At 36.1% G+C, this 69,601-nt stretch overlaps 2 protein-coding genes and 1 non-coding gene across 3 annotated transcripts; 1 reads left to right on the top strand and 2 right to left on the bottom strand.

The window, feature by feature from the left end:
* The first annotated feature begins 11,106 nt into the window (after nt 1–11,106).
* Nucleotides 11,107–13,610, top strand: LOC116121683 (palmitoyl-acyl carrier protein thioesterase, chloroplastic-like). Its single transcript, XM_031407624.1, has 6 exons — nt 11,107–11,394; nt 11,475–11,608; nt 11,898–12,011; nt 12,340–12,511; nt 13,207–13,275; nt 13,401–13,610. The coding sequence occupies exons 1-6, from the start codon at nt 11,107–11,109 to the stop codon at nt 13,608–13,610; spliced, it is 987 nt and encodes a 328-aa protein (XP_031263484.1).
* Nucleotides 13,611–32,044: 18,434 nt separating this feature from the next.
* LOC116122102 lies at nt 32,045–32,125 on the bottom strand. The gene has a single exon (XR_004126839.1). It is a non-coding gene; the product is annotated as a small nucleolar RNA Z247 (small nucleolar RNA).
* A 17,771-nt stretch (nt 32,126–49,896) lies between these two features.
* LOC116121672 (putative UDP-rhamnose:rhamnosyltransferase 1) lies at nt 49,897–51,362 on the bottom strand. Its single transcript, XM_031407613.1, has one exon. It carries the CDS (start codon nt 51,310–51,312, stop codon nt 49,897–49,899), a length of 1,416 nt encoding a protein of 471 aa, XP_031263473.1. The 5' UTR covers nt 51,313–51,362.
* Between the last annotated feature and the right edge of the window lie 18,239 nt (nt 51,363–69,601).

The following is a 69,601-nucleotide window of genomic DNA, read 5'->3' as shown; positions in this document are numbered from 1 at the left end:
CATTTGAGTTAGATAAAATAGAAATTGGATAATCGTTTAATTAAAAACTAAGGAAACTAATTGATTTGCAAGTAATTAAAAGCATGAAATTAAAATTAATTAAAACTTAATATTAAAGATGTTGCCATTATGGAATCGGTTCAACTCAAGACCAACTCTTACAATTCCCCTCTTCGCTCTATAGTTTCCTTAACCTACAAGACTAGGCAAATCAATAAAATCATTTTCTGGCAATCTAGGTATAATCTATCTTGTCTCTCTGTCGTCTTAGTTATAGATCGATTAGTTAAACACTGTCACTGACTACTGACAAACGTTACAAGTTAACACCACTAGTTGGTACGCCATTAACAGATACAATCTGTCAACACGTATCATTCAATCAACCAACTACACACTCAATGCAACACAAGTAGAAATGACATTAAGTCCGAATATAACTCGACTACAATCGATGTAAAGTAATTTAAAGCAATACTCAACATTTTGTTATCTCAAACCAACATTTATTGTGCAATAGGTTTTATAGCAACTAATCTCAATGTACAACAACATTAATAAAAAATCATGCATCAAACTACATTAAAGTGTTGAAATCACTCATGAAATAAAAACAAACATAGTTTGAAACACAATACTTAATTGAATGTCCAACGCTTGGGCTCATCCAACTGGTTGAGAGCTGTCAAGGAGAGCTGTGAGTGTCAATCTTGATCTCGTCTACACCGTAATAGACAACTGGGAGCTCAACCGCTCATGGTGGTGTTGACGAAGGCTGGAACATTGGGAATGAAGCTGGTCATGGTGGAGAGGAGGTGACCGACGGTAGGATGATGTGATGAAGGGGTGAAAACGACCAATGTAATGCCTGGTAGACGAATAAGAGCAAGTCACTGGAAAACTTTAGATTCTGATGGGTTTTTCAACGAACGATGGCAAAAATGCGATTTAAAGGTACCGATGGAAAGCTACAAGTTGGGGAGTCTGTCTATGCAGATGGGAAGTCGAGATGACGCCGGAAAAGGAGTGAAAATTGGTGAAGAAGGTGAGGAGTTGCAAATGGGAATGTGAAGAGTTGTGCCATTTCTCACCGAAAAGTGATAGATCGACTTCTGTGGAGATCGGGGAAGGTCGACCCGCTACCAGGAAGGATCAACATTGTCGAAAAAGTGAAGAGTCGTGGCTGTGGAAGGTGAAACGTCGTCAGCGGCAGGAGATGAAACGTCACGGCGTGGAGGAGATGGAAACTATAGCTTGGCCAGCATGAGGGAAGGTGAAACGTCGCCAGCTGGCGGCCAAGGGAGGTGAGGGTGGCAACTTGCGCCCAAATGCGAGCTTTCACCTTCTTTTTGTACTAAATCTAGAAAATATCATTCCAGTCCCTACACAAATGAAAAGTGACAAAGTCAACCCCTGATATTTATGACAATTTGATCCTTGAATAGCCTAAATGAGACAAAATCAACCATAATCAATAAATCACACCCTAATATCAACTTACACAATCTCAAAATTCATTCCAAACATGCACAAATTTTAAGGAAAAATTAAAATGTGATTTTTCATTCATAATCTCATAAATTCTTTAATTTCCTCACCATGATTTCATTATTAAGCACAAATGGGTATTTTAATCATCTTAATAGAGTCATTTTCATGACTTTAATAGTCCAGCAGACTATGTTTTCTTTATTGTTTTGATTTTATTTTCATTGTTCTGTTTTCTATTTCTTGATGAATTGAAATTGTGTTAACTGGTGTAGTTTCATTGACATCAATACAAATATCCTCATATTTTGTTTATCTTTTGGGTTGTGTGAGTTTGTTGGTGTGTATTTCTGTGTTTGTTCTTGGTAGATAGATACTGTTGGTGGTTTGATGGTGGATTCGGAATAGGTATCTATCAATTGGTATCAGAGCATAATTGGGGGTTACGAGAATGAAGGCAAGAGTTGAAGATGTTGAAAGAGAGATATCAAAACTTGGGGTTGAAATGAGTACCATCAAAGAACATCTGGTTAAGATCAGGCTTGGATGAGGAGGAAAGACGAAGAATAAGTTGAACGAGGGGAGAGAGATGGTTCGACAGAGGCGTCGAGAAATTCAGGGAGGGTTGACGACCAAAACAATAGGGAATCGAATTAGAATGAAAATGGAAACTCCGGTAACATAGGTCATAATCAAATAGAAGTGGGTGGTCAAAAATTAGAAATATTCATTTTCTTGGGTGATGACCCTTATGGGTGGGTGTTTAGAATGGAGCATTACTTTACTGTGAATGGAATACTAGAACTGGAAAGATTGGCAGCAGTAGCCATGTATGTGTTGGCAATGTTGTCAGCTGGTTTCAATGGATGGAGGCGAGAGCTCCGATCACCACTTGGCCGACCTTCAAACAAGAGCTCCTTTCATCAATTTAGTGGGTCACAAGAGGGTAGCCTTTATGAAGCTCTAATGGGAATCTAGCAAAATGGGATAATGGAAGAATTCTGGCAAAGATTTGAGGCTATATTTGCACAATTGGTGGAAGAGAAAGAAGAAGTATTGATGACAACTTTTTTTAATGGACTAAAGGCTAAAATTCGGGTCAAAATCAGGTTAGCCCAACCTAAAAATTTAGTTCAATTATTGGATTTGGCCCAAAGGATAGAGCAGAAAAACTAGGCTTTGGAGGAATTGAAAGGTGAGCCTGGGCTAGGGTCTTTTGAAGGTGGACTAGGTCAAGCTTTTAATTCAACTGGGTTTGGATAGGGTAGAGCACATGGGTAAGTTGAAATAGGGTCTAGGACTCATTCTAATACATTCCAATTTGCAAATAACTCCAGACAAACTTCCTTCAATGAACAATTGAGAGTCTCCTCCACCCTTTCACAAGCGCTTTTGTTCATGAAACGAAAGACCACAAAGCACGACTTTGACCACCAATCAACGTGGCAGTAGCGCATCAATCCAAAGACCCCTAGATTTCAATCTCTATTTTTGATGAAATCTTTCCTTCAGGCACATGATAGAGAACAAAATTTAGAGGAAGAAGGAAAGATGTTTATGTTTTCAGTGTGATGCAAAATTTGCTACAAGCCATTGATGTGGGGACAAGCAATATCAAATAATCTTGGTTGACAAAGATGAAGATGTTACAGAGCAAAATATTGGAGGGATAGTCTTGAAAATACGAAAAAGCCACCGTAGTAGGGTGTTGAGCTTTCTCTTAGTTCTATCGTAGGGATAAATGGGTCAAAGGCGATGAAATTGAAGGGGTATATACGAGATGAATAGGTGATTGTGTTGGTGGATAGTCGGGCTTCGCACAATTTTCTTATAAAGAAGATAATTAAAAAATTGGGAATTCCAGTTACAAAGACTCAATTGATCGGGCTTAAATAGGAGATGGGTACAGAGTGAAGAGTGACAGTGAGTGTTGAGAGGTGTGTTTGAAGCTTCAAGGGGTTGCTGTCGTGCATAATTTTGTTCCTTTTGAAATGAGTAGCATAGATGTTGTGATAGGAACTGCTTGGTTAGAGACTCTTGGAGAAACTACTATGGATTGGAAGGAACAAGTTATGAAGTTTAGGCTTGGTGATGATACTGTGAAGTTAATGGGTGACCCATCCCTTAGCAAAACGATGGTGTCCTTGAAAGCAATGATCAAGACACTGCAAAATGAAGGGAAAAGTTGTATGGTTGAGTTCGGTCAGTTACAAAAGCAATCTGAGTATAAGAAAGATGTGGATAGCCAACTGTTGCTAGTGTTAGAAAGATTTCAGATCATTTTTAAGCTGTTGTCCGAATTACGATTCTGCAGACCACAAGATGATGCCATAAGATTGTTACCCGAAGCTGAAACACCAAATATTAGACCTTATAGTACCCATATTACCAAAAAAATGAAATTGAGAGGATCATTAGGGAGATGTTAGACAGGACATATTAAGCCTAGTGTGAGCCCCTTCTCGAGCCCAGTTCTATTAGTAAAGAAAATAGATGGGGGCTAGCGATTTTGTGTTGATTACAAATTGTTGAACAAGTTGACTATTCTTGATAAGTTCCTTATTCCAGCGATTGATGAGTTGCTTGATGAACTAGGGGGAGCAACTGTATTTTCGAAGCTCGATCTAAAATCGAGCCATCACTAGATTTGAGTGCGGTCTGAAGATACCCACAAAACAACTTTTAGAACTCACGAAGGGCACTATGAGTTCATGGTTATGCCCTTCGGTTTGACCAATGTACCCTCAAAATTTCAAGCCTTGATGAATGAGATCTTTCAGTCGTACCTTAGAAAATTTATACTTGTATTCTTCGATGTCATCTTGGTATACACAAGTCAATAAGTGAACATGTACAACACCTCCAAATCACCCTTCAAACCTTGGTGGAACATCACTTAGTAGCCAACTAGAAAAGTGCTTCTTTGAATAAATAAAGTTAAGAGTATCTCGGCCATATAATCTCAGTCGAAGGGGTGGCAGTGGATCCATCGAAAATCGAAAGTATAATCAATTGGCCAATTCCGAGAGATGTGAGAGCTCTTAGAGGTTTTTTGGGGCTAACTAGGTAGTACAAAAGAATTGTCCAAGATTACGGTAAACTGGCACTTCTTGAAAGAATAACATGAAGAGGTGGCGGAAAATGTAGATTGAAAGCATGAGAGGGTTGGATTAGTAGGATTCAAAAAAATTTCAAACAAAGTTTGAAAACATTGTACCTTTTCCTTTGCTTAAGGTTGATGAAGCCAAGATTCAAAGGGATGAATCCTCCACACTTAACAACATCTTGAGAGAGCGAGAGAGTCTGAATCCTAAGAAAGAGAGATTGATTTTCTTTTGAGTGAACAAAATGAATCATTAACCTAAAATGCAACCATTTGCATTTATATATACATGGACCATTTTGTAATTAGTTGTTTTTCACTTCTATGCCCCAATAAAATCTTATTTTAAAAGTAGCCCAAGTATTTATTATTTTACCCTTTGAATAATCATTTCTCTCTCTTATTCTGCTCTAACTTTTCAAGGCTATTAGTGTGACCATGTAGGTACACCGTGGATTAGCCATGAGCTAGTTCTAGATGAATTCAAAAACCTGTCCGGAGGCTCAACGACTATGGTAAACATCTAGCAATGTGCCATAGTCCCTAAACCACGATGAAGAAATACTTCATCGAACCCATTTTAGATCATATATACCATGTAGGTAAAGTCCCTCCGTTGATATATTCTGATCGAGTACAGATCCATGAAATGCCAAAATCCTAAACTCGATCTTCTACCGAATCGTTTATTAATATGTCCGGAACTCGTCATCATGAACTTACTTTCTTATGACTAATAATAGACTCTGGCCAGAGATTCTGATTTCTGACATTTATCGACGTTCGTCCAGGAACTCGAATTCAGATGGAGTCAGCGGTACTCCTGATCCTATATTTCTGAGTCAATGGATCCCTTCTTGAACATCATTCGTTTTCGCATATGAACAACGCATGACCAAATAGACTTTATCATACGAAACATGACTAGTCTCCTACTCATACACCGTATGAACCATACGCATTTGTATCGGATCCGACTACAATGTCTCAGGTCAAAGGACTACATTGTGCACTGATATAACCAAAGGATAAATCATTGACTACATGCTTTTCCAAGTGATTTGTGGTTATTCGATCACGTTCAAAAAATAGTTCACCAACCGCTAATCCATACCAAAGCTCCAGTGACATAACTATCATCGTCATCCATACTTATATCAACTCATGATATCTTTTGGAAACATCCAGTATGCCTACTATGCAATATAGTTGCCCAAATTATATTGCTTTCGTAGGGAACCCTTTTGATAATTCATTTACCGATTAAATGAATCATCTGGACAATTTATATACATACTTTATTTTAAATGCATGACTGAATAAAAGAAGCAATTTATATATATGAATTGAAAAACTCTTTCTTCTATTATTTATGATATATTGATACAAGACAAAATGCTCTAAAACCGACAATACGAATGGTTTCTAGGGCATACACTAATATACACTAACACTTCCTCTCACAACCTTATTAAAAAAAAGACTCATTTCTATGGAATGAAGTCACTCAAGGAGCCTTTGAAGCCTTGAAGCATATCTTGACTAGTGTATCGGTTTTAGCCATGCTCAACTTTTCTAAGTAGCTTGTGATTGAAAGTGACGCATCAAGAACTGGATTAGGGGCTGCACTTATGCAAGAAGGAAGACCTTTAGCTTTTCTGAGTAAAGGGTTGTCACTCAGGTCAAAACTAAAATCTGGTAGATAGATACTGTTGGTGGTTTGATGGTGAATTCGGAATAGGTATCTATCAAAAAGTGTATAGTTGAAATAAAAAAACAACCTATTCATGGGTAGCTTAAATGGTTAGAGTGAATTGAGGATAATGTAGATAGACGTAAGGTCTCAAGTTCAATTCTTATCTGAGCATCCTCGATTTAAGTGGGGAACCGTGGTAGTGGGTTGTTGTTAGACTCATGAAAATGAATTTATTAAGATGATCAAAATACTTATTTGTGCTTAATAATGAAATCATAGTAAGGCAATTAAAGAATTTATAGGATTATTCATGAAAAATCACATTTTAATTTTTCCTTACAATTTGTGCATGTTTGGAATGAATTTTGGGATTGTGTATATAAGTTGATATTAGGTGTGATTTATTAATTAGGGTTGATTTTGTTCATTTATGCTATTAAGTGGTTACATTGTCATATTTATTTGGGGTTGATTTTGTCGATTTTCAATCATGCAAGGACCACAATGCTATTTGCCATTTTAACTATAAAAAGAAAATGAAATTGCAAAATGGAGGGGCGCAGCTGAAAAACCCTTACCCTTCACAGGATTCTAGCCATTTCTGATCACCCTAGGTCCACCTTTGGTTCGATTCATCTTCCTCTCCATCATCCTGGCGTCGATTCGACTTCCGGTTGACAACGTTTCGCCTCCCACTCGCATCCCTTCAACTTCTAGCCACGTTTTGCCATTTTTCAGTGAAGTTTGAGCTCTCCAAGTTTTGGGTCATCTTCCCCTAGGGTCCTTCCATCTTCGTCAAGCTCCATTGCCATCGATTTGGCTGTTTTTTGATGAGTTTCATCACTTTGCATATTGTGACTCTTCACTTTCCAAATGATTTTTCGCTCACTTTTCTGTGACGTTGCACCTCCCCAGCTACCAATCCTCACTCCACAGCTCGAAAACTACCTCTCTATACCCTTGGATCATCATTCTGCCACCGACCGCCGACGACCACCATTGGAAGCCACTAGAATCCGACAAGTTGTGACTCTTCATCTTCTCCAGCCACAAAGCATACCATCTTGTTGTCGGTTCCATCCTCTTTGCCATGACCAACCCCACGTTCGACTTTCCAGCTTCTGTCAACACCACCATGAGTGGTTGAGCTCCCGATTGCTTGTTATGTGTAGGCGAGATCAGGATCGACACTCACGGATCGAGCTTAAATGTTGGACATTTGGTTAAGTTTCTTGTATTCAGATTATATTTGCTTTTGTTTTAGTTTGTTTGCAACGCTTTAATATTATTCTAATGCTTAACGTGATGAATTGATAATGTCTATTGAGAACGTTTGTTGATATACAACTTTTTGCATAATTGAATTTTGGTTTGAGATTATTGAATGTTGATGATGACTTTAAATTGCTTCGATGCTGATTGCAATCAAGTTGTATTAGCGTTTAATATCATTTCTACTACGAATTCATTTGTTGTGTAATACGTTGATTGGATGATACAAAGTTGATAGGTTTTACTTGTTGGCTTTATACCAACTAGTGTTATTTAATTGTTAGAGCTTTCCGTTAATCGATGATAATCTTTAACCAATCGATCTATAACTAAGACGATAGGGAGAGACAAGATATATTATACCTAAATTGTCGGAAAAACATTTTATGTAATTTGCCTAGCCTTGTAGGTTTAGGAAGTTTAAGTGCGGGGAGAGGAATTGTGGGACTTAGTCTTGGGTCAAACCGTGGGACTTAGTCTTGGGTCAAACCGAATCCGTAAAGGCAATGCCTTTATTATTGTGTTTTAGTTAGTAATTTTCATTTTCTGCTACTAGTTAGTTTCCTAATTAGTTTAATTAATCAATTTTCCAATTTCCCGTTGCTTAAGTCAAATATACACTAGGTTGTTAATCTTGCTCCCTATGGATTCGACCATGCTTACCGCTAACTACGATACTTAGGTTTTATTTTGTGGCTGTGATGACTAGTTCGACAATATTTGGTGCCATTATCGGAGAGCAACGTGCTTTTGATTTTGTGTGTGTTTGGGTTTGTAAATACTTTATGTTTAATTTTTCTACGTTCTTTAATTTTCATTAGGACAGTTTAATTCGTGTTTGTTTTTATTTTATAGGAAGATTGCTATTGGGAAAATACTGCAGTGTGTCGTGTGCATTAAAGTTTTAGCGTGAACCGATTGTGAAACTTTTTCATCTTTTTTGCTTCAGTTCTCTTTATTTTTAGTTAATTGTTTGTGTGGTTGACTGCATGTTTGAGTGGTAGTTTATTAGTTGATAGTTTGCTTATTGTTTTTGTATATTTTGTTTTTATTCATAGGATTTGGTTTTTGTTTTAGGATTATTTCTTTTATTTGATTGATAGTTTTAGTTATTTGCTTGTGTGAATTTGTTGGTTAGAGTTTTATTAAATTTTAATTTAGTTTTAATTTTCTTTATGTGTGCTTTTTAGGATTTTCTTTTTAGGATTTGTCAGTTTCATGCATTGTTGGTTCGGAACTTAGATAAGAATAGTGCAGTAATACAATACAACATTATACATTATAATGTCCCATACCAAATAAATTTTATACAACTATGTAGATTGTAGAATATTGACTAGAACCAAAAATAATTAATAATATAACTATTTAGAACGGCTTATAATCGGTGAATATGAATAGAAAATTAAATTATAATTTTATCTCATCTAACTTGAAGATGGGGTTAAAAATAAAATATGTGGGGGGCCAAATATCGATTTCCAAATAAAATACACAAGTATTCGGGCCTTAAAAATTTGTTTAAGACAAAAAATTATGTTTTAGTTAAAAAATGGGCTCACACAACATAAAATGTTTGTATGAGAATAAAATTTAATTAAGTCATATGTAAATGTAGTGCAAGTTAATGATGATTTAATTATCATTCTAATTGATTGGTACAAGAGGATCTTTAAAAGGATATTAATATATAAACAAGGAATAAAATCCTATTTTACTTGTTAGCAAGGGAGTCAAAGGATTACTTTTCTACTAAACAAAAATGTGTAAGATTTATCAAATTCATTAAACTTTTGCGGAATGAGTTGGATTGTGTTCGTTATTGCTTGGAGGAATGGTAATTCGACATCAACACAATATCAAGCAAATAAGACATAATGTAAAGCACACTAAAGACTTTTACATGGTTCCGCTAAAAACTATTTTAGTTTACCTCCATGGCACCAAGTTCAACTCAATCAAATCAACTAGCATCAAACAACAATGTCAATACAAGTTAGAAGTTATACACATCAAAGAGTAAACTATTTCTTGTTTACAAATTTAACTTCACCTCTCCATTGAACACACGCTCAGCCACGATACAATATTATACAATATAATATCCCATACCAAATATATTTTATACTATTACGTAGATTGTAGAATATTGACTAGAACTAAAAATAATTAATAATATAACTATTTAGGACAGTTTATAATCGGTGAATATAAATATAAAATTAAATTATAATTTTATCTCACCTAACTTGAACACGGGGTTAAAAATAAAATAAGTGGGGACCTAAATATCGATTCCCAAATAAATTAAACTAATATTCGGGCCTTAAAAATTTGTTTAAGACAAAAATGGGCTCACTCAACATAAACTAATGTCTGTATGAGAACAAAATTTAATTAAGTCACATGTAAATGTAGTGCAATACGTTTTTCATATAATATGCATTCATTAGTATTATAATAATTAATGATTCGTTTGTGCTTAACAAGTTATGCTATTTTAATTATCATTCCAATGATATGTAAACAAAAATGTTTTCTACCAAACAAAAATGTGTAAGATTTAGGATGTTCCATTAAAAAAAAAAAAGAATTAACATTGAACCCAGTTAGTAAAACGTTTTAGTTTGCTGTTAGAAGGAAATTAATAAAATACTAACACAACGAATGACCTATTTCAATCAACGGCTAACTAAAAAGCTACGGGGAAGAATCCAGTCGAATTAAGTCTACGTAAACAAAATTAAAAATCATTAATTAAATACTTTAGTAATTTTTTATTGGTGATTCTTGCATAACTTTCATAGTAGAAATAACAAAACTTGATTAAAGCAACCATTCCTAGACTTAGGATTTTGCTATGCCGTGGTTGATACATATTAATATTAATTAATAGAAGTTAAGTGGGATTATGACATAGGACATATGATAATATTTAATTAATGTTTATCCTATAAATAAGGGATTTCAGCAAGCTTCATTCATAGTCTCGTAGACCATGGATTTGAAGTGAGGTTGGTCACAAGGCGGCAGCTTTCGAAGACCAAGAACAGGTACCTCAATTTGTTCAGGAGGTAGCAACTTCGTTCGATCTAAGACCAGAAAACTTTGGTCAGAAGGTCATTTGAAGACCAAGAATTTATAATCTTGCTCAGAAGGCATTTATTGTAGAGGAAATTACAACAAATATCATCCTGCTCCCAGCAGGAATTAATAGGTATAATATTCTTTAAATTAAGTAGCTTGTTTATAATGCATGTAGCTCAACATTTTATATGTTGTGCTTTGCATATCTTTTACAATTTCTTCTTTCGGTTAATTGATTCCATATTTAACAGGTTTTCAAATTTTGTCTTGTCCACAAGATCTGTAGACAAATTCCACTGTTCTGATCATCATTATGAGTATAAAATTGACATCACCGACGACATCCATCAGGGTAGCATTGCCCTTTTGTAGTGGAATAAATAAGCTTAATTTTACTGCGGCTGGTGTCCGGGAGAAGAAGAGACGTAAACAAACCCGCAGCTTTAAGATCAACAATGCGATGTCATCACTAACAGAATTTCAGAAGAATGTGCTGGAGATCATAAGTACTGCTGCAACGCCCATGGAGATCTTCAATCAAATGCTTGTTGTTCCCATCATTAACACGGTGTCTGCAGCCATGGAGGAGAAATGGGAACTTAATAACGGGAAAGCAGGGATTCTTGAGCCATCTACTGGAAGATTGTCACAGGATGGACTTATTTTTCAGCAAAACTTTACTGTCAACTCATATGAGATAGGAAGTGATTTCAGAATATCCATTGAGGCCTTGATGAATTATTTACAGGTTTTAGTTATACCTATTTTATTCAGAAAGTCGTTAATTAAACTTGATGTATTTTCCAACTGCCTCTTGTTTGTGTATAGGAAACATCACTCAACCATTTCAAGAGTGCAGGAATACTGGCTGATGGTTTTGGGTCAACATTAGAGATGACTGCAAATGACCTCATATGGTTGGCTTGTCGGTCGCATATGGAGGTCTATCACTATCCTTCATGGTAATTCGCTTTACTACTGCTTATTTGCTTTACAATTTACAATATTTAATGCTCTGGGTGATAATTGATTTGATGTTCATAAAACTGCCTAGAATCTAAACTTGAATTCATGCATGTTCTATGTAAAACTTTATCTATTATTAAATAATCCGCAGCTTGTTTCGCGTGGATTAATTTATGCGCATATTTATCTTAATGTAGTTTGATTGGGATAGCATGCATCATATATAATTAATTTCGCGTACACGAAACTTGACTAGCCATATAATACATGTGCTTTTTTTTGAAGGGCCGATGTTGTTCAAGTAGAAGGTTGGATGTGTAGGTCAGGGAGGAACAGTATGCGTCGAGAGTGGCGGATCCGAGACTTGAAGACAGGCAAAACTCTGATGCGGGCATCAAGGTTAACCTATTTCTACCAATCTATTCCTTGAATTCAAATATATTTTAAATTACAGGTGGACATTTGTAATTCAATTAAATTTGGATCACAATTATAAAAACTATAAATTTGATCTATTAGTATTTACTAGTATAAGTATTTTAAAATTTTCAAAACTTTAATTACTTGTTCTATTTAAGAATATGTGTGTATATATACATATATGTGAAGGTGTACGGTGTACAGTTGAAATTCATGTTAAAAAATTTCTGATGTGCGAGCATGAGAAGCTGAAATGAGTTTTACAATTTTGATGATTTTAATTTGCATGTTTTGGCTATATATTCAGTTTATTTGTGCTGATGAATAAGAAAACAAGGAAATTTTCTAAGGCAAGCGAGGAAGTCATGGGAGAACTGAAACCTTTTTTTATGCACTTTGACCTTCCCATGAACAAGGATAGCAGAAAACTTCAGGGGCTTGATATTGATAAAGCAGATTACATTCGCACCGGTTTAAATGTAAGTGTAATCAATCTCTCTATATATGGAGAAGAGATTTGCAATTAGGAGCATGGTTGTTAGTATCTTACAATATCCGATACGTATCATACGATACGATTCGATACAGGTCGCTAATGATACGTATCAGAGAGTGTATCATAAACCTTTCGATACATTGATATGTATCCTATGATACGATACGTATTCGTTTATATCCTTAAAAATATCGATATAGATCGATACGACTTTATTAATTTGGGCCAAAGGCCCAAAAAAATTTCCGGTCAAAACCGGGTCACCCAACCCAATTCACTAAAACCTGTCTAAATTTACCCATTTTGCATGGAGAAAGTGAAGAGGAATACGTGTTACCCATTTTACATGATAATAATAATATAAGTGGAGATATCATTGATCTTGGAAATGATATGAATGGTTGAGAGAAAATAATATAAATTCTTAATTTTGATTATGTAATACAATAATTTAAAGCCAATAATACTACAAAATTCTTTAATTAATCTTAGGAATGATATTAATTTTTTTTAAAATTTTGATTATTTTATTAATTTTTTTGAAAAAGGCATATCCTACGATACGATACGATACGCGATACACGATTAAAAAAATTAAGATTTCGATACATGATACGATATCTGATTTGACAACCATGATTAGGAGTACTAACTGGTTATTTTGTCATCAAAATTCAGCCTGGATGGACGGACATGGATGTCAATCAACATGTGAGTCATATCAAACTGGTTAACTATGTTCTCGAGGTAGATTAATTATTTTTAACTATCATCTTTATTGGAGATCTTTCTTCTTTATCCACATGTATTAATCTTTATTGCATGTGATGTTTACTTGAGAACATATCTGTGAAATTTTTTTTTTTTATCAGGGCGTTCCTCGCTCAGTTGTGGAGAGTGATGAGCTTTGCGCCATGACTTTGGAGTATCGGAAGGAGTGCAATATGGATAGTGTGCTGCAATCTCTTTCCAAATTCAGTAGCAATCATTTTATAAATAATCAAGAAATTGAGTTGGATCATTCGCTGAGCCTTGAGTGTGGAACTGAATTAGTAAGGGGAAGGACCAGCTGGAAGAAATAGTGTACCAAGGACAAAGTTTCTCTATAGAACTCATCACTACATAAATTATATAATTACGCATGAAACATCTATAATTTAATATAAAAAATAAATGTATGATTGTACATTTATATCACTGTTATATCTGCTTTATGGCTTTAGGGTTTATGTATTCCTGCTAGGTTTTCACTGTACCAAGTCTCTCTCTATCATTTATGTTTCATTTTCCTGTTCCACCCATCATTATTACAATAGAGCAATATGAGCCGATGTGATGTTTAGTGCAGAAACAAAGTGAATCGAAAAAGAAAAAGTTCATAAAATTTGTGTACTGATATTCTTAAGTACAAAGTACAGTGAGTAACCCTTTTATAGTGTTGAGATATTACAAATAGTAACTAACTGTTAGACTTAACAGTAACTACTATACTAAAAGTTCACAGTAAACAAATGGCATTGAATTTTCTTCTTTGCTAACATTCTCCCTTAAGATAAGCTGGGAAGATTTGTCAACTTCTCACTTCACTAACATTTTCCCTGAAATTTAGCATCATCAAGTCAGCTCTAGTTTCTTTATCATAAACAGCATCATCAAAATCAGCAACTGCAGCATTATATGAAATCAATAACACCAAACTCAACTATCACCGATAAAACCAGTTCAGTTTACAATTCAGTTTGCTGCCATCAATACCAAGAAACAAAATCAACTGTCACCAATAACACCAGTTCAGTTTATTGCCATCAACACCTTGAGACAAAATCAACTATCACTAATAACACTAGTTCAGTTTGCTGCCATCAGCACCAAGAGACAAAATCAACAGCTGCATGATTTAGTGAAATCAACAGCACCAAACTCAACTATCATCAATAACACCATTTCAGTTTGTTATCATCAACACCAGGAGAAAGAACAATAACACCAGCTCAAAAATCAGCAACTGTAGTAGTTTTGTAACTAAGACAGCACAACTTGATTAACAGCAGCATCAATTTTAGTTTCAGCTTTAACATTAGAAGTTTTAACTATTAGCTTGTCCCGCAGGATTTCAAACCTTGAAGCTGATAGAGATTTAGTGACGATGTCAGCCTTTTGGTGTTCGGTAGGAACATATTAAACTTTCAAATTGTTAGCCTGAACTTGTTCTCTTACATAGTGTCATCCAACTCAGTGTGTTTTGTCTTAGCATGAAAAAATAGATTTGATGCAAGAGATCTATACTCCGATTATCACACCAAATGATAGGTACTTCGAGAAGAGTCAAGCCAATTTCAAATAATAAACTTCTAAACCAGCGCTTTTCAGTTGCCCCTTGTGTAAGTGCCTTATATTCTGCTTCAATGATTACAGCCACTACTTTTTACTTCCTAGAGCTCCATTGTGATAACTTTGGACCAAGAATAAAGCGCAACCATTTGTGGACCTTCTGTCTTCAATGCTACCTGCCTAGTTAGCATTATTGTAGCATTTTAGATTAAGTCTATGAGGTTTTTCAAATTGAACTTCAAATTTGTAATGCCTTTGAGATATCTAAGAATCTTTTGCATGCTTGCCAATGTAGTTAGTAGGGGCTTTGAGAAACTGACTCATTTGTTGACTGAATAGGCAATGTCAGATCTAAAAGTTTTAAGCTTGTGGCCCCTTTATACTTCTGTAGAGTTATGGTTTATCAAATAGTTCAATATCCCTCAATGTCATTTGTTGCCTAAACCATAGGTGTAGAGCATGGCTTGAGTCCATCATTCCAGTTTTAACTAGTAGGTCCTTGGCATATCTTCTTGACTCATATGAATGCTGAGTCAGTTCTGAGAACCTCAAACCAGAGAGTATTTAAGACCCAATGTTTTCAATGCGAATTCAATGTTCAGTTTATGTAATAGTCTTGTACAAACTTAACATCACTTCCTATCAGAGAATGTCACAACACAACAACTACATATAGGAACTGATCATTTGCTTATAAATAAGAGACTGGAATCTGACATAGAGCTACAAAACCCACATCCTAGAAAAGCAGTTTTGACTTTTCAAACTAGGCTCTTGGAGATTGTTTCAGGCCATGCAAAGCCTTGGTTAGTTTAAACATGAAGATGATTTTTCAAATTAAAAAAAAACCCGTAGGTTGAGTATGTTAACACTTTTACTAAGCTCTCATTCAAAAATGCATTATTGACATCCATTTGTTGAATATCCCATCCATAGGTAACTGCCAAGCCAACACAACTCATTGTAGATGACTTGATTATTGGACAAAATTCTCATGATAGTCAACTCAGGGTTTTGTTGAAGCCTTTAGCCACCAGCTGACTTTGAACCTTTGAATTGAGCCATCAAGTTATGTTTAATTCTAATACCAACTTACTCCCAACTATATCCATATGTGACTTAGTTGGAACAAGTTCCCAGTGTTATTTGAGAGCATTTATTAAAATCAGTTTCCAGAGCAGCTTTCTACACTTATGGGCTCATTGGTTTCAAATGAGAAGACTATTTGTGGAAGAAACTAACATAGAGTTATGAATTCTAGCTTTTGACCTGGTAAGCATGGGATAGTATTTGTGGTTGTGTATCAAATGGTAAGGCACTTTGAGATGAATATTATCATGAGAGTGATCTAAGGATATATGTTCAATAGACATATTTATTAGATTTGGTATAAAGGGTTGTTTATCAAATGGTAGGTCAACAGTAAGATGAATAGTATTGACTAACCTACGGAATTAGGTGTACAGACTTAAGAGATCTGTGTATTGGCTAGGTGATGTAGACTCAATGGCTAATCTGGTAAACTAGACGATGTACTGGGAACTGGATCAGGCTAAAAGGACTTGGTCATTGTTGAATCTTGCTGATCAGTTGTGGTATATTGAGATGCATTAGCTAAAGAGACGTAGGTGATGGAAAAGAGGCATCATTATTAAAAAAAAGATGTATGCAGAGGAATTTTTCTAATTGGAATAGAGGTGCATTTAAATGTGTTAAGGAATTTTTGAAGCTCATCTAAAATCGAGTTATCACCAGATTCGAGTGCGTTTGAAGATACCCACAAAACAACTTTAGAACTCACAAAGGGCACTACGAGTTCTTGGTTATGCCCTTTGATTTGACCAATGCACCCTCGACATTTCAAGCCTTGATAAAGGAGATCCTTCGGTCGTACCTTAGAAAATTTATACTTGTATCTTCGGTGTCATCTGGTATCAACAAGTCAATGAGTGAACATGTACAACACCTCAAATCACCCTTCAAACCTTGGTGGAACATCACTTAGTAGCCAACCAGAAAAGTGCTTCTTTGAACAAGGAAAGTTAGAGTATCTCAGCCATATAATCTTAGTTGAAGGGGTCGCAGTGGATCCATCAAAAATCGAAAGTATAGTCAATTGGCCAATTCCAGAGATGTGGAAGCTCTTAAAGCTTTTGAGGCTAACTAGGTACTACAGAAGATTTGTCCAAGATTACAGTAAAGTGGCACTTCCTCTCACAGCTTTATTAAAAAAGACTCATTTATATGAATGAGTCACTCAAGGAGCCTTTGAAGCCTTGAAGCGTATCTTAACCAGTGTGCCAGTTTTAGCCATGCTCAACTTTTCTAAGCAGTCTGTGACTGAACTGATGCATCGGAACTGGATTAAGGGTTGCACTTATGCAAAAGGAAGCCTTTAGCTTTTATGAGTAAAGGGTTGTCACTTAGATCAAAACTAAAATCTGGTGGATAGATACTATTGTGTGATTTGATGGTGAATTCGAAATAGGTATCTATCAAAAGTGTATAGTTAAATAAAAAAAACAACCTATTGTGGGTAGCTATAACGTCCACATGGAGATACGTAATTTAATTTTCCCTTATACCTTTAGTTGATTTTTGCTAAAGTTATTTTGAGAAAATGTAAGAAAATGCCTTAAACTTGCATTAAGGGTAAAATGGTATTTTCACTCAAATTAGTTGAAAAATGGGGAGTGAAAAGAGATAGAGTTTCATGGAGAATATATAAAATGAGGGTATTTGGTAATTAACTAAGGGACATAGATGGAATTTTAAAGAAAGTTTAAGGGCAAAATGGAAACTAATATATATTTATGTTATATCAAGGATTGAAGAGTGAAACCCTAGCCACTCTTCAACCCATTTTCACGCCACCTCTCCTCCAAATCCTCTCAATTTCTTCACTTCTTTTTCAAAGAATTCCATAGATTTTGGGTATTTTTGAGTGGATTTTCAATCCCAAGCACTTTAGGTAAGATCCTTGCACTAAGAAGTGATTTTTCATTTTAAAGTTTGAATTTTGATGGTTTGTGCTCATAGATTTAAGAGGAAGAGAGTTTGATCAAAGAAGATTTTAAAGGGTGGATGCTCATATCAAGATAAGTAAATCCTATCCTAAGTATGATTTAAGTTATGTTGTGTAGAGAATTTTCTTTATGCTATATATGTCGTTATGTGTAGAATTGTTGATGGTTTGGTGTTTATGATGATCAGAACTTATCCAAGAGAAGTTGTGTTGGTATATTTGTACTTGATGAATGTTTGGATGAAATTTGGAAGAATTAAAGTAGAAATTTTGGAGTGTGTATTTTGGGCAGTTTTGGCGTTAATTATGGGGATGTTATTCCAAATTTTTGGTGGCCTAGAAGAGAGATAGAAGTGTAGCCAAATTAGTGTTATTTGTACACATGAATTGTTTGATGAAATATCGAAGAAAGTGCATGTATGAGTAGATTATGATTATGTGTTACTTTGATGAGTTTGTAGATGGTAGAGAATGACATGTTGCATTCCATAATGCTAATTGCATCTAAACATGTGAATTTAGAAAGAATTATAAGCATGAAACCATCTACATGCATATATATTCATAGAGCATGAAAAGCACTAATTATGTTAAAGAGAAAATAGAAAGAAATGAGAATATTAAAGATATTCAATATGAATTTTTATTTAAAGAAGTGTAAAAAGATAAAAGAGAGAAGTTTGTTGCGATGGGGAGCCCGAGTGACATAGCCCCACATGCACGCCGCCTTTAGTGAGAGGCCTCAGAATCAAAAAGAAAATTGTACAGGCGTGTGGATGAGGACTGACCCAGAATTAGAGAATTCACTCACACGGCCAGGGTTCCAAATCCATGCACACCCGAGTTCAATCGGCAGAAAAAAAGAAGAAAGAATAGAAAGAAAGAAAGAATAGAAAGAAAGAAAGAAAAAAAGAAAGAAAGTAGAAAGAGAAGAAATAAGAAAAAAAAGAAACAAATAGAAAAATAGAAAAAGAAATGCATAATCTATGCATTTTTGCATTTGCATCATGAATATGCATAAGACCATGCTCATTATCATTAGTAGTGAAAAATTAGAAAATGTAGAGAAACAACGAGCAAAACAAAGAAAGAATGAGAAAAAATAGAGAAAGAACAGAGAAGAATAGAGAGAAGAACAGAGAAAGAATAGAGAATATAGGAAGTGTATGTAAGAAAGAAATTCAGATTTTAAGCAATGAAGAGAGAAGGATAGCATAGCAGGTTTTACTTACTGAGCTAGTGCTTACTCCGTTGTTTTTAATGTTTTTGCAGTAATAGGTGTTGCGGTTGCTTGGAACGTCATGCAGTGGAAGGGTTGGGTTACACTGTCAAGTTGGTATTTGTGAGTATATTTGTAAATATTGTATATAAAGAAAAATTAAATATGGGCCTATTTTTATTACTCGTTTATATGTGCATTCATATATATATTCTTAATGAGTTTTATGATTATTTTATGAGTATACTAGCTAGAAAGAGCATAACAGTACTTAGATGGTTAGGAATTGAGGATAATGTAGATAGACACAATCTCAAGTTCAATTCATCTCTCTGAGCATTCCCAATTGTGAGTGAGGGACCATGACAGTGAGTTGTTGTTACTCGTGAAAATGACTTTATTAAGATGATCAAAATATTCGTTTGCGCTTAATAATGAATCATAGCAAGGCAATTAAAAAATTTATAGTTTATTCATGAAAAATCACATTTTAATTTTTCCTTATAATTTATGCATGTTTGGAATGAATTTGATTGTGTAGTTGTATTAGGGTGTGATTTATTAATTAGGGTTGTTTTGTCATTTATGCTTCACGGGCAAATTGTCATATTTATTTGGGGTCGATTTTGTCACTTTTCGCCCTTTAACTATAAAAAGAAAATGAAATCGCAAATGGAGGGGGCAGCCGAAAAACCCTCACCCTTCAGAGATTCTAGCCATTTCTGACACCCTAAGTCCACCTTTGGTTCGATTCATCTACCTCTCCATCATCTCAGCGTCGATTCGACTTTCGGTCGGACAAAACGTTTCATCTCCCACTCGCGCCTCTTTGACTTCTAGCCACATTTTTCCTTTTTTTGGTGAAGTTTGAGCTCTTTAAGTGTTGGTTCATCTTCCTCTAGGGTCCTTCCATCTTCCCTGAGCTCCCTTGCCACCAATTTGGTCGTTTTCCAACGAGTTTCATCACTTTACATATTGTGACTCTTCACCTTCCAGGCAAGTTTTCGCTCACTTTTCTGCCACGTTGCACCTCCCTTGCTACCGATCCTCACTCTCCAGCTTGAGAACTACTTCTTGATACCCTTAGATTATCATTCCGCCATCAGCCACTGGAAACCACTACTGGAAGCCGCCAGAATTTGACAAGTTGTGACTCTTCATCTTCCCGACGTCCCTTCATCTTCTCCAGCCACAAAGCATGCCATCTTGTTGTCGGTTTCATCCTTTTTTCCATGACTAGCCCCACTTCTGACTTTCCAGCTTCTGTCAACACCACCATGAGCAACTAAGCTCCCGATTGCCTATTGCGGTGTAGGCGAGATTAGGATTGACACTCACGGATCTTCTCGGTAGTTCTCGACTAGTTGGATGAGCCCGAATGTTGGACATTTGGTTAAATTTCTTGTATTCAGATTATATTTGCTTTTGTTTCAGTTTTTTTATGATGCTTTAAATTATTCTGATGCTTAATGTGCTGAATTGATAATGTCCATTGAGAACTTTTTTGATATACAACTTTTTGCATAATTGAATGTCGGTTTGAGATTATTGAATTTTGATTATGACTTTAAATTGCTTCGATGCTGATTGCAATCAAGTTGTATTAGCGTTTAATATCATTTATACTAGGAATGCATTTGTTGTGTAATAGGTTGATTGGATGATACAAAGTTGATAGGTTTTACTTGTTGGCTTTGTACTAGTGGCATTTAATTGTTAGAGCTTTTGGTTAGTCAATGATAATCTTTAACCAATTGATCTATAACTAAGACGATAGGGAGAGACAATATAGATTATACCTAAATTGCCGAAAAATCATTTTATGTGATTTGCCTAGCCTTGTAGGTTTAGGAAGTTCAAGAGCGAGGACATAAATTGTGGGAGTTAGTCTTGGGTCAAACTGAATCCGTAAGGGCAATGCCCTTATTATAGTGTTTTGGTTAGTAATTTTGATTTTTTGCAACTAGTTAGTTTCCTTAGTTTAATTAATCAATTTGCCAATTTCCCTTTGCTTAACTCAAATATACACTAGGTTGTTAATCTTGCTCCCTATGGATTCAACCATGCTTACCGCTAACTACGATACTTAGGTATAATTTTGTGGCCATGATGACCGGTTTGACAAAATTTGGCGCCATTGTCGGGAGCAACGTGCTTTTGACTTTGTGTGCGTTTGGGTTTGTAAATACTTTAAGTTTTAGTATTCTAATTATCACACCAAATGATAGGTACTTCGAGAAGAGTCAAGCCAATTTCAAATAATAAATTTCTAAACTAGGCGATTTCAGTTGCCCCTTGTGTAAGTGCTTTATATTCTGCTTCAATAGATTACATAGCCACTACTTTTTACTTCCTAGAGCTCCATTGTGATAACTTTGGACCAAGAAATAAGCAGCAACCATTTGTGGACCTTCTGTCTTCAATGCTACCTGCCTAGTTAGCATTATTGTAGCATTTTAGATTAAGTCTATGAGGTTTTTCAAATTGAACTCCAAAATTTGTAATGCCTTTGAGATATCTAAGAAGTCTTTTGCATGCTTGCCAATGTAGTTGAGTAGGGGCTTTGAGAAACTGACTCAATTTGTTGACTGAATAGGCAATGTTAGATCTTAAAGTGTTAAGCATTGTAGGGCCCAATTGTACTTCTGTAGAGTTACGGTTTATCAAATAGTTCAATATCCTCAAATGTCATTTTGTTGCCTACAACCATAGGTGTAGAGCATGGCTTGGAGTCCATCATTCTAGTTTTAACTAGTAGGTCCTTGGCATATCTTTCTTGACTCATATGAATGCTTGAGTCAGTTCTAAGAACCTCAAACCCGAGAAAGTATTTAAGAGATCCCAATGTTTTCAATGCAAATTCAATGTTCGGTTTATGTAATATGTCTTGTACAAACTTAACATCACTTCCTCTCAAGAGAATGTCATCAACACAAACAACTACATATAGGAACTGATCATTTTACGTATAAATGAAGAGACTGGAATCTGACATAGAAGCTACAAAACCCCATCCTAGAAAAGCAGTTTTGAGCTTTTCAAACTAGGCTTTTGGAGCTTGTTTCAGGCCTTACAAAGCCTTGGTTAGTTTACAAACATGAAGATGATTTTTCAAATTAAAAAAAAACCCGTAGGTTGAGTATTGTTAACACTTTTACTAAGCTCTCTATTCAAAAATGCATTATTGACATCCATNATCGACCCGTGCTTGCCCTTTATACAATTCAGTAGTTACGTTAGTAAGGTTAATTAATTTGGTGCATTCGGCATGCTACCAGTTGTCCAGCCAACATAAAGCCTTTGTATCCAATTTATCTAAATAGTTTGTGCCTAGGACAATTAAGGAAGCTCTAGAACATCCTGATTGGAAATTAACAATTTTTGAAGAGATGAATGCCCTCCTAAAAAATAAAACCTGGGAAGTTTCAGAACTACCTAGTGGGAAGAAAACTATTGGGTGAAAATGGGTATTCACAATTAAATGTACTGCTAATGGTCAAGTAGAGAGGTATAAAGCACGCTTAGTGGCAAAGGGGTTTATGCAAACTTATGGGATAGACTATCAAGAAACATTTGCCTCAGTAGCCAAGATAAATTATGTCAGAATTCTTCTCTCTTTTGCTGTTCACTTTAATTGGCCATTACATCAGTTAGATATTAAAAAAGCTTTTTTGAAGGGAGACTTGGAAGAGGAAGTCTTTACAGATTTACCACCTGGATTCGAAGAAAAGCAAGGGAAGAATAAAGTGTGTAGGTTGAAGAAATCTTTATATGGCCTTAAACAGTCCCCTCGTGCATGGTTTGAGAGGTTTACCAAGGCTGTAAAAAGACAGGGCTATAAACAAGGCCAAGCTGACCATACCTTATTTCATAAACACACAAAAGAGAGGAAACAAGCTATACTAATTATTTATATAGATGACATAATCCTGACAGGTGATGATGATGTTGAACTTGCCAAACTAAAGGGCTTCTTGGCAAAAGAATTTGAAATTAAAGATTTGGGCACACTCAAGTACTTCCTAGGGATGGAATTTGCAAGGTCGAGAAAGGGTATCTCAGTTTCACATTGCAAATATACACTTGAACTTCTTAATGAAACAAGTTTGCTAGGATGCAAGGCAACTGAGACTCATATAGAGCCAAATCTGAAGCTACAACCTGCTAAACCTAAGGATGTTGTTGACCGAGAACGGTACTAGTGACTGGTGGGCAAATTAATCTATCTCTCTCACACAAGGCCAGATATCACTTTTGCTGTAAGTGTTGTTAGTCAATTTATGTACTCACCAGGACTTGAGCACTTTGAAGCTGTCTACAGGATTCTTAGATGCCTAAAGGGCACACTAGGAAAGGGCTTGCTATTCAGAAATAATGGTCATCTACGAGTGGAGATTTATACATATGCGGATTGGGCTGGTGTAGTAACTGCTTCATACTAGGATACTCATAGAAATACATCAAGTAAAATACATTTATATTAGCAAAAGTAAATGGGCCCAAAATTTTCTTTTAATACATATAATCATTCTTTATACAAAGTAAGGTATCATTTATAAAAGTTATCAAAAACAGTGGACAGTGTAGCTATTACTTCTCGCTTGCCGATGCCCATCCGACCGCGTCCTCACCTAGATCCTGCAAACACAAAGAAAAACAACGGGGTGAGCACAAAATAATGCTCAGTAAGTAAATCCTCTACTCGTCTATCCCCGTAACTCTTTCTCTTAATTCTTTCCTTACACTCTTCTCATCTCATTTATTTTCTCTTTCTGTTTCTCTTTCACATAGCTCTTTTCTATTAACTTTCTGTTGTATGTCACGGCCTCATCTTACCAGAGGCACGGCTGAGTGGAGATCACAAAGCACCCACCCACTCTTCGTGACTTCTACTCTTTCTCTTCCTCTATTCTTTCTTATATTTTCTCATTCTTTCTCACTGGAATGTCACGGCCTCATCTTACCGGAGGCACGGCCGGGTGGAGTTCACAAAGCACCAACCCACTCTTCGTGACTTCCGGTTGGAGTTCACAAAGCACCAACCCACTCTTCGTAACTTCCGGTTGGAGTTCACAAAGCACCAACCCATTCTTAGATTTTCTCATTCTCTTTACTTTTAGAGTAGCCCATTCACAAAGTTCTCTACTCTTTCTCAAACTACTTCTCAATGCACAATTAATGCATAAGGATGGTTCATGCTTAAAGTTTCTTACTTAATGCACTTTTGAAATGCACAAATGCAATATTGCATCAAAACTGTCATTCTGCGCAGGTCACACTCAAGAAGGCATAACTTGAGTTATACACCTCGGATTGCTACGGTTTTGGTCTTGTTTTAAAGCTTAGAGACAGGACTACAACTTTTATGTTTTGGTCTAAACCCAGTTCAATCCGTAAGATGCCCAAAAATCACTCAGAAAGTCACGGCTGTGACAGGGCAGTTTGGTAACATGTTTTCACTTAGGCATTTCATCAAACATTAATTGTGCATAAACAAACCCTAATTCAATTATCATTCTATTTAGTTCTCAAACCATCCAAAATGAGAGAAAAACTCTCTTGTAGCATCACATACCTACATGGCAAACACACTCCACAAAAATTTCTCCAATTCTTCCAATTTCAACCCATCATCAAATCATCACATATACTTCTCATATTCAAATATATCCAACAACAAGCATAATTCTTCATCAATCTCATCTCAATTTCTCAATAATCACAACATATGCATATTTAAAATAAATCTCTACTCACTTGAATTCTTAAATTTTAGCTTGAGTTGGATTTTGAGTGGAATTTACTTACCTTGTGCTTGAGTAGTCTCTCCTAAGCTCTCTACTCTTGTTGGATTCCAATCTTCTCTTAACCCTAAGCATAAACTTCATAAGAACTCAACTTTTACACAAATGAAACATAGATAAAGAGCATGAATCCTTACCTTTTGATGCCTTGAATCAAAACCCCATGAAAATCTACTCAAAAGCCCTCAAATTCCTTGGAGAAGTGAATGAAAATTTGAGAGAAAAAAGGAGGAGGAGTGTGGGGGGTGGAATGAACGAAAATAAGGGTTTCAAACCCTAACACTTTAATTTATAACCACACTTTCCCATTTTCCCCTTGCTCTTTCTTAAAAATTCCATCTATGTCCCTTAGTCAATTACAATAATGCCCTCATTTTTAATGCATTCTCTATGAAATTCTATCTCTTTTCACTCCCCACAGTTTCAACTAATTTTGAGTGAAAAGACTATTTTACCCCTAATGAAAGTTTAAGGGATTTTCTTCATATTTTTCTCAAAATAACTTTAACAAAATTCAACTAAGGGCCAACCAACCAATATTAATAATATATCAACCCAAATAAAAGCAAAACAATAAATATTCAAGTAATAAGTTACGTACCTCAAGTGGGGCGTTACAGCTGGTAGCATTATGGATAGATGCTCAACATCTGGATATTGTGCATTTGTTGGAGGAAACTTAGTCACGTAGAGGAGGAAAAAACAAAATGTGGTGGCTCAGAGTAGTGCAGAAGCTGAGTTTAGAGCTACTGCACTTGGGATTTGAGAGATTCTATGGATTAAACGATTCCTAGAGGATCTAAAGATAATTAGTGCTCTACCAATGAGACTATATTGTGACAACAAGTCTGCTATATCTATTGCTCATAATCTTGTGCTCCATGATGGAACGAAGCATGTTGAAATTGATAAGCACTTTATAAAGGAAAAAATAGAAGATGGACTAATATGTATGCCTTATGTACCAACTATTGAACATATTGCAGATTTTTTTGACAAAAGGGCTACCCAAACGACAGTTTGAGGAGTTGATTAGCAAGCTGGACATGGAAGATATTTTTAGTCTAGCTTGAGAGGAGTGTTGAGAATCCTGACATGATTCATAGAAATCAGGAAATAATCTTTCTGATTAATTGACCAAATCTCTTTGATTTGGTTGAAATCTGTACAATATTAGTTTAGTCAATATATATATATAGCTATTCACGGAAATAATCTAGGTGTAAATATCTGTAGTTATTTCTCACTGTTTTTTTCTCTCTTTTTTGGTCCTATAAAGACCAGAGGCTGTATAGTCTATTTTATGAATAAATCTTACAACTTTGATTCATCTTTTCTTAAGCTTTTAGAAACTTACTCAACCTGTTTACTGAATAGGCAATGTCAGATCTTAAAAGTGTTAAATATTGTAGGGCCCCAATTGTACTTTTGTAGAGTTCTAGTTTATCAAATAGTTCAGTATCCTCAAATGTCAGTTTGTTGCCTACAACCATAGGTGTAGAGCATGGCTTGGAGTCCATCATTCCAGATTTAACTAGTAGGTCCTTGGTATATCTTTCTTGACTCATATGAATGCCTGAGTCAATTCTAAGAACCTCAAACCCCAGAAAGTATTTAACAGATCCCAAAGTTTTCAAGGAAAATTCAATGTTCGATTTGTGTAATATGTCTTGTACAAACTTAACATCACTTCCTATCGAGAGAATGTCATCAACACAGACAACTACATATAGGAACTGATCATTTTGCCTATAAATGAAGGGACTAGAATCTGACATAGAAGCTACAAAACACCATCCTAGAAAAGTAGTTTTGAGCTTTTCAAACCAGGCTCTTGGAGCTTGTTTTAGGCCATACAAAGCCTTGGTTAGTTTACAAATATGAAGATGATTTTTGGAATAAAAAAAAATCTGTAGGTTGAGTATTGTAAACACTTTCGCTAAGCTCTCTATTAAAAAATGCATTATTGACATCCATCTATTGAATATCCCATTCATAGGTAACTGCCAAGCTCAACACAACTCTAATAGTATATGACTTGATTACTGGACAAAAATTCCCGAGATAGTTAACTCCAGGTTTTGTTGAAAGCCTTTAGCCACCAACTTGACTTTGAACCTTTGAATTGAGCTATCTAAGTTATGTTTAATTCTAAATACCAACTTGCTCCCAACTATATCCATATGTGACTTAGCTAAAACAATTCCCAAGTGTTATTCAAGAGCATGTTATTAAACTTAGTTTGCAGAGCAACTTTCCAGGATGGATGAGAGAGTGTTTTAGTTACACTTATTGGTTCACTGGTTTCAAGATGAGAAGGACTGTTTGTGGAAGAAACTAACATAGAGTTATGAAGTCTAGCTTTTGACCTAGTAAGCGTGGGATGAGTATTTGTGGGTTGTGTATCAAATGGTAAGGCAACTTTGAGATGAATATTATCATGAGAGTGATCTAAGGATGTATGTTCAAGAGACTTGTTTATTGGATTAGGTATAAAGGGTTGTTTATCAAATGGTAGGTCAACAATAAGATGAATAGTGTTAGGAGACTAACCTATGGAATTACGTGATACAGACTCAAGAGATTTATGTATTGGACAAGGTGATTTAGACTCAATGACTAATCTAGTAAACTAGATGATGTATTGGGAACTGGATCAGGCTAAAAGGACTTGGTCATTGTTGAATCTTGCTGATCAGTTGTAGGTATTAATGGAGATGCATTAGCTAAAGAAGACACATGTGATGGAAAAGAGACATCATTATTAAAAAAAGATATATGCAAAGGAATTTTTCTAATTGGAATAGAGGTGCATTTAGATGAATCAGTAAGGGAATGAGCACTTTTATTAAATGTAGATGTTTAAGCAAAAGGAAAATGTGACTAATCAAATTTGACACTTTGACAAATACAAATTCTACCATTAGAGTCCAAACATTTGTATCCTTTTTTTATGCAAGTTGTATCCAACAAAAGTGCATTTTGTGGTATGAAAATAAAACTATTGAGAGTTATATGGTCAAGTAAAAGGGTAGGCTGCACAACCAAAAACTCGAATAACAAAATAATTAGGAATCTTTTTGAACAAAATTTGAAATGGAGATGCATTGGACATAATAGGTGTGGGTAGCCTATTGGTAAGAAAAGTGGCAGTTTGGAAAGCAAACCACCAATATTTCAAGGGCATACTAGCTTGGGCCAATAAGATCAAGCCCTACTCAACTATTTGTCTGTGTTTCCTTTCTACACTCTTATTTTGTTGGTCAGTGTAAGGGCATGGATGCCTAAAGAGAATACCATGATCATAAAAATAAGAGACTAGACTTTTATACTCTCCTCCCCATTCAGTTTGAACACATTTCAGGGTTTTATTAAACTGTCTCTTAGCTAACTTGTGAAATTGTTTAAAAGTTACTCGTGTTTCAGACTTAGCTTTCAAGGGAAAGATCCAAGTAAACCTACTGTGGTCATCTAGAAACTGAATATAGTACTTGAATCCTTCAGGGGATGGGATAGGTGATGGCCCCCACAAATTGAATACACTAATTTCAAGGGATTAGAAGCTTGATTTAGGAAGGACAAACTGATGGAGTTTACCAAATTGATAGGCTATGTAGAAATCAAACTCACTTTAACTGAATGATTTATTGTCAAAGAATGTAGGATTTTTGCAAGAACAATTGCATTAGGTTGACCTAATTGTTTATGCCACAACATTCCACTGGTTTTTTCAACTGGAAATGATTGAAAAATGCTTCTTTCATTATTAACAGCAACATCAATACAAATGGATATAGATGTGTGTGACTAATTATTGGCTCTAGTATTACACAGACTCTTAAGATCACAAGCTTTATTATCGCTATTATTTTCACAAGATGTAAAAGATAAAGATGTCAAAGACTGTTTAGACTGATACATATTGAGATCCCTAGTTGATGAGTTGAAAACTGATATTGTAGAGTTGGGATAAGTAACAAGTAAGGCTAAATTGGAGGTGGAAGAAGTGTCTGGAATCTAGAGTTGATAGCTTTGGATTACTTGTCCTTAACCACACAATGATCAGCAAAGAACTCAACAATGACATTGTTGTCTCTAATGAACTTAGAAATGCTTAACAATTTTTTTGTAATATGAGGCACACATAAGACATTCTTAAGGTAAAGAGATCTAGAATAACAGGGCAATGAAGTGAAACCAATATGAGATATAGGAAGTAGCTCACCATTTCCAACCTGAAGTTGTTCATTTCCAGTGTAATTGGAGTTCAACGTAAGCTGACATAGCTCTAATGTCACATGATTCATGGCTCCAGAATCTATGTACTAGGATGCATCTTGGACTGTTGATGGAGTAGCAATGTAGTTGGCAGAAGAATTAGAATAACTCTATGATTGTGTTTAGGATAGGAAAACTTGATATAAGAATTAGGTGGAGTTGATCAAGGTTCAGTGTTCATTTGTGACTAACTAGAAGTTGGATTGGCTTGTAATGAGAATCTAGGTGAAGTGGGATCTTGTAAACCAGTGCTTGGATAAAATGGAGATGGAAATCCAGCTTGTGTATTCATTTGTGCTCCCAGATTGTGATTATGAGAGAATTGTGGGGAAGCTTGAGTAAGGTACTATGACCCTTTAAAGAACTCTGGTGGTTTGGAATAATTCAATACAAAGTTGTTTTTGAATGATGAACTGCTCCCTCCTATAAAACTCACATCAAACTTGTGATAGTTTAAGGCAAGATNGTAGGTATTAATGGAGATGCATTAGCTAAAGAAGACACATGTGATGGAAAAGAGACATCATTATTAAAAAAAGATATATGCAAAGGAATTTTTCTAATTGGAATAGAGGTGCATTTAGATGAATCAGTAAGGGAATGAGCACTTTTATTAAATGTAGATGTTTAAGCAAAAGGAAAATGTGACTAATCAAATTTGACACTTTGACAAATACAAATTCTACCATTAGAGTCCAAACATTTGTATCCTTTTTTTATGCAAGTTGTATCCAACAAAAGTGCATTTTGTGGTATGAAAATAAAACTCTTGAGAGTTATATGGTCAAGTAAAAGGGTAGGCTGCACAACCAAAAACTCGAATAACAAAATAATTAGGAATCTTTTTGAACAAAATTTGAAATGTAGATGCATTGGACATAATAGGTGTGGGTAGCCTATTGGTAAGAAAAGTGGCAGTTTGGAAAGCAAACCACCAATATTTCAAGGGCATACTAGCTTGGGCCAATAAGGTCAAGCCCTACTCAACTATTTGTCTGTGTTTCCTTTCTATACTCTTATTTTGTTGGTCAGTGTAAGGGCGTGGATTCCTAAAGAGAATACCATGATCATAAAAATAAGAGACTAGACTTTTATACTCTCCTCCCCATTCAGTTTGAACACATTTCAGGGTTTTATTAAATTGTCTCTTAGCTAACTTGTGAAATTGTTTAAAAGTAACTCATGTTTCAGACTTAGCTTTCAAGGGAAAGATCCAAGTAAACCTACTGTGGTCATCTAGAAACTGAATATAGTACTTGAATCCTTCAGGGGATGGGATAGGTGATGGCCCCCACAAATTGAATACACTAATTCCAAGGGATTAGAAGCTTGATCTAGGAAGGACAAACTGATGGAGTTTACCAAATTGATAGGCTGTGGAGAAATCAAACTCACTTTAACTGAATGATTTATTTTCAAAGAATGCAGGATTTTTGCAAGAACAATTGCATTAGGTTGACCTAATTGTTTATGCCACAACATTCCACCGGTTTTTTCAACTGGAAATGATTGAAAAATGCTTCTTTCATTATTAATAGCAACATCAATACAAATGGATATAGATGTGTGTGACTAATTGTTGGCTCTAGTATTACACAGACTCTTAAGATCACAAGCTTTATTATCGCTATTATTTTCACAAGATGTAAAAGATAAAGATGTCAAAGACTGATACATATTGAGATCCCTTGTTGATGAGTTGAAAACTGATATTGTAGAGTTGGGATAAGCAACAAGTAAGGCTAAATTGGAGGTGGAAGAAGTGTCTGGAATCTAGAGTTGATAGCTTTGGATTACTTGTCCTTAACCACACAATGATCAGCAAAGAACTCAACAATGACATTATTGTCTCTAGTGAACTTAGAAATGCTTAACAAATTTTTTGTAATATGAGGCACACATAAGACATTCTTAAGGTAAAGAGATTGAGATATAGGAAGTAGCTCACCATTTCCAACCTGAAGTTGTTCATTTCCAGTGTAATTGGAGTTCAACGTAAGCTGACATAGCTCTATGTCACATGATTCATGGCTCTAGAATCCATGTACTAAGATGCATCTTGGATTGTTGATGGAGTAGCAATGTAGTTGGCAGCAGAATTAGAATAACTCTATGATTGTGTTTAGGATAGGAAAACTTGATTATAAGAATTAGGTGGAGTTGATCAAGGTTCAGTGTTCATTTGTGACTGACTAGAAGTTGGATTGGCTTGTAATGAGAATCCAGGTGAAGTAGGATCTTGTAAACCAGTGCTTGGATAAAATGGAGATGGAAATCCAGCTTGTGCATTCATTTGTGCTCCCAGATTGTGATTATGAGAGAATTGTGGGGAAGCTTGAGTAAGTTACTATGACCCTTTAAAGAACTCTGGTGGTCTGGAATAATTCAATACAAAATTGTTTTTGAATGATGAATTGCTCCCTCCTATAAAACTCACATCAAACTTGTGATAGTTTAAGGCAAGATGTCTAGTTTTACCACATACTTGACATATGAACTTGCCTCTTCCTCTGCACCAACGAATTGTTTAGAATAGAATTTGTTCTATGGTGTTCAATTCACAAATTAGTTTAGACCAATGATAGACTATTAAGGAGTAAAGTTATGAGGTGTAAAATCAAGAGTTTACAGGGTACCAAATTGAGGTTGTCCAATGTTGAACTGAGACTGTTTAGTTTGGGATTTCTTGTTTGTCATGTCAATTGAGATATTGGCATTATTGATTGAACTTCCATGAAACTCAATACTGACTACTGAATTTATTGCTAAATTTTTCTTCTTTAACCAAAGCTCATGTTTTTGCAAAATAATTTGAGCTTATTGTACATAAATTGGATCTAACATAGACTCCAACCTTGTAGTTATATTTACCACAGCAGCATCATATTCAAAATTAAGACCATCAAGAATATAATTCATCAGTTCTTCATCAATAACTACTATTCCACTAGCTAACAAACTTTCAGTGAATCCCTTCATCTTGTCAAAGTAATCATGAATATTAAGATTGTACTTTTTAGTATTCTAAAGCAAATTTTTAACGTGCAAAGTTTTTGTTCTTGACTCAGTAAGAAACTTTTTTTCTACAGTAATCCATATATTGATAGAATATTGACACTTTACATCGATTCAGATTTGGATCCAAGAAGCCAACTTACTAAGATTTTGTCAGTTTTCTTCCATAGAGTGTATTCTGGATTAGGTTTCTTTGTTGTTGTTATTTCAAAACCTTTAGCTTAAGCATTGACAAATGGAGTTGGATACAAAATCAATCTAGTGAGATGCTCTTCAAGGTCATGAGATCCAATAGCAAAGAGAACTTGTGACTTCCAAAATCTATAGTTATCCCTAGTCAATTTGGGAGAAATCACAGGAAGAATTGAAGAAGACATCAATTGGGAACTTGCAAAATTAATTGATTCAGTAAACAATTTTTTACCTAAATTGTTTTGATTCGATGAAAAAGGAGGCAAATAAACCATCTTTGATGTTTGTCAATGGCTTTGATACCATGTGATATTTAGAGTAGAAATAGAGAGAATCGAAAAAGAGAAAGTTCTGAAAATTTGTGTATTAATATCCTTAAATACAAAGTACAATGAGTAACACTTTTATAGTGTTGAGATATTACAAATAGTAACTAACTGGGATACTTAATAGCAACTACTATACTAAGAGTTCACAGTAAACAAACAGCATTGAATTTTCTTCTTTACTAATAGCCTAGAATCATGTCTCTTCTTTTGAAAATTTTATTAGTAAACAAAGAATTTGCCTATAGTTTAATATCAAGTCTGAAAAAAACTCTAATACATAGTCTAAAATCAATTATTAAGAAAGTCTAAAATCAATTATTAAGAATTGACGCCATTCTGATTTCAATTAATTATAAGGGGATTAGGGGAACATAGTAGCAATAGGTTCAACAAGCAGCTAGCTCTTTCACACTCGTATATAGCAAATTCATTTGTAGACTTTTGCATTTGAAGACCTAGAATATTCAACATTCTTTTTCTTCATGTCTTGGCTACTCTTCTCATTCAAATAAAGAAATCTTTGACAACTTAGGCAATTCTCCTCATCTTTGTAGGGCACCAAAAATTCTCACAATTGTACCGCAGCCTCTTGTGAATCCTTGGATTGCAATGAACACAGATGGACTCTCTAATGGTAACCCTAGTTTAGCATCATGTGGAAGAATTTTTCGCAATTATAAATGTGTTTCATGGGATGTTTTGCACAACATCTCTTGGTCATCAAAAGGGTTATTTATTTATTTATTTTGCAGACTTATATGCAATTAATATTGCTATATCTATAGCTTATTCAAAGGGTTGGAGGGTTCTTTGGTTAAAGAGTGATTCTACAATGGCCCTTGCATGTCTCACATCGGCTTCCTTTCTGAATCCTTGGCACCATGTGTAACAAATGGTTGACATGTTTGCATTGTATTAGTAAGATCACTTTTTATCACTCTCACATTTACGAAGAAGGAAATAAGGTAGCAGATATTCTTGCTTACATAGGCCTTCAATGTCAGTCATTTAGTTAGCTGAATTTAGCTCCTCTTGAAATTAGAAAATCTATTCATCATCAAACTTGGAACCTTCCTCATTATAGGGTTCATGTAATTTTTTATTACTTTCTTAGCTTGTAATTGCCTACGGTAACACTAGACAATAGCAGTTTTCCTTAAAGTGTTATTGTATACTATATATGGTGTCAGTAAAAAAGAGTAAAAATGAATAGGTCAACGTCATTGAATTTTTATATTCAAAAGATAGTTAATTAGATTCTGTTAGTTGCTGTTAAGTGTTTTTTTTAGTTAATACAGTAGTTAGTTATTCTTGTTCATAAAGCACTATAAAAAGTGCTTCTCTTTGTACTTACTCATTACAATTGAATACAAGAAGTCAGAGCTCTAGCTTCTTCGATTTTTCTTCTTTCGTTTTCTTTGAATTTAGCCTAAGGGCTCACATGGTATCAGAGCCATTGATTGACGTCTAAAATGGTTGATCTCTCTCAATTTTCTATCAATCAAAGTGATTTTGTTTAGAAATTAGCCATTGATTCTATCAATCTTACAAACACCTCATCTATGTCTTCTTCAGCCTTACCTATTATTTCCCCAAAATTAACTAGGGACAACTATAGTTTCTGGAAATCCCAAATATTGTTTGTTGTTGGTTCTCATGACTTAGAAGAGCATCTTATTGGATTGGATGCATGTCCATCTCCGTTTATAAGAGTACAAGTAGAAGGCTCCGAAGGAATGATTGAAAAGAAACCTAATCCGACATACAATCACTGGAAAAAGACTGATAAACAATTAGTAAGTTGGCTTCTTGGATCTATCTCTTAATCTATGTTTAGTGTTGTTTTAAAATGGCAATATTCTGTCGATATGTGGATAGCTTTAGAGAAATAATTTCTCATTGAATCACGAACTAAGACTTTGCATGTTAGGAATTTATTGCAAAATACCAAGAAAGATAGTCTTAGTATTCATGATTACTTTGACAAAATGAAGGGTTTTGCTAAAGTTCTATCAGCTAGTGGTTGTAATTACAGACAAAGAGTTGTTGAATTATATTCTTGATGGCTTGAATTTTGATATGTTATTGTTGTGGTTAATTATTCCACAAGATTGGGATCGAGTTAGACCTTCTTTCTGTCCAAGAGCTCAAATTATCTACAGAAGTGTGAATTGGGTTAGAAAAGGCTAATCTAGTAGTGAATTCAATGGTCAATGATGAATTTCATGAGGTCAGCTCAGTTGGCCAATCTCACAATAGATGTACTCAATAAAAACATCAGAATGAGCAAACTTCATTTAACACTGGACATAATCAATTTCAATCACTGCAGTCCCCTAACTTTTCACCTCACACTTACTTGTCATTGGTGATAATTAATTTGTACCACAAAGTCACTTTTATACTCCTCAGTTCACTGGTGGCAGAGGTACGGGAGAAACAGGTTCATTTGCCAGTTTTGCAGGAAAAGTAGACATCTGCTCTCAATTGTTACCATAGATTTGATGGTAACTTTATAGGAGACATAACTCATTAGCTAGAGGTCAATTTGGATACATTACACTAGAACATCAGAAGTTTTTCAAGGACCATAATGCTTTCCTTGACCTCACCACGATCCAGCTTCAACTGGTTTTCACCCTCTACCAGCTCAGGACCACAAGGTACACCCTCTACTGTTTCCCAACAAGGCCTAATATAGTCTCAGGATAGTCTCCAATGATTGTTGGATCTCACTCATCTATACTTGCCATCCTAATCAGTGTTCTTGTCGCAAACTCAATCACGCAATGCTCAAATCCTACTGCCAATTATTTTGCTGGACTTGTTAGAATGATCAAGTTATGGCAGTGAAACAAAACATAAACATCATAGATCGTTCCTTTGAACCAAGATCCCACAAATTTATAGTTTATACACATATTAGAATCTGCAGAAAAATCAGCTCAAGGTTAAGAAACCATACCCATATTGGAGGCTCCCCAACTTGTCTCGGAATGGGTTTCGCTACCGACCCAAGAGAGGATTGACCTAGCGTAGTCCACACAAAGATTCCCCAACGAACAAAGATGATTTGCTAGATCCTCTTTAGCCATAAGAACCAAGAACAAAAATCAATGAAACTTTATTCAATCAAGATGAAATGGCGTGGAGAGAAGAAAAAGGGGGCTGGAATTTCTCTGAAATGATTGAATGAATTAATTAATATTTCTCACAAAGTGTTGCACTTATATAGTGCACACTTTGCCCTATCCATCATGGAATAGGGTTGGGCACCAACCCAAACAGCCCCAATTAGATATTTTATATTATTATTTTCAATTAAATTAAATTATATATATATCTCATATATATAACAATAACATAATTCATTTAAATACATGTGAACACATATTTAAATATATTTCACTTATTTAATTTTATTACAAATTAAATAAAGGCTAAACCTTAGTAAATATGATTGCACTACGAAATTACCAAAATACCTTTTTACCTAAAGAGACAAAAACGACCTTCTTATAAATTGGTTCTTAAATTATCTTCTATGTGTGTGACTCGTAGGCTCCTTATCAACCTGCAGTGTGTAGTATCGCAATTAAACCATTATCGTCTCACTATACACAGACCAAGATTAGCCCCTAGCAAGGTATCATGGCCACCCGATAGATCAGATTCAGCGAAGTAGCTACCTGTTAACAATATGATTACTGTACAATCCAATCCTTTCACATCCATTATCTCGATGAGACCGAGGCATAGAAATAGTGTCAACCTCTTGTTACTCTCGATATTATGTATTCAGTTATTGGACCAATGACCTAAATTATAAACTAGATCAAGCAACACTCAATCCCCTGTGCAGAGTTTTAGTGTCATTGCCATTTATGAATTGCACCATGAGATAACTTCCCCGTACCCAGGAGTGATGAATCCTCTGTCAATCCACCATAGTCTTGATACACTCTTGATGTAGCCATCACTACCGTATTGACAACTCTGAATAGAACTGCGTTAGGCTAGTGTCAACTTCACCAATCGGTGCACAAGGCACTCCGGTGATCTCAAGTCTAAGGATCACATGCACCACCATTCGTTAGAGGACTTGTTCCACAGACACTGGGTTACCATCCATATGAACCTGGTGGGTCAGTCCAGTAACTTGCCTATAGCAGCACCTATGTGTTGCACCAATTGTCACTAAAACAACTTGTGACAAGTGAATCAGTCACTGCCTTTCGACAGGTCGTTCAACACTATGATAGCCTTATCGTATTATCTGCGCCTTATTTTCAGAATAATATTAGGGCTTGGATGTTTCTAAAAAGGCCACCATATGTGCTCATAGGGTTCTCACTATCAAGATTTGAAACACTTGATACCCTTGTCATGGTTCTACCATTCAAGGACATATATCTAATACATGATGATTTACGCGATATAGAATAAAATGCCCTTTATTGATCAATGAACTTATTACAAAGAGTCAATTCTACAATAATTGATTGGCTCTTGGTACATGGACTTTGAAGCCACAAATCATGTGACTTAAGATTTGGCACAACTTGCAATCAATTCTACTTACATTGGAAATGAGCAGCTTCAGGTTGGAAATGCTGAGTTGCTTTCTATCTCCCACATTGGTTTCACTTCATTACCTTGTCATTCTAGGTCTCTATATCAAAGTGATGTTTTATGTTTACCTCATATCACCAAAGGTTACTAAGTATTTTTAATTTACTAAAACAATAGAATAGTGGTTGAGTTCTCTAATGATCTTGTTTGATTAAGTACAAACAATCCAAGGCTGTTCTTCTTCATGGAAAGCTTAAGGATGGTCTTTACCAACTTCAAATTCTAGCAGCATATTCTACTCCAACTCAAATCTGGCTGTTGGTCTCTCTTCCACAGCTTCAACTTTCAACTCCACTAAAGGCTCACTTCTATATCAATCTGCACATCTTTAGCTTCTCATTACACTGATTGTAATATAATATTGTTACAGTGACACTTTGAATCTAAGAGTTCAAGTGACATTTGCTACTTTTGACTCTTCTGCATTTGTTTCTCCTTGTATCAATGAGCTGCTAATAATAAAAGTCACATAATGCAATTCTTTTCAATTGCAAAGAGTAGTGGAATGTTTGGCAGATGGTTATGACACCCTCATGCATTTGTTGTTGCAAAAATTTGCATCACTAAGTTATCTCATGTTGTAGTTAGTACCTTTGCCTTTTGCACTGCCTGTCAATATGGTAAACTGCATCGATCTATGTTTCCTATGTCGCCTCTAGACTCAGCCTTTGGAATTAGTGTATTCAGACTTGTGGGGACCTTCTCTTGTTTCTTTCTCTGAAGCTTTGAGATACTATATTCAGTTTTTAGATTATTATGTAGTTTACCTGGATTTTCCCTCTCAAAGCAAAGTCTAAAACCCAACTATATCAAACAATTCCATAAGCTAGCTGAGAGACCGTTTAATTCAAGTGTAAAGTGTGTCCAAATAGTTTTTTTTTTTTTTTTTTTGGGAGGGGGGGTTGGGGGGTTGGGTGGGGGGGGGGGGGGGGGGGGGGGGTGGTGGGTGGGGGGAAGAGGGGGTGTGTGATGGGGAGGGGGAGAGAGATATAGGAGTTATCTTCCTATTTTCTTTACCATGTAATTATTTTTGGGCATCCCTGCCCTCATACTCACTAGAAAATGAGAGAGTTGAGATAAAACATAGACAATAGTTGAACAAGGGTAAACTTTGCTTGCTTAAGCTAGCATGCCCCTGAAATTTTGGTGTTTGCTTTCCAAACTGATGTTTCCTAACCATAGATGCCCACACATGTTTTGTCTAACCTATCTCCCTTTCAAGTTTTGTTTAACAAAGCTCCAGATTACACAATTATCAGAGTGTTTGGTTGTGCTGTTTATCCTTACACCAGGCCGTTCAATCCACACAAGTTTGATTTTCATATTACTAGATGTACATTTGTTGGATATAGTCAGCATCTCAAGGGATACAAATGTCTGGCCTCTAATGGTCAAATATATATCTGTTAAAGTGTGAAATTTGATGAGTCCAACTTTCCTTTTGCTTCTATTTCATCTTCGTTACCTCATTCTAGGATCAGATCTACTTTTTCTTTCTCGTTAAGTCCTAATTCTTTAGTTCTAGGGATTTCTTCTTCTACTGTAAAAAATGACAATGTTTCCCATAATTTTACTTCTCACTTGTTCATTGATCCTACTTCTTTAAATCTTATTGCTTAGTCATCACCAAAGGTGTCTGTTCCTGTCACATCTCCACTCTTGTCTCTAAATGATCAACAGGGCTCAATACTACTAAAGTCTTCTGATTTAGAAGATCATATTAGTGCATCTCCTAGCCTAGCAGGCCAAATTAGTGCATCCCCTACTTAACAAGTCATAATAATGAGTTTCTCACCTAGCATATCAGATCAATAAGTCTCCTAACTTAGCAAGTCAAATCAGTGCATCTCCTCACTTAATAGGTCAAAATAATGAGTCTTCTCATCTAGTAGATCATCAATGAGTCCCCTATCTTGGCAGGACAAATCTATGATCTTCTAAATTGGCTGCTCAAAATAGTAAGTCTTCATTTAGTACTTCTCAGTCTTTTACTACTCTTTCAGAGTCACCTAATTCTCTTCACCTTGTAGTTGAAATACCCTTTGATCCACCACTTTTCACTCAACATTTAAACACTCATCCAGTGATTACTATATCCAAAGCTCACCTACATAACTCACTGTTAGTTTCCTGTACCACTGCACCTTCACATCTTGACACTAGTGAACCGGTTAATGTATTTGAAGTACTCTCCTATCCATCTTGGAAGGATGCCATGGAAAGTCAATTTAATGCACTGCTCTCTAATAACACCTGGAAACTTGTTCCATTGAGTCTGATATGAATGTGGTTGGATGTAAGTGGGTTTTTAGAATCAAACACAATTCAGATGGTTCCATTCAAAGATTAATAGCCCGATTAGTTGCCAAAAGCTTCCAACAAACTCCAAGGATTGACTATCTTGAGACTTTTAGTCTTGTCATTAAATCTTCCACTATTAGAGTTTTACTTAATCTTGCTATTACCCATGGATGGGAAATCCAACAAGTGGATGTCAACAATGCATTTTTTAATGTAGAACTAACTGAGACAGTGTATATGACCCAGCCTATATGTTTTACTGATGCCAATAAGCCACTTCATGTTTGAAAATTGATCAAGGCCCTATATGGCCTTAAACAGGTTCCAAAGGCCTGGTTTGAGAAGTTTAAGACTGCTTTTCTTCAATGGGGTTTTGTTAGTTCTATGGTTGATCCAAGTTTGTTCATCTACAAACATAATGGCTTAACTATCTATGTCATAGTCTATATGGATGATATTCTATTCGAAAGAAGTTATGCTAAGTTTGTTTAAGACATAGTGCTCAAGTTAAATGATGACTTTGCTTTGAAAACATTGGCTTCTCTCAAATATTTCATGGGTTTTGAAGTTCATAGAACTGCTTCCAACATTCATATGTGTCAAGAAAAGTATGTCAAAGACTTGTTAGGAAAAGCAGGAATGGTTAACTCTAAGCCATGCTCTACCCCTATGGCCTTAGGCAATAAGTTGACCTTTGAGGATAGTGAATTGTTTGACAAACCTTCATTGTACAAAAGCACAGTTAGAGCATTACAGTATTTAACATTGTCAAGGCCTGATATTGCATATTCTGTGAACAAATTAAGTTAGTTTTTAAGGCTCTTACTCGACTCCATTAGCAAGCATGCAAAAGGCTACTTAGGTACCTCAAAGGCACAACACATTTTGGAGTTCAATTTCATAGAATTCACAGATTCAATCTGGAATGTTTCACGTTCTTTGAACCGAAGACCGGGCATTACAATTTATAGTTTATACAACATATAGAATCTGCAGAAAAAGCACTCAAGGTTAAGAAACCATACCCATATTGGAGGCTCCCCACTTGTCTCGGATGGGTTCGCTACCAGGACCCAAGAGAGGATTGAACTAGCGGTAGTCCACACAAAGATAATCCCCAACGAACTAAAGAGTGATTTGCTAGATCCCTTTAGCCATAAGAACCAAGAACAAAAATCAAATGAAACTTTTATTCAATCAAAGATGAAATGGCGTGGAAGAGAAGAAAAAGGGGCTGGAATTTCTCTTGAAATGATTGAATGAATTAATTAATATTTCACACAAGTGTTGCCCTTATATAGTGCACACTTTGCCCTATTCATCATGGAATAGGGTTGGGCACCAACCCAAACAGCCCCAATTAATATTTTATTATTTTATATTTCAATTAAATTATTTATATATATCTCATATATCTAACATAACAATATTCATTTAAATACATGTGAACACATATTTAAATATATTTCACTTATTTAATTTTATTAACAAATTAAAAAAGGCTACGACCTTAGTAAAAATTGACTATTGCCTACAAATTACAAATACCCTTTTACCTAAAGAGACAAAACGACCTTCTATAAATTGGTTCTTAAATTATCTTCTATGTGTGTGACTCGTAGGCTCCTTATCATACCTGCAGTGTGTAGTATCGCAATATAACAACCATTACTCTCTCACTATCACATACACAACCGATTAGCCCCTAGCAAGGTATCATGGCCACCCGATAGATTCAGATTCAGCGAAGTAGCTACCTGTTAACAATATGATTACTACAATCCAATATCTTTCATCATCCATTATCTCATGATAAGACCGAGGCATAGAAATAGTGTCAACCTTCTGTTACTCTCGTATTATGTATTCAGTTATTGGACCAATGACCTAAATTATAAACTAGATCAAGCAACAACTCAATCCCACTGTGGCCAGAGTTTTAGTGTCATTGCCATTTATTGAATTGCACCATGAATAACTTCCCCTACCGCAGATGATATAATCCTCTGTCAATCCACCATAGTCTTGATACACTCTTGATGTAGCCAATCACATACCGTATTGACAACTCTGATAGAACTGCGTTAGGCTATGTCAAACTTCACCAATCGGTCACAGCAGCACTCCGGTGATCTCAAGTCTAAGGATCACATGCACCACCATTCGTTAGAGGACTTGTTCCACAGACACTGGGTTACCATCCATATGGAATCCTTGGTGGTCGTCCAGTGAACTTGCTATAGCAAGACACCTATGTGTTGCACCAAGTTGTCACTAAACAACTTGACAAGTGAGATCAGTCACTGCCTTTCGCACAAGGTCGTTCAATCACCTATGATAGCCTTTACGTATTATCTGCGCCTTACTTCAGAATAATATTGGGCTATGATGTTTCTAAAAGGCCACCATATGTGCTCATAGGGTTCTCACTATCAAGATTTGAAACACTTGATACCCTTGTCATGGTTCTACCATTCTAAGGACAATATCATATATACAATGATGATTTACGCGATATAGAATAAAATGCCCTTTATTGATCAATGAACATTATTACAAAGAGTCAATTCTACATAATTGATTGGCTCTTGTTAGCATGGACTGGAGCCACAAATCAGTGACTAAGATTTGGCACAACTTCAATCAATTCTACTTACATTGGAATGAGCAGCTTCAGGTTGGAAATGTGAGTTGCTTTCTATCTCCTACATGGTTTCACTTCATTGCTTGTCATTCTAGGTCTCTTATCTAAAGTTATTTTTATGTACCTCATATCACCAAAGTTACTAAGTATTTTAAATTTATAAAACAATAGTATGTGGTTGAGTTCTCTGTGACCATTGTGATTAAGTACAAACAATCCAAGTGTTCTTCTTCATGAAAGCTTAAGGATGGTCTTTACCAACTAATTCAGCAGCATATTCTCTTCCAACTCAAATCTGTCTTGGTCTCTCTTCCACAGCTTCAGCTTTCAACCCACTAAAGCTCACTTCCTATTCAATGCACAATCTTTGCTTCTCAATTACAACTGATTGTAATAATAATATTGTTACAAGTACACTTGTGAATCTAAAGTTCAAGTGACATTTGTGCTATCTTGATCTTCTGCATTTGTTTCTCCTTGTATCATGTGTGCTAATAATAAAATTCACATAATGCAATCTTTTCATTTGCAAAGAGTAGTGGAATGTTGTGGCATAATTTAGACACCCTCATCAGTTTGTTTTGCAAAAATTTTGCATTCACTAAAGTTATCTCATGTTGTAGTTAGTACCTTTGATTTTGCACTGCTGTCAATATGGTAAAACTCAGATCTATGTTTCCTAGTCTGCCTCTAGACTCAGCCTTTGGAATTAGTGTATCAGACTTGTGGGGACTTTCTTCTTGTTCTTTTTCTTCTCCTGAAGTTTAGATACTATATTCATTTTGATTATATAGTAGGTTACTGGATTTTCTCCTACAAAGCTAATGTCTAAAACCCAACTTATATTCAAACAATTCCATAGCTAGCTAGAGACCGTTTAATTCAGTGTAAAGTGTGTCTCAAATAGATTTTTTTTTTTTTTTTGGTAGGGGGTGGGGGGGTTGTGGGGGGGGGGGGTGGGGGTGGGGGGGGGGGGGGGGGGTGGGGGGGGGGGTGGGGGTGGTGGTGATGGGGGGAGGGGGGGTTGTGATGGGAGGGGGGGGAGAGAGAAATAGGGAGTTATAGCTTCCTATTTTCTTTACCATGTAATTATTTTTGGGCATCCTGCCCTCATACTCCTAGAAAAATGAGAGAGTTGAGATAAAAACATAGACAAATGATTTGAACAAGGGTAAACTTTGCTTGCTTAAGCTAGCATGCCCCTGAAATTTTGGTGTTTGCTTTCCAAACTGATGTTTACCTAACCAATAGATTTGCCACAAAGCAAATGAATAGGTCAACAATGTTGACTGTTTATATTCAGAAGACTGTTAATTAGATTTTTTTAGTTGTTGTTAAGTGTTTTTTTCTGTTAATATAGTAGTTAGTTATTCTTGTTAACACAACACTATAAAAAGTGCTTCTCCTTGTACTTACTCATTATGTTGAATACAAGAAATCAAAGTTCTAGTTTCTTTGATTTTTCTTCTTTCGTTTTCTTTGAATTTAGCCTAAAAGCTCACATAGTATCAAAGCCATTGACTAACATCTAAAATGGTTGATCTCTCTCAAATTTCTCTGAATCAAAGCAATTCTGGTAAAAAATTAGCCACTGATTCTATCAATTTCACAAACATCTCATCTATATCTTCTTCAACCTTACTTGTCATTTCCCCCAAATTAACTAAGGATAACTATAGATTTTGGAAATCCCAAATTTTATTTGTTGTTGGTTCTCATGACTTAGAAGAACATCTTACTGGATTGGTTGCATGTTCAGCTCCGTTCGTAAAAGTACAAATAGAAGGCTTAGAAGGAACGACTGAAAAGAAACCTAATCCAGCATACAATCATTGGAAAAAGGCTGATAAGCTACTAGTATGTTGGCTTCTTGGATCTATCTCTGAATCTATGTTTAGTGTTGTTTCAAAATGCCAGTATTTTGCCGATATGTGGATAGCTTTAGAAAAAGAATTTCTCACTGAATCATGAACTATGACCTTGCATGTTAGGAATTTATTGCAAAATACCAAGAAAGATAGTCTTAGTATTCATGATTACTTTTACAAAATGAAGGGTTTTGCTGATGTTCTATCAGACAGTGGATTAGTAATTATAGATGAAGCGTTGTTGAACTATATTCTTGATGGCTTGAATTCTGAGTATGATACTACTGTGGTTAATATTTCCACAAGGTTGGAATCTAGGTTAGATCCTCTTTATGTCCAAGAAGCTCACATTATATTGCAGAAGTATGAATTGAGGTTAGAAAAGGCTAATCTAGCAGTAAATTCAGTGGTCAATGCTGAATTTCATGGAGGGTCAGTTCATTTGGCCAATCTCACAACAGATGTACTCAATAAGAAATATCATAATGAACAACTTCATTTAACACTAGATAGAATCAATTTCAACCCATATAGTCCCATAGCTTTGCTCCTCACACCTTTACACCTCACTCACCTGTCACTAGTCCTAATCAATTTGTACCACATAGTCACTTTTATACTCAGTTCACCGGTGGCAAAGGAAGAGGTAGAGGAGCTAGAAGAAGCAGGTTCATTTGCCAGGTTTGTGGGAAAAGTGGACATCTTGCTCTTAATTGTTACCATAGATTTGATGCTAACTTTATAGGAGGACATAACTCATTAGCCAAAGGTCAATTTGCATCTAATTACACTAGAACATCAGAAGTTTTTCAAGCACCACAATACTTTCCTTTGACCTCACCACAGTATTCATATAATCCTACTTAATACCGGCTTCAACTAGTTTTTCACCCTATACCAACTCAGGACCACAAGGTACAACCTCTACTAGTTTCCCAACAAGGCCTAATACAGTCTCAGGATAGTCTCCAATGCCTGCTGGATCTCACTTATCTGCATCTAGTCATCCTAATCAAATGTTCCTGTCACAAACTCAATCACAACACTGCTCAAATCCTGCTGCCAATTATATTGTTGGACCTTCCACAGTTCAAGATGCCTTCTGGTGCATGGACTCTGGAGCCATAGATGATGTGACTTCAGATTTGGCACAACTTTCAGTCAATTCTACTTACATTGGCAATGAGCAGCTTCAGGTTGGAAATGGTGAGTTGCTTTCTATCTCCTACATTGGTTTCACTTCATTGCCTTGTCATTCTAGGTCTCTTTATCTAAAACAAGTTTTATATGTACCTCATATCACCAAAAATCTGCTAAGTATTTCTAAATTTATTAAAGACAATAGTGTAGTGGTTGAGTTCTCTGCTGACCATTGTGTGATTAAGGACAAACAATCCAAGATTTTTCTTATTCAAGGAAGGCTTAAGGATGGTCTTTACCAACTTCAAATTCCAGCTTCACATTCTGCTTCCAACTCAAATCTAGCTATTGGTCTCTCTTCCACAGCTTCAGCTTTCAACCCCACTAAAGCTTCACTTCCTTCTCAATTTGCACAATCTTTGGCTTCTGAATTCACTACTGGTTGTAAATTGTAATAATAATACTGTTAAAAGTGACACTTGCGAATCTAAGAGTTCAAGGTGACATTAGTGCTACTCTTGAATCTTCTGCATTTGTTTCTCCTTGTACCAATGATGTTGCTAATAATAAAAGTCACATAATGCAATCCTTTTCAGTTGCAAAGAGTAGTGGAATGTTGTGGCATAAACAATTAAGACACCCTCATGCATTTGTTCTTGCAAAAATTTTGCATTCACTAAAGTTATCTCATGCTGTAGCTAGTACCTTTGATTTTTGCACTGCTTGTCAATATGGTAAGCTACACCAGTCTGTGTTTCCTAGGTCTGCCTCTAGAGCTACTCAGCCTTTGGAATTAGTGCATTCAGACTTGTGGGGACTTTCTCTTGTTTCTTCTCCTGAAGGTTTTAGATATTATATAAAGTTTTTAGATGATTATAGTAGGTTTACTTGGATTTTAACTAGTAATGTATTAATGTTTATCAATTTATCATATATAATTAATTAATTACTAATTTACTACATATTGACTTTGAACTTGATAATTTTATTAAATAATTTAATATTATATTATTATTCAATCAAATATACTATTTTATTCAAAAATAATTCTTTTAATAACATTAAAACGCTTTTAATTGGTCTTAATTCCAATTATATATTTAATTAATCAAAACTTTAATATTAATTTATTATAATATATTAAAGTTTTTTATATGGTGTAGTTTATATGTAATAGAGCAATACTATGTGCACTAACCATTTGTACTAATCCAGTACTAACATTGAAAATTTGAAATTCCCCCCAAAAAAAATATTCAAATTTTTCAATGTTAGTACTTGGATTAGTATAAAATAGTTAGTGCACATAGTATTACTATATGTAATAAGTATACTTGTATATTTAATTTAATCAGGTTATTGTAAAAATTTAAATTTTTCTATTTTAAATTTTTTATCTGTAAAATTACATAAACCCCCCATTCTTCACAGATATTTAATTTTAGCCCAAGTTCCAAAACAGGGTACCCGTTGTAGGTTCCAAGCTGGGTATCCATTACAGGTTCTTTTTTTTAGGTTCCAGTTCTAGTTCTGATTTCTCCACATATAAGAATCGGAATCAGAATTGTACAGTGTTAGTTTAAAAAAAAAATAGAATCAAAACCTATTTGTGCAGTGTTAGTTTCAGATAAATTCCAATTTGGATTCTGATTCTACCAATAGATTTTGATTCATTCCGTTAGCCGTGCTCACCCCTAGAAATGGCTTGTTTTGCTGGTAGATTGAATTTTGAGAGAGTGTCGTGTTGAACACGGCAGCAGGAGGCAGAAAAATGGGTCCACAAGTAGGCACTGTCTTTTATTGATATGAAGGTGATTGGGTAGCTTTTCTTTTTTATTTTTGCTTCTTCTTATTTTATTTTTTCCCCACCTTGGCTTTACTGACTTGGTTTTGCTTCTTTATCTCAATGGGTCAAAAACTGGAGGAAAAGAAAGATGAATGCATGTCCTAGGTTTTCCCACATGAGTCGCCATACGAACTTGCGTGTAAAGAATATAACCTCTGTGTTAATGATAAAACTATGACTTAAATTTAAATATGAAGTTGTTTGTGGGTGAAGTCGTCTAGAACTACTGTATATATGGAACTGGAAGCCACTCTCTTTTAATTTTTGAAATATTTTTCAATTACTATGACTTAAATATCATTTTGTTTTTGAAGCAGATAAATATACTAGATTATATTACACTTAATTAAAAAAACTTCCCTTAGGAGAAATGGCAGACATAACATAGTGAAGACTTTATTAGATATAAAAATATAGTTAGATAATCTGAAAATAAATCTCACCTTCTTTTTATTTTTAAATAAAAAATTTTATTTAAATTAGATTAGTTTTCCGATTGAATTGGCTCTATAAATAAACAAATACATATTATATTTTTTAATCCATTATAACATAATAATGATTAAAAAGAGATTGAATTGACTCAATAAATAAACAAATACATACCCTATTTTTTAATCTAAGATAACATAAAATAACATAATAATGATTAAGAATATATTGAATTGACACAATAAATAAATAAATACCTACCCTATTTTTTAATCCAAGATAACATAATAATGATTAAGAATACTGTAACAAACAGGTACATAAATTTTTAATATTCTCACTCTGGTCAGAGATATAAAAATTGGACTCTTAGGTCAAACCTGGCTAACTCAATGCCTGGGTTCCGGTTAATTTAAAATTGAATTGGCTTGGAATTTGAATTTTTCTTTGAATTAATATCTTTTTATTGAAGGTTGATTTACATTTGCCTACTCTAACTATCTCAAAATGACAGATTTCTACCCATCAACGGCCCACCTAATTTTTGAACTAACAGTCTAACAGCATCTCCAATTAAAGGGCACATTTCATAAAGAGGATTTTCATTAATTTCTAAATATGAAGAATAAAATTTTTATTCAAATCCAATGAGCTCTTTAAATTTAATAAAGATGCTCTTTATTTTAAAAAAAAAAAAAACTTAATAGAAAAGAGAATTAATAAATAAAATATATGGAAACTTGTAGTTTATTAATTAAAATTAGAATAGAGAGTGAAATTTGACTCTTCAAATGTGAAAAGTTAAACTCACTCTTTAATTTATATTTAAATAATAAAAAGTCTATTATACTTTTGTTTTTATTAATAGACTCTTTATAATAAAGAGTTTGGGTCATATAAAAAGTCATTTGGAAATGTTCTACAGGTTTTCTATTATTTTATTTTCTTTATTTGACTTTTTAATTTAATTAAACTTTTATATTTGAAAGTTTAATTTATGATTTTAACAGAGCATTGTTATACAATTTAGATATTTTTTAAAATTCAGATCCCAAATAATCTTTTTGTTTGGATGATTGTTGGGGTGGATATGAAGGAGACTTTAACTCCAAATTTGGCTTAGGCTATGGAGAGTTGAAAGACTCAAGAATGGCATCAGGCGGGCGAAGGCTGACCATGGACTGTCGGTTGCATCTACTAATTTGTTATAATATTATTTTCAATTATATTAATCTTGCGATTAATAATATTTTTTCCTTGGAGAAACTACTCTGCCATTATTGCCTTTAACTACTATCTATTGGATTTCCACTTGATTTTTACCTCAGGGTGTATTTGGTCGGAGATAATCCCCTATTATTGAGATAAATCTTATATTATTTGATTGTCAAGTAATATAAGATTCCGGTAATCTTTCAAAATCAATAGTGATTACCGTTGATCATATAAAAGGTAATTTAATTATCTTCATTTTCTTAAGTATTTTAAAATTACTTTGTAATCTATTTTTGTTATAATTTTACCCTTAATTATTAAAAAATTTGGACAATAAGACCCTTATTTTGAAAACAATTTACAAATATATTCATTGACTATTTTATCCTTATATACAAAATTTTTAGGATATAAATATCCTTGAACTTGAACAAAATTACCCAAGACTAGTGGTCGAATCTGGCCACCACCGTCAACGATCGATGGCTGGTCACCACTACTAGCCGCTTGTCGTCGTACATTGATCTGACTGTAAATCTGGTCATTTCCAACCAGATCCATCATGAATCTAGTTAAGACAGTGGTGTCAGGCAGCTGATAGTGGCTTGGGGTGGGTGGAGGTGACTTTGTTATAAATTAAACTTTTATATGATTGGGGTGTTTTAGTAAAATGTCAAATGTAAGAGATTAAAAAATAATAATAAAAATAATATTTTATTTTAAGAATAAGGATAGTTTTATAATTTAAATAATATATTCACTAATTTATTTCTCTCAATCAAACATATCAATATAACATACTTATCAATTTATTTTAATAAATTAAACATATTTTTCTAAATATTTCTCATAATATTAAAGATAATTTATATTTTTATTAATTTAATATTTTCAACAGTACAACATTCCCGACAATACAAAACACACTGAAGAGAAATGGCAGGCATAACATGGTCAAGACTGGAGACTTGGACATAAGAATAGAAATAAAAACGTTTGCCGGGTTGTTTAGCCAAGTAATTATATCGTCAGTGCCCAATCAGACAAACTCAACAATCATAAACCCCACGGCTTTTATTTTTTCACCTGAATAATAGTCACTCTTGTTTCTTGACCGCATTAGTCTTCAGGTACTCAACAAATCTAACAAAGTAATCTTCCTGCAATTTCTTATTATTGAAATTCATTGTAGCTTTTCTAGCTTTCACTCTTAATTTCTCTCCTTCCTCAGACACCATGGCTTGTGTCAGAGCCTTGGCTATTTCATTCCTGCTAAACGATCCATCTTCACTTCTTTCCACTTCTACAGCAAGACCCTTTTCAACCAGTACCCTTGCATTTAAAGGTTGATCAATTATGAATGGTAACACAACAAGACAATGCCCGAATTGCAAAGTCTCTATAATTGATCCCCACCCAGCATGAAACAATGATCCGCCAATTGATGAATGTCCTAAAATTTCTAACTGTGGCGCCCAACCTATGCAGATCATCCCTTTGCCGTGAACTCTGTCACCGAAACCTGGAGGCAGAGCATCAAGATCATCACTTGCCCACTCAGGTTTCCTCAGTGCCCACAAGAATGGCAATCCGGATAACTCAAGTCCATATGCCATCTCATAAACTTGATCCCTTGTAAGCTTACACTCACTTCCAAATCCTACAAAAACAACTGATTTTGGTTTTTGCTCATCAAGCCATTGAAATATCTTCTTCCATCTCTCATCAGTAATTTGATCTCTTCCATTTACGTTTTCTGGCGTGAGTAAACCAACAGGAATCACCGGTTTTCCGATTATTTTTTCAAATAAATTCAAGTACTCACCTTCATATTCCGGACAGCTACGTATAGCTATAGCTTGACACCCATAGAGCACGTTGGCAGCCCTGTCTATATCTGATATCCCTGATGCATTCAATCCGTAAAGACCATCAAAAGCGCCACTTGCCTCAAAAATCCGCAAAGCTAACCAAGATGAAAATTTAACCCACTCTGGCACTACGGTTAGACTCTCCGGGGATTGCCTGATTTTTGTTTTGTTATCAACCAACAAATCCGGTCCCAAAAAAGCATACATGGATGCTGAGAAAACAGAGAAATGCAAGAGAGGGACTTCATATTCTTGAGCAATCTTGACCGCCCAGTGAGTTAAAACATCACAGAAAATCCAGTCTGGGGACTGCTCAGCTACAAACTGCTTGAAAGGATGTTGAAGGAGATCGTAAGCAATCTTTAAGTACTGAATTTTATCAAAAGAGGGAAGGTCCACTGTTGCCTCGGCTCCTTCAGGCAAAAGTTCGTTACCAATAAAGGCTGGTAATGGAAACTCCACAAGATTGATAAGGGTCGCCAAATTTGGAGGAGGTTTGGGGAGTCTTTGGATGATTTTTGGGGTTGATATGAAGGAGACTTTAACTCCAGATTTGGCTAAGGCTATGGAGAGTTGAAAGAATGGCATCAGGTGGCCGAACGCCGACCATGGAAGCATCGCTACATGAAGTGGTGTAGCCATTTTCGATTATGTGTATGGGAAGCTTGCAAACTTTGACAACTAAAATATACGGCCGCTAGAGAAATGTTAGAACTCTTCTTCTCTTATATTTTTGTACCATTTAATACTAAAAAGGAACACCGTTAAGACATATCCATTGGACTTGTCAGTATTGGAACAAACGACAAGGTGTCATCTATCCATGTAAACACATGTACACGCCCAGCTAGTGGAAACTATAAACTTCAAAACTCCACATATTTTGTGAAAAATCCGTATTAAATTTTTATATAGAAGGAAAGATGATGATATGGTGCGTATTAAGGAACCGGGTATAAGTATATCAGAATAATATCAACAAAAAGACTTTCACGTGGAATGTGTATGGCTAACCTAATAAAAAATAGAATTTAGGAGGGCTTTATATTTGGTATAGGAGGCTATTGATGTTTTTGTTGTCTACCACTTCAACAATAATTGTCGAGGCAGATGTATTCGAGGGCCCGTTGTAGGATTTCTTTAAGTAATTTAATTTCTATTATTGGGTTTGGAATTAGGAAGAAGGATCCTAGTAATATTAGATTTTTCTCTTTAAACCTAGTATGTAAACTTAGTATTCTCTTGTATGAGTGTGATAGCAAACTATAGGCAAATAAATTCATTGTAACGAAAGAGGTGAGACAGTATTCTAATAATATTGACTCTACTAAACGTAGCATGTTAATTGGATGAACTATGGTAAGTCGTGTGTGTTTTTCTTTCACTTTACTAATTTGATATTTGAGTGTGTTTACTTGTTTGATTTCGTTTAACTCTCTAGATTGTTTCAATTGCCTCTAGCATGAAACCAAAGATCATTTAGGAGAGCAGTAAGGCATTTGTTTTGCTCAAACAGGAAGAGAGATGCATTGAGGCAAGCAAGGGTTGCTGAGCTTTATATATATAGTGTCACCTTTTCTTTTTAAGTTTTCTTATGTAATTTTGGTATCAAGTCACATTATAATTGTTGTGTGTGATTTTTACACTAAGCTCGAAGAAGTTAGAGTTCCGCAAGGTTGTAGTTCGACCCAAAATCAGTTCGGCTTAACATTTATCTAACCCAGCATAAGCTCGTCGAGATATTACTTGACCTAGCATAAGCTAGTCACGACCAATCCTGATAGTTGTTTGAGTAGATCACAGATAAGATTGACTCCCGGATATTTCAAAAGAGATCAAATCAACAGTAATAATAGCACGATCTTAGCGCTCAATCGCGAGAATATCGGAGTTGCACTTTAATCTTGATTGTAATTCCTCTAGTTTCGCTCTTTCCTTTGTAAAAAAACTTGCATATACCACCTCTTCCAACGATGGAAAAGGGGTTAGCAAATTGTTCTAGGCATATTACTATTTTCTTGTAAGCTCTTTAAGCAATTAAAAAAAAAACAGTGAACGTAGGCTCAAGATTCAAACTTGTCGAACCACTTTAAAAACTGATTGTGTTCTTTACATTATTGTTCTTACTTCATATAACATTGTTGATTATCTTTAATCATCTACACATCGATTCCGACTCCAATTCCATCAAGGTCAATCGGATCACTCTAGTTGGTATAATTCTTGCATCAACATTTTGGCACTAGAAGGAAAGGTCTCCACCTATTTTCAAAATTTCTGACAAACAATTTCAGTGAACCGATCACCGGAAACTTTAAATGGCCCATACCAGATCAAAAACCACCACCGAAAACCATGACAACATGGAAATCGTCAATCAGGAGGTGCAGCAGACTGCTCCTCTAGGCCGACCACCAATGCTGCTAGTGCAGCACGTCGCGAATCAGCAGGGGTCAGGGACTTCGAATCCTGAGAATGGCTAGTTGTTAGAGATGATAAGGATGATGGTTGCAAAGGCAATGCAACAAAATGTGGCTGAATTAAGGAATCAACAACCAACCCACTAAGACCTCGTCAACCATGCTTCAGAGAGGTTACTCCAATGGACCGAAATGGCTTGACGTGCTACCAATCTGGCTTATTGGCACCAAAGAGCGACCGTCACCCTTGACACCACAAGGCGCCTTCCACTTATAAACGTGAATCCTGCGAGCAAGTTAACCCCGGGAAGCGACTAGGCAAACAGCCTATGGGGCAAAATGAAGACCATGGTCGACAAAATGATGCAAGCCTTAATCGACGAAACAACCAACGCCAGCGTGTTGGTTTTAACCCACACCAAAGGTGGGCTCAAACCTCGCAAGCTCACGAGATGAGTCGTGCACTCCAATGTGACAATGACTGATGCTTCGGTTTTAACCAACGTCACAAGCAACGAACAAATGAGCATGGTAACATCTATCAATCTAGCCATCATGACTCCACCTTGCGCACTAATGCGGATGATAGAGCAGGCTCACAAGCAACTGATCTCCAAACTCACCTTCTCGAGGTAAGATTGAACAGAGATTGCAGCCAAAATACTCCTTATGATGAAAATTTAGATTAGGTGCAAAGAATGCTCGACGATCTAAGATCCCACCAGAATAATTCAGTGGAAGAGATAGTAAGTTCTTCGTTCACGGAAGAAGTTCGTCAGGCCTTGCTCCCCCAAGGATTCAAGGCGCCAGAGAGAAAGTTTGATGGGAAAGGGGATCCCAGAGACCACCTTGACTCTTTCAACGAACTAATTGAGCTGCACCAGGTCTTTGACTTGGCAAAGTGTCGCTGTTTCGCAGCCACTTTAGTAGGGGATGCCAAGAAGTGGTACAAAAGGCTCAAGGCAAACTCAAAACAATATTGGCAATAGTTCTCTTCATTGTACTTACAACAATTCCAAGCGAGGAGACAATTCGCAATGCCACTCAGCTATCTAAGCAATATTCGTTAGGAAAAAGACGAAACTCTAACCTCGTATTTAACAAGGTTCCAGAATGAACAAGCAAAGGTTGCGGATGCACCTGAAGAATCAATCCGAATTTTGCTTATAGCAAGAATAAGGTTGTAGACGAAGCTGTGAAAAGATTTTCAGAGCAAAGACCATGTGAGCTTGGCCAAGTTCTATCAAATAGCTGCCAAACTGAGTGAGTAGAAAGCTCGATGGTTGCCTTAGCAAGAAGCTCACCCAGAAGAGCCCCTAAAAGGCGACAAGATCGCCCAACAGACAAACGAAAGGGTCAGGATCACAATGATAGGGACCGAAACAGGTTCTAGGAAAAACAGAAAATAGAATCTCGCAGGGAAAGGCAGTATACAAATTATACCCCCTTAACGCAAGATGTAGCTCACATTTATGAAGTCTCTCACAAGGCAAGAAAACTACCTGTGCTAGAGAGAATGAGGGGACCACCAGGTATAAGAGATCTTCAAAAATACTGCAGGTAGCACTGAGACATTGAGCACAACACTAATGATTGTCGGTCTTTGAAAGACGCCATTGAGGACCTGATCAGAAGAGGCCGAAAGAATTTTCAAAGAGGAGCTAGCTCGGGAAAATCTAGGCAAACAAAGTAATCAGATCCAGCAAACTCAGCCGAAAGATGATGTTTTGGTGGGTATGATCTATGGGGGACCCAACATTGCAGGGAGCTCCAAGCGCTCTTGTGAGCAGTATGCGTAGGAGGCCAAGACTGACTCGATTCCCCAAGTAATGACCTGTGAGCAAAAGCCGCCAAAGTAGCCTAGGCAAGAAAGCGAGGTGATATGGTTCACCGAGGAAGAATACGACCAATCTCCTCGCCACAACCATGATGCGATTGTAATCACAACAAGGATCGGCAATGCTTGAGTACTCAGGGTAATGGTCGACAACAGTAGTGTAGCAAACATCATTTTCTTAGGAGCTTTCTGAGAGATGAGGTTCACCAAGTGAGATCTAAGGGCATGTCCATCGCCACTATATAGATTCACCAAGGATAGCTTGGTCCCCAAGGGAACAATCGAGCTACCCGTAACTCTAGGGAAAAAGCCTTAGATAAAGACGGTGATGACAGAATTTTTAGTGGTCGACTATCCGACAATCTACAACGTCTTTTTGGGAAGGCCAATCCTGGATGACCTAAGCGCAGTCACCTCAATGCGCTGCTAAGCAATGAGGTTCCCAACTCCAGACAAGGTCACAACAATCAGAAGTTATAGGAAAGATTCAAGGGAGTGTTATAATTAGGTCATTCATGCTGCACAAAAACGGCCACTCCCGAGAACCATGGTCATTGCTAAGTCCGAGCCAAAGCCTGGACCACTAGAAGACACCATAGATCCTTGCATCCATAAAGAAAAGCCTGTAGTAGTGCCTACTTAGGAATTGCGAGAAGTACTTGTCAGCGAGGAAGACCTAACTCGCATGTTGAAAATTGGGAACAATCTTAGCGAAGAGCTGGCAAACAGTCTTGTGGGGTTCCTAAAGAAAAACCTTGACGTGTTCGCTTGGGTACATATAGACATGGTGGAGATTAGCCCTAAGGTAATGTTTCATAGATAGAACATCGACTTAGAGGCTCAACCAATAAGACAGAAAAGAAGATCCATGGTTGTTGAGCGATCCAGAGCGCTCAAGGATGAAGTCTTGAACATCAACTTCATTTGAAAAGTAAAGTACTTGGACTGGCTTGCCAATTCGATCTTAGTGAAAAAGGCGAACTTGCATCGACTTCACTTATCTGAACAAGGCGGACTTGTATCGACTTCACTTATCTGAACAACACTTGTCCTAAAGATAGTTTTTCGCTACCCTTGATTGATCAATTAGTAGATGCGACAGTAAGGAACACATTACTAAGCTTCATGGATGCTTACTCAGGATATAATCAAATCTCGATGTATCAGCCCAATGAAGAACAAACCTCATTTATTACTGACCAGGTATCTATTTTTACAAGGTTATGCCATTTGGCTTGAAGAATGCCGGAGCGATTGATCAACGATTGGTGAATCAAATGTTCACCGAGCAAATTGGTAAAACCATGGAGGTGTATATTGATAACATGCTCGTCAAATCAAAGGTTGTCGAAAGCTACATCGAACACCTGAGAGAAATGTTTGGTATCCTAAAAAAATACTGAATGAGATTAAACCCTCTGAAGTGTGCTTTTGGGTAAGCTCGAGGAATTTTTGGGCTTCCTTGTAAATCAGCAAGGTGTTGAAGCCAACCCAGACAAGATTCAAGCTCTCTTGAACATGTAGAGTTTGGCTAATATAAAGCAGGTTCAAAGTTTGACAGGGTGAGTGGTCGCACTGACCAAGTTCGTCTCCCGAGCTACAAATAGGTGCATGCCTTTCTTTGAGACCCTACAAGGCAACAAGGCTTTCAAGTGGACAGAGGAGTGCGAGAAAGCATTATAGGAGTCGAAAAGGCATTTGGGGCAGCCTCCTTTGTTGTCAAAGCCCATCCTAGGCGAGCCTTTACTATTGTACTTATCAATATCAAAGTCCACGATCAACACGACTTTGGTACGCGAAGAAGGGGGAGTGCAGTGGCTGCTGTACTATGTGAGCAAGCAGTTGCTCGATACCGAGACAAGGTATCTAGAGATGGCGAAGCTCACCTATGTACTCATCATAGCCGCTCAAAAGTTGTGGCCCTATTTTTAGGCACATTCTATACACGTTTTGACTAACTTTCTGCTGAAAAAGATAATACAAAAGCCCAAGGCATCAGGTAGATTAATTCAGTGGACTGTGGAGTTAAGTCAGTGCGACATCAAGTATATCCCAAGAACCACAATCAAAGGACACTTTGGCTGACTTTATCTCAGATTTCTCATATCGAGATAAGCCCACCTGAAGTGAGCACCTCGAAAGTGAACAAGCCAGCTGGGCCAAAGCTCGACAGTTTATGGCAATGGACCTTATACGTGGATGGGTCCTCAAATGAGAAGAGGGCAGGAGGCACGCTTCTGCTCGAAAGTCCTGAAGCAAATGCAATCCGAGCTCTAGTAAGATTTGGGTTTGCCGCCTCAAACAATGAGGCAGAGTATGAAGCCATGCTTGCGGGGATCCGCCTTGCTAAAGAAATGAGGGAAGAGTCAATTAACATATACAATGATCCCAGCTCGTGGTCTACCAAATTTCCAGAGGGTATCAGGCGAAAAAGGACAAAATGGGATCCTATCTCTGGAAGGTAAAATCTGAACTTGTGTATTTTGAGATTTCTGTAGTTCTACAGATTCCAAGGGAGAAGAATTCAGTGGTCGATTCTCTAGCTTGCCTAGCCTCAGCAATGAGCAAGAAGTAAATTGATTTCACTCCTGTTAAATTCCTCCCAAGTCCAAGCATCCTCGTATCGCAAGAATCAATTTTGGTGATATGGCAAACGTATAGCTGGATGGATTCAATAACCGCGTACCTAAGAGATGGGACAGTGCCTGAGGGAAGAAATGAAGCCAAAACCCTTTGAGCAAAATCAGCTCGGTATATGCTTATCAATGACAGGTTGTATAAGCGAGGCCTTAATTCCTCACTCTTGCGATGTATTGATCACAAAGATACGGAGTACATCTTGAAGGAAATCCACAAAAGTATTTGTGGGAATCACACTGAGGAAAGATCTTTGGCATACAAAGTACCCCGCCATGGATACTATTGGCTGATAGTCTTCAAAGATGCGGCCGACTTCGGAGAAAGTGCGATAAATGTCAGAGGTTCATAGATATTCTGCGAGCTCCACCTCAAGAGTTGACCACTTTGACAAGTCCATGGCCATTCACGATCTGAGGTCCATGGCCATTCACGATCTGAGGGATCGATCTGATAGGCCCTTTGCCTCAAGGAAAAGGAGGCGTCAAGTTTGCAGTGGTCGCAGTTGATTACTTCACGAAGTGGGCAGAAATCGAGCCTTTAGCCACCATCACTTTGAACAAGCTGAAGGATTTCATCTACAAAAACATCATTTGTAGATTCAGAATCCCCCATACAATCATAATCGAAAATGGGAAGCAGTTCGATTGCAAAGACTTCCAATCATTTTGTGAAAGGCTTGGCATCAAGAAAAGCTTCTCCGCTGCCTACCGACCCCAAGCTAACGGTCAAGTAGAAGTTGTCAATAAAGTAATCAAACACACCATCAAGAAGAAGCTCGACTCTCTTAAATGGAGATGGGCAGATGAACTACCCGAGGCCTTATTATCATATAAAACAACTGTTAGAAGTTTGACAGGAAAAACCTAGTTTTCGCTTTCTTATGGATGCGAGGCAATGGCCCCGGTCGAAGTGGGGATTAGTTCATTTCGGAAAGAGGTCTTCGATGAAAAAACAAATGAAGATCGTCTCCATCTAAGGTTGGATTTAATCGAAGAGCACTGGACTAAGTCTCAACTAAAGGTTGCTTCCTACCAACAGCAAACCAAAAGATACTTTAACTCCAAGGTCAAAAACTGAGATTTCAGGATGGGCGACCTAGTTCTTAGAAAGGTTGTCCCGAGTATACAGAACTTGAACTGAGAGGCACTTGGGCCCAAATGGGAAAGTCCTTTTTAGGATTTCTGAAAAGCTTGCACTAGGAACTTTTCACCTAGAACACCTCAATTGTGAAGCTGTATTGCGAGCATGGAATGCCGAGCATCTGCGAAAGTACTACTAATAAGCGGCTCGGGTTTCAAGTTTATTTTGTCTTCTTTCTCTTAGAAATCAATGTAAGGTCTCTTACAACCAACTGTCATTTATCAATAAAGAAGTATTATTCAAAACTTTTGTCTTTATTTAATATTATTTATCTGTTGTTTCAAAATCGCGACCTAAGCGATCACATCTAAAAAACATGGAGTCAAGAGTTTGAAAAAACCTATTCAATATGTTGGCAATAAAATAATAAGGGGGAATGGACATCCCACACCTCAAGAAGGTATCTGAAATCGCCGCCTAACCTATGGGGGATTTTTTCGAGAGATATCTCCCGGAGCCCTCAATGGAAGTCAAGTCGCATAAATGTCTTTTATGCACTCGAGATCATCGGCCCCAATCGAGTACTTGGTTCCTTCTAGGGCCTAGGAACTGGAGATCTACTTAGTAAGGGAGTCTTCCTAGAAGCATTGTCCAAGGAACCCGCAACATCATTGTCCGAACTCCTTACAACGAAGTCCTCAGAAACTTCCGGGACTACTTCCCCATGAATAGCTTAAGTTGTTGGGGACTCAAAAATTTTATCTATGCTATGGCTGCTAGACAAAGACACCAGAAACAGAAGCGACCAAGTGTTAGAGTTTGAAATTTCGGCGACTTATCCACACTTTGCTTTCAATTCAGGCACCCAAGGTAGCTCACATCAATCAACAAATACAAGTGAGCTATCAAGGTTCTAGTGGCTACCTCCTTAAACCCTTCTAAAACTTAAACTAGCGGGTCTTCTCAGAAAAACCCTAAAAAAGCTAATGTGGCCATAGCAATGGCCACCCTTAACAGCAAAGAAAGCTTTAAATAAAGAAGGGAGAAGAAAATAGCCTTACCAAAGTATAAAACGTGGTAGGAATTCATTGGAAAGTCACCGTATATTTGAGAGAGCAACGACGAAATTAGAAGCAAATAAAATCTGAAATATTGCAAATGTGTATTTCTGACAAAGGATACCTGCTTTTATAGTGATGAGCATGGGAGTCGAAGGGGCAGGATTCGACCTCAACCATTGATCTACGATGAATCTCAGCCTTCCATTCGTCGAGCAATCTTGGCTGCCTAACGTGGCCACGTGTCAATCATCCATAAAGGACGATCAGTCGTCAAAATTCTGCAATCATAACCTTCGTTGCATGTCTCCTTGACTTCACGCCTAGATAGTTGCAGTCGCCCACGCGCGACGAAAATTTATTGCAAAAGTCGACTTCATTTAATGCGACACGATCGCATGGAAATTACTCACATGCCCCTTGTTTCAAATTCCAGGTTTATCGTGAGTGTAACAAGAGAAAAAAAGGCTAAGTCTTGTTCACATCCACTGAAGTTAAGTTCGACTCATGAAGCTTGGCCAAATATGCATTCAACATACATCTTGTGAAGTTCGAGCTTAATATCAAATCAAGCAATTAGTCTTCGAAGCTCGAAATGAGAACTGAACACTAGGGGGAAGATGTTGTATGCGATTTTTCCATTAAGCTCGTAGAAGTCAGAGTTCCGCAAGGTTGCAGTTCGACCTAGAATCAGTTCGGTTCAACACTTGTCCGACCCAGCATAAGCTCGTGGAGATATTGCTCGACCTACATAAGCTAGTCGTGATCAATCCTGACAATTGTTCAAGCATATCACATATAATTGCAGATCCTGGATATTTCAAAAGAGATTAGATCAACAGTAATGATAGCACGATCTTAGCGCTCAATCACAAAAATATCAAAGTTGCACTTTAATGTTGATTGTAATTCATTTAATTTTGCTCTTTCCTTTGTAAAAAACTTGCATATAAACCCCTTCCAAGGGGTTAGCAAATTGTTCTAGGCATAGTACTATTTTCTTGTAAACTTTCTAAGTAATAAGAAAAACAGTGGATGTAGGCTCAAGATTCAAACTTGCCAAACCACTTTAAAAATTGACCGTGTTCTTTACATTATTGTACTTACTTTCATATTAATTGTTGATTATCTTTAATCACGTACACATCAGTTCTGGTTCCCTCAAGGTCAATCGGATCACTCTAGTTGGTGTTAATGCATTTTATACTTACAAATATTATAATGGGTAAAATTCATATACATTATTCATTATTCATTTATTTTATTTTGTATCACGTCACTTTACATAGTATTTCCAATATAAATTTGTTACAATTAACATTATTCTCTGTGAATATCAGTATAAAATTTATTATGTATAGTATTTTTTAAATAAATAATATGATCAACGATGAAACAATGTGATGATTAATATGCTAGAATTAATCTAGAACACAGAGAACAAAAAGAGACTTTTTAAAGTGGTTTGACTGCTTGTAATGCAAGGCTTACTTCCACTGTTATGTTATTGAAATAGTAGATCGATTACAAAGAGTTTGCAATTTGCTTATATAGTGTTAGTTACATGGTTGAGTTGGAGATAAATTCAAATTCAATTAAATAGTAAGTTGCGCAATCATCAGCCTTGATTATGGGATCCATATCGCAAGATATTTGTAGGCCAACTGGGGATTAATCTGCTCTAGATTTACACAACAACTGCTTCGAGTTTTTGGAGTGCGAGCTCGAACTTCAAAAAGTACGAGCTTCTCTATCCAAGTTGATGATGTGCAATTTGCAACCATGAGCGGCTACTTTCTGATGCAAGCATGAGCTACCATGTTGTGCCACAAGCAAAATAACATGACCTCTTGCATGGCAAACTCTTGTTGACCAAGTTTTGATAACGCGATCTGCTTACCGAAAACCTTACCATTCTAGAATTGGATTTGTCTTTTTTTGGCTTTGCATTTAATGCAGGTGTAGTCATGCATTTAATGCAAGCATGGTGAGACAGTATTCCCTTTTTGCACATTAAATGCTGACACATCGACGATACAATTACCCAGGTTTCCTTTGATGGTTACTCTCTCTTCCCTTCAATTACAATCACGTGGAAGTGATGAACAGTTAGGGTTGACTCCCACTCAGAAGTATCGTACTATAAATTGAAATTTAACTGTGGCTTATATTTTTTAAACACAAGATGATCTATGGTGAAAATCAAATTTGTATGATGCATTCATGGACCCATTTAAAATCTCATCATCCATGCTATCAAGGGGTGGACGAATTAATTGTTTATGAACAACATGACCTATATTTAACAGAGTTAAGATAGTTAATATCGTTTTATTGAAGGTTAATTTACATTTACCTATTCTATCTCGAAATAACAAATTTCTACCGTAAGTTTTCGAAACTATCAAAGTCCCACCTAATTTTAAATTTCAACCATTAGAACTAACAGTCTAAGGGCTTTCTATTATTTTCTTTTCTTTGTTTGACTTTTTAATGTAATTAAAATTTTATATTTGAAAGTTTAATTTATGATTTTAATAGAGCGTTGTTATACAATTTAGATATTTTTCAAAATTTAGATCCCAAATAATGTTTTTGTTTGGATGATTGTTGGGGCGGTTATGAAGGAGGCTTTAACTCCAAATTTGGCTAAGGCTATGGAAAGTTGAAAGAATGGCATCAGGTGGCCGAAGGCTGACCATGGAAGCATCACTACATCAAGTGGTTTAGCCATTTTCGATTATGTGTGTGAGAAAGGCAGCTTACATGCTTAGAAAACTGTTCATTTATGTCGAGTTCAGACACACGATTTTGTCTTCAAAAGACGTTTCTGTGTAGTGAGGGTGTCAGATTCAGACATATTGTAGGTGGGTTCCCAAATGTATTGGCTGCCTTAGACCTTGAGGCAACTGACTAAAACTAAAACTAATAAGAAAGTAAAATGGTGTTCTTATCAAGTGTAGCTGTAATTTCACCAACAAATTAAATATTGAATTAGGTAAAATGATGTTCCCGAAATAATATGTTAAAGCTGCATATTGATGATTAAGACAATACGGTAATGCGGTAATACTTTCACCTAAATAAACATTTAAATTTGTTGAAAGTTTGTCATTGCTAGCATAATTACATAAACAACTTTTCCTGAATCTTGAATATTGTTGATGCTTGATTTTGGACACTAATGACTCGCATGTGCAAAGTGCTAAGAGAGTCTTAGAAATTACATGTGATGGATCCATGAGATTTGAATATGGTGCTGAGATTATATATGTTGCAGAAAACATTATGTTGCAGAAAACATAAATAATAGACTAACAAGAGAGGTATTTATAGTGGTTCAGATGCTTAAAGCAAATCCTATCCACTATTATTTTATATTCTCTAGCTATTTCTATGATATTGCCCGTAAGACATACAAAGATGGAGAAATACTTTGTTTATAGAGAGAAATAATGAAGCTCAAATCTATGCCTAACTCTCATATGCCCAGCCCCCCTTTTCGTGAAGAGAAGTGTCAATTTATACATTTTTGAGGTCAATGCAATGAGTGTTTTGCAAGTTGCCTTCACACATGGAGAGCTCTCGTCCATTCATCTCTTGAAATGAGATAGGGTTGGTATGAATATCTTTGAGGAGGTATGGGTTTGACAGCTAGTACAAAAAGACACTTATTGAGCTGACATCAGCGTGACTTTTTAGGCATAACAGAAGCCCCCCAGTTTTTGGAGTGCGTAATCGCGCTTCAAAAACTCAGGTCTTTCATCTGAATGGCTGTTGCACTATAGGCTGCAATCTCGAACTAAAGAGCTCGAACTATGCCTGGTGCGATCGAGTGCTGAGATCTAGGACTGCGACCTGAGAGCTTGGAGTGATCCGAAGCTGAGCGCAATCTAATAATTGACATGAAATGTCCAGTAGATGAATTCCTAGAGAGCGCTAACGTCAGAAGCCCAAACGCACGACTTAGAGGCCTTAAACGGATAAGCCAACTTAAAACAGCCATAACTTTTTATCTGGGAGAAGTTTTGGGGCCCGTAAGATATCCACGGAAAGCTTGTTCTGAGCTCTACGTCGTGGCAATAGAGACACTTGGTTGAGGCCATTTTCGAGACCAAAATCCACAGTTTCAGCATGTTTCAGGGCTGTTTTGAGTTTCCTACTCGTTTTTTCTGACGCTGGCAACTAGTCGCGATATGAGAACACGACCTGAGGTTGTTCGCAATATCAGAGCTAAAAGCTTATTGCGATTTGAGAGCTAGGAGCTGATTGCAATCTGATAGGAGCTCGACCTGAGAGTTTGAGGCATGCGATCTAAACGATCTAATGCATACAATCTCAAGTAAACGAACGAGCTTATGAGCTCAATCAGAGACCATAAGGAGCTCGATCAGAGAGCACAAAAAGCTTGATCTAAGCATAAAAAACTCGATCAGAGAGCATAACGAGCTCGATCTGAGAGCATAACGAGCTCGATCTGAGATCATAAAGAGCTTGATCAAAAAGCATAAAGAGCTCGATCAAAGAGCATAACGAGCTCAATCTGAGATCATAACCAATTCGATCAGAGAGCATAACGAGCTCGATCAGAGAGCATAACGAGCTCGATCAGAGAGCATAACGAGCTCGATCTAAGATCATAAGGAGCTTGATTAGAGACCAAAAAGAACTCGACCTGAGATCATAAGAAGCTCGATCTGAGAACTCGACAGCTCTTTACGATCTAAGAGCTTAAGGAGTTCAATCAAAAAATAGGAGTTCGATCAGAAAGCGCGGAGCTTGATCTGAGAACAAGAGATCAACGATCTAAGTGCTCGAAAGAGCGATCTGGCCGCTCGGAAGCGCGATCCAAATTATCTGAACGCATGATCTCAACGATCTTGAACGGGCGATTCGGATGATCTGAGCGTGCGATCAGCGATTTGAACATGCAATATGAAGCTAAAGATCAGCGATCTAAAGCCGAAGATCAGGACAACCTAAGTGTGCAATCAGCGATCTGGCCACGCGATCTAGGTGACCTAAACGTGTGATCTCAACGATCTTGAACGCGTGATTTGAAGCTTATAAAGATCAGCGATCTAAATCTGAAAATCAGTGATCTGAGCATGTGATCAGCGATCTGAACACTTAATTTGAAGCTAAAGATCAGCGATCTGAAGCCGAAGATCAAGACGACCTGAGCGTGAAATCAGCGATCTGGCCAGGCAATCTGGAGACCTAAATGTGTGATCTCAACGATCTTGAACGCATGATTTTAAGCTAAAGATCAACGATCTGAAGCCGAAGATCAAGACGACCTGAGCGTACGATTAGCAATCTAGCCACGCGATTTGGGCGACCTAAACGCGTGATCTCAACAATCTTGAACGCGCGATTTGAAGCTAAAGATCAGCTATCTAAAGCTGAAGATCAGCAATCTGAGCGTGCAATCAGCGATCTGAACACGCGATTTGAAGCTAAAGATCAGCGATCTAAAGCCGAAGATCAACCTAAATGTGCGATCAACGATCTGGCCACACGATCTGGGTGACCGAAATGCGTGATCTCAACGATCTTGAACGTGCGATTTGAAGCTAAAGATCAGCGATCTAAAGTTGAAGATCAACGATCTGACCACGCCATTGGAGAAATTTGATGCGTGCGATCTACGATCTGGCCACGCGATCGGAGAACTCTGATGCGTGTGATCTGGGATCTAACCACGCCATCGGGGAACTCTAACGCAGGTTTGAGACCTGCATGGGCCACCAAACTGTTAATGCTTGATTTTGGACACCAACGACTCGCACATGCAAAGTGCTAGTAGAGTCTTAGAAATTACACGTGATGGATCCATGAGATTTGAACATGATGCTGAGATTATATATGTTGCAGAAAAAATAAATAATAGACTGACAAGAGAGGTTTTTATAGTGGTTCGGATGCTTAAAGCAAATCCTACATCCACTGTTATTTTATATTCTCTGGCTATTTCTATGATATTGTCCATAAGGTATACAAAGATGGAGAAATACTTTGTTTATAGAGAGAAATAATGAAGCTCAAATCTATGTCTAACTCTCATATGCCCAGCCCCCCTTTCGTGAAGAGAAGTGTCAATTTATACATCTTTGAGGTTAATGTAATGAGTGTTTTGCAAGTTGCCTTGACATATGGAGAGCTCTCGTCCGTTCATCTCTTGAAATGAGATAAGGTTGGTATGAATATCTTTAAGGAGGTATGGGCTTGACAGCTAGTACAAAAAGACATTTATTGAGCTGACATCAACGTGACTTTTTAAGCATAACAAATATATTCATTGATACATGTGAAAAATGTTGTAGCCTGTACTATTCTATACTTCTTCAATCTTGATTATAGAAGAAAGATATAATCACATAGGAAGTCTTAAGCAATATATAATTAAAATTTATCATTTTAATTTTACACGAAAAAAAAAACTTGTTTGGACAGTCTCATCATCTCGCTTTAGGGCATGGTAAGACCATTTTATAAAATAAAGACATTTATCTATATCTCCATAAGAATAAGTGTATATGTATATGTATAAAAAGAAAATATAGTAAGATATATAATTAAAATTTATATATAATTTTTTTTTGTTTTATTAAAAAAAAAAAAAAGCATTTTATCAATTTTCGGAACAAAATTTGTTAAAGGAATGGTATTTTTTTTGTTCATAGTAGATACTTTGAAGATAAAATTCCATTAACGTCTCTATTGATAGTTTATCATAGTATTTGAAATAATATAATAGAGTAATGCTACACTTACAAAGAAATTTTACAAAGATCTACATACAAAGTGATGTGGCAAAAAATGAAAGGAAGAGTAAATTTAATAAGTTTGACTTTTTGTTTCACTCTTCCATTCATTTTTTGCCACCTCACTTTGTATGCAAATCTTTATAAGATTTCTTTGTAAATATAGGATTATTGTAATATAATTGGGTCTAAATTGTGCCCAGGCCAATGGTGGTCAGGCCAATGCCACCAAGCCCAGTGCGATCTCTACTAGATAGTTGTTGGAAATGGACGGTGGTGCTCTGGCCAAGTGTCACGGGCTGAGAGTTTCACACTCAAAAAGCTAACCTATTAAATAGAGAGACTCTCCTCATTTATAAGCTTAAGACCTCCCCAAAATGTTTCCGATGTGGGATTCGTTACATTCACTCCCACCCAATTAGAGATGGCAATGGGCGGGGCGGGGCCAAGCCAAGACTGGGTACCCCTTGGCCCGAGCCCAATCTTGACCCCATGACAAAGGCCAAGTCCCAACCTGGGCCTGTCACGGGGATAACAGGTAAAGCCCAGCCCGACAGGCTTTTTGTAATCTCAGTCCCGGCCCAAGCCCGTCCATTTTTATACTGTGAATTTTTAAATATTAATAAATTTCAATTTTTTTATATTTTTAATTCTAGAAACAGTTTTTAAATATTAATTTATTTTTTAATACTCACCAAATATTAATAAATTTCAATTTTTTTATATAGATGTAGGATAATTTTGTAATTAGATATATAGTATTAGGGTAATTTAGTAAAATTGTTGGGCCTGAAGACATACCCATGGTAGGCCCGTATCCGATGGTGGGCCATAAAATCAATCCCAGGCCCAAGCCCGCTAACACCAGGTAAAGCCCGACCTTTTCGGGATGGGCCGGGCTAGGTACCTGGAAATACCGAGCCCATTGCCTTCTCTACATCCAATCCTGTAACGCCCTTATCATAGATGGGGCCCCCTGCCGACCTGTCCACCTTACTCTTGTGTGAATCCACAACCACACGTGGATGCCCCCGCGTGGGTGCTTGGCGAGACATCGAAAGATGAATTAGGTTTACTCTGATACCACTTGTCATAGGCTGGGAGTTTCACACCCAAAAGGCTAACCTATTAGGTGGAGGGACTCCCCCTATTTATAAGCTCAAGACCTCCCCAATACGCTTCCGATGTGAGATTCGTTACACAAAGTTACCAGGCCATGCACGACTTGGCTTAGATCGCACCTAGCATGGTTCGATTCAGGCTACAATTGCACCAATCGAATTTTCTTTTTCAGCTTTTGAAATCATTTTTTTTCAATTTAGATTTCTTTTATAAATTTTTGGAAGTTTTGATTTTCTTTTTTATAATTATCCAAATTTTTTTTTTCCGAAATTATATTTTCATATAATTTTTTAGAGTATTTAATTTTAAATCATCATACTTTTTTACTTTTGATATAATTTTATTTTCAATTTTTGTAATTTATGTGTCAAGTTTTTTTCTTTAGTTTATTTGATTTTAATTTTTCAAATTTTTAGTTTTCACATTATTTTATTTATTCTTCCTTTTTCTAAAACCTTTTTCAGATTATTTTTTAAATTTTTTTAGATTTTTTAAATGACTTTCACATATAAATTTAAGATTAATAAGTGAAAGACAACAATATCCCTAAGTCAGTTAGCTTTAACACTTTTAGGGTGTATTTGGTTGGAGGTAATGTTGGATTGCTAAGGTAATGACATCTTATATTACTTGATTGTCACTTTTGGTTGTCAAGTAATATAAGATTTTGATAATCTTCCAAAACCAGTAGTAGATACTGTTTGTAATATTAGAGGCAATTTGGTTACCTCCATTTTCTTAGGTATTTTAAAATTATTTGACAATCTTATTTTTGTTATAATTTTACCCCTTATTAATAAAATTTTTAGACAATAATGCCCTTGTTTTAAAAATAATTTACATTAATCTGCCATAACAATTTTACCCCTATTCAAATAAGTTTTTGGAAAATAATGCATTTATATTTAAAACAAATTGTAGACCACCACCGCCACCTAGCCACCACCGTCAACCGCCACCAGAAGTCACCAAGAGTAGTCAATATGGTGGTTTTCGGCCATATTGATGGCCGAAAATGGCAAGATAGCTATTGATCTGACCAAAATAGATCTGGCTATTTCCGACCAAATCTACGGCCATATTGTCGACTCTTGCCGATTTCCAACGACTTCCGAAAACTTTCGTCGATGGCAAGCGATGGCCAGCAGTGGTGGCTGGCGGCAGGCAATGGCTCGAGGTGGGTGGGGCTAATTTGGTTACAAATTAAAGTTTTATATAAGCTGTGGTGTTTTAACTAAATCTGAAATGTTGGGGTTAAAAGAATTATTCAATAATTAATAATAAAAATAATATTTAATTAATATTTTAAAATGAGAGCAATTTAATAATTTATATAACATACCCATCGATTTATTCCTCCCAACCAAACACATTAATAAAACATATCCATCAATTTATTCCAACTAACCAAACACATTTCTCTAAAGATTTTCAATAATCTTCAAGGTAATCTAATTTTCATTAATATAATATTCTCAGTAATCTAACATTCGCTTAACCAAACACACCCTTAAAGTTTAAATTGTTACCTGTCCTTTAATTGATAGGAAAAAAAAAAAAAAAAAAAATCTATCATTTTTTGTTGATTTTCTAAAACAACTAAGAACTATCCATAGAATAATAATAAACCAAAAAAATTTAGCTTAGCCTGAAAAATATTCCTCATCCCTATATTTGAACACTTAATCACCGGCCCAAGTAACCCTATTGGGCCGGGCTAAAGGCATCAATTCCTTTGTGAAGTTAATGTAAAAAGTGAATTAAAGAAAATAATGAGGAAAAAAATATGTTGGCAGCTGAACAATGAAGTGAGTTGCTTAGTTTAATGCTCTAAGTTACATTTTAATGGAATATAAGGAATTAAACTTTTATAACAGTAATATTTTGTATGTAAAATCGGGATATATCATAATATTGGAAAAAGTAACATCATTTATCACATTTATATTCAATGATAAGTATTATTATTATTATATAAACATCTTAATTTTATAAATATAACATTAT

This window comes from Pistacia vera, unplaced genomic scaffold (genome assembly GCF_008641045.1).
Source record: "Pistacia vera cultivar Batoury unplaced genomic scaffold, PisVer_v2 Contig102, whole genome shotgun sequence".
Classification (NCBI taxonomy): domain Eukaryota; kingdom Viridiplantae; phylum Streptophyta; class Magnoliopsida; order Sapindales; family Anacardiaceae; genus Pistacia; species Pistacia vera.
Note: the sequence above shows the minus strand (reverse complement) of the source record. Positions and strands in the feature narration are given on the sequence as shown.

What these genes read in the sequence shown, in the direction of transcription:
- LOC116121672 (XM_031407613.1), bottom strand. Translation starts at nt 51,312, where the DNA reads ATGGCTACACCACTTCATGTAGCGATGCTTCCATGGTCGGCGTTCGGC.
- LOC116121683 (XM_031407624.1), top strand. Translation starts at nt 11,107, where the DNA reads ATGTCATCACTAACAGAATTTCAGAAGAATGTGCTGGAGATCATAAGT. An exon ending in GTCTATCACTATCCTTCATG is followed by an intron (nt 11,609 to 11,897) that starts GTAATTCGCTTT and finishes TTTTTTTTGAAG; the next exon opens with GGCCGATGTTGTTCAAGTAG. An exon ending in ACTCTGATGCGGGCATCAAG is followed by an intron (nt 12,012 to 12,339) that starts GTTAACCTATTT and finishes CTATATATTCAG; the next exon opens with TTTATTTGTGCTGATGAATA.